The 72,089-nt window shown below is 34.6% G+C and overlaps 5 protein-coding genes across 5 annotated transcripts; 1 reads left to right on the forward strand and 4 right to left on the reverse strand.

Annotated features, from left to right (window-relative positions):
- The first annotated feature begins 15,539 nt into the window (after positions 1-15,539).
- On the forward strand, positions 15,540-16,564 carry LOC130949105 (uncharacterized). Its single transcript, XM_057877927.1, has 2 exons — positions 15,540-16,136; positions 16,208-16,564. The coding sequence occupies exons 1-2, from the start codon at positions 15,540-15,542 to the stop codon at positions 16,562-16,564; spliced, it is 954 nt and encodes a 317-aa protein (XP_057733910.1).
- A 2,105-nt stretch (positions 16,565-18,669) lies between these two features.
- Positions 18,670-20,164, reverse strand: LOC130949106 (serine/threonine-protein phosphatase 7 long form homolog). Its single transcript, XM_057877928.1, has 4 exons — positions 19,846-20,164; positions 19,458-19,686; positions 19,293-19,383; positions 18,670-19,173 (listed from the first exon to the last, which is right to left on the reverse strand). Exons 1-4 carry the CDS (start codon positions 20,162-20,164, stop codon positions 18,670-18,672), a joined length of 1,143 nt encoding a protein of 380 aa, XP_057733911.1.
- A 5,195-nt stretch (positions 20,165-25,359) lies between these two features.
- LOC130947692 (uncharacterized) lies at positions 25,360-29,150 on the reverse strand. Its single transcript, XM_057876394.1, has 4 exons — positions 28,785-29,150; positions 26,831-26,975; positions 26,325-26,484; positions 25,360-25,903 (listed from the first exon to the last, which is right to left on the reverse strand). The coding sequence occupies exons 2-4, from the start codon at positions 26,966-26,968 to the stop codon at positions 25,710-25,712; spliced, it is 492 nt and encodes a 163-aa protein (XP_057732377.1). The 5' UTR covers positions 26,969-26,975; positions 28,785-29,150; the 3' UTR covers positions 25,360-25,709.
- A 2,224-nt stretch (positions 29,151-31,374) lies between these two features.
- On the reverse strand, positions 31,375-34,349 carry LOC130950636 (serine/threonine-protein kinase OXI1-like). Its single transcript, XM_057879189.1, has 2 exons — positions 33,799-34,349; positions 31,375-32,465 (listed from the first exon to the last, which is right to left on the reverse strand). The coding sequence occupies exons 1-2, from the start codon at positions 34,173-34,175 to the stop codon at positions 31,568-31,570; spliced, it is 1,275 nt and encodes a 424-aa protein (XP_057735172.1). The 5' UTR covers positions 34,176-34,349; the 3' UTR covers positions 31,375-31,567.
- Positions 34,350-55,667: 21,318 nt separating this feature from the next.
- On the reverse strand, positions 55,668-57,269 carry LOC130949107 (uncharacterized). The gene has a single exon (XM_057877929.1). It carries the CDS (start codon positions 57,267-57,269, stop codon positions 55,668-55,670), a length of 1,602 nt encoding a protein of 533 aa, XP_057733912.1.
- Positions 57,270-72,089: the final 14,820 nt, after the last annotated feature.

Consider the following 72,089-nt stretch of genomic DNA (forward strand, 5'->3'; position numbering starts at 1 on the left):
ATTATTATAAGGAGTTTGAAAATTGAAATTAGAAAGATTTTGTGGATTTGGATTTTGAAATATATTCGGTAGTGTGAAGTTTTGATTTGAAGCTTAAGAGTTTGATGTTTGAGATGGTTGGATATTTGGAATTTGAGAAAAGTTTTGAAAGTAATTGAAGAAAGAGTTGAGTTGGTTTGGATCCATTTTTTCGAACAAAAAATAATATTAGCAGAACTTTGATTTCGTAAACTTGGAAGAAGATGAAGAAGAGTAGTAGAGAGTGTGAGAATAAAAGTGTATCTTGTAATACCCTCACTACCAGAAAGTCATGCTTCCGGCTGCGCCACTCTGATAGCAAGAAGTATTACGACTACTTTATATACTTAATATTAAAATAGGAGCCTGTGACTCAACACTGTATCGCTGATTTCTCTGAAAACCGAAAATAAATACTTTATCTTAAAAAAAAACAGACATAGATTCATATATAAAACATCTTACATAGTATTTTATAATATTATACACATATAAAACATACAACTCTTATCCCTCTTACAAAATTGTAATAACAAAGACGAGGGAAGAAAATAATCTAATCAATACAATAACATATAAACCAAACGCAGTATAACTCTTCTTAATGCCTCTCCATCTGGTTCCTGAAAAGGTAAAGCTGTAGGGGGTGAGAACCTAACCACATGGTCTCACCACGGAGCTTCAAAGTTTTCATAAGAAGATATTTAATAAGAAAACTGTTTTCAAGCTCAGTGATTATCATTGCCTTATGAATCTTTTAAAAACCAATAGGTAATCGTTCAAAACCTTTTCAAAGAAACAATGTTTAATCTTTCAGAAAACCGAAACTTTTCCTTTCTTATAAGAAAAATCTCAATCAGAAACCAACCACACAATCAAACAACACAATCATTAATTCAGCACCAAAGTTCATTCTCAAATGTAGCACGCCAGGACAAACATAGGCAAGACAGACAAGGAAAGCACAAGTAGGTAGCAGTTACAGCAAATAGTTTAAGTAGCAGTTAAGAACAGTTTAGCAATTAGGAAAACCAAAACAAGTTCAAACCCAAGCAAAGCATACAAATGCATATGATGCATGCCTGTCCTATGGCTGATGAGGCCCATCTGTCGGTTATCCAGCCAACCCGACAAGTCTGAATTGTCCTTAGACTATCCCCCGATGTGCATCCCTAAGAGTCTATGCATAGCTTTTTCTCAAATAATCAATATTACTCAATGGGGGTAACATTCCCGGGAATTTATATAGTGCCCGGTCACACTTACGTAGTAGAATCAATAGAGTATCGAGTTCTCAACCTGGTACACGTGGTGGCAAGCCACGGCACTTAATCCAGGGAACCTTGTATCTCAGATATTTCAAATTCATAAACCATATGAACAATTCGAAGATCATATTTCAACATTCTCAATCCATATCTCAACATTCTCATCATTCTCAACATCATCAACATTCATCAATCCAAATCTCATTTCTAAATTCACTTAAAAACCATGTTTCAAAGAAATTCCTCATCATCCTTCTTTCCATTCTGTTCATTAACAATCCCAATTCAAAATATAATTCTTTCTTTGATAAATAAATCAATCTTAAAGCATATAATGTTTAAAAACAAATCTTTTTAATTATTTAATTTAAATAAAACTTCTAATTTTATAAAATTTCGGCAGCATCTCCTCTAAAATTCGGACACTGCTACCCTTTTCGGGTCCCTTCCAAACATTTCTCAAACCTTTTCTCAACCATTTCTAAATCTCAAACATTTTCCAGAATTCAACCAGTTCCAATATCAAATTACTTTCAAATCAGACCAATTCCAATAATAAAACTCTTTTTAAAGTCAAACCAGCTCAAGTATTAGATCATCTATAAAATCAAACCAACTCAAAATCAAACCACTTTAACTCCAAACCAAGAAAAATCACTTTTTATACTAATCGAGTAAATAACTTTTCAAACCCATTTCTTATCAACAACCATACTTCACTCAAGTAATCAAGCAACCATATTCACATGACAAACATAATCACAGAAATATATTTTTGCATCAATATCTATTTATAACAACTCTGTAATATAAAATAAATCTTAAGAAAAACCCCTACCTCGAAAAGTTGAGACTATAAACTAAACACATCACCAGAACTCTTCCTCTCGGCCCGACACTGGTAACGACTGCAATCACAGTAGTAACTTAAATTCACCAATGTACAGCAACTGGATCTCGATCCTAAAATATTAACGTCGCAGAATCTTAACATATAATGGAACAACGACTGATAAAGTTCGAAATTGAAATAAGGAATAGCTTACCGTACTAAAGAGGGGCGACTAAACCAAGCAGCCGCAACGACAATACTTGCTACAACAAACGACTCAGAGCAAAGACGGCAGTAGTGGAATGGTGGCTCTGATGGCGACGTACAACAGAGCAACCCGCGATAAGCAATCCCTGGCACAAACAACCTCGACTACAACTCTTATAGTAACCAGGATTTTGACCGACAATGAGGGAAAACCAGAACAGGGCAAGAGCTTACCAAGAAGACGGGTTCCGGCGACAGTTTTTGGCAACCACACCCGCAACAGCGCAGCTTCCAACAGAACCAAATAGAGCGGTAATAACTTTCGAACAACTCCGATGGGCTTCATCAGCGGTGGTAAGAACGGCGGTCCCTAGCACAAACAGTCTCAACAATAACTCTCATGGGAATGGAGAACTTAATGAATAGAGAAGCTGAGGAAGGTTTAGAGCTTACCAACAGAAGATCCAGAGAGGCGGCGGTTTTCGGTAGCAGAGGCGGCGGTGGGGCAGCCGCAGCTCTGGTGACTCTCACACCGAAAGTAGAGGCAACCACCAGCCACGATGCCAAGTAGGAATAGCCCTGCATGGCGGTGCGAGTGACAATGGCGACGGCGGTTTCCCCTCAGCGACGGTTCAAACGACGGCGGCGCCGGAGATCTCCCTCTCACACATTTTCTCTCTTCTCGGTGACAGAATAGCTCCCTTACGCTTGTTTTCTCTCCTTCCTCGACGGCGACGATCTGCGAAGGGAGAGATGTCGGCGAGGTCTTTATGGCGGTGACACAACTGGACGGCGGCTGGGCTTGTCGGCAACGGCGACTCAACACGCGATGAAGACAGCGACGGTGGCGCAACGGTGGTGCCTCCTTCTCGCGCGGTTCTCCTCGGCGTTGGCGCTCCCCTTTCTCTCTCCCGGATCCCCCTCTCCTCTCATCCCTTTCTTCTCCCTCGGGCCCCCTTCCCCGATCCCCTTTTTTTTTTTCCTTTTCTTTTGGTTTTCTGAAGTTGTAGGTGTTGGGTGCTGTGGGTGTTGGGTTATTTTGGAGAAAAGGGTATGGCAGTTAGGGTTAGGAAAATTAGGGTTTTGTGTTTAATTTAATCAAATTAGGATATAGAATATTAATTTGAAATCTAATTTGATCTTTAAAATTATTTTAAAAATATTATTTGTGGTATAAAAATACTAATTGATTTTCAATAAATTACTCTAATTGAAAATTCACGATAATATAATTAATTTTTCTTTATCTTTAACTTAAAGTATTAAATTATATAAATTACATTATCTAGAGTCAAATCATATAAAATTCTTATTATTTCATAACTACCAATTTTATAATTTAAATATAGAAAATAATTCAATAATTATAAAATTAGACAAAATTCTAATTTAAATAGCCAAACCTCATTATTTTCGAATTTTCAGAACTTTAAATCATAAATAAGAAAATAATCTATAGGTTTAGAGTTTGGATAAAAACCTTGATTTATTTCAAGTACAATTAATTGCCATTAATTATTTTCAATAAAAATAATTTCTGAAATTAAAACCATAAATAAATATATAATTTGAGATTGATTTAAAATAGGACTTTTCAAAAGTCTTGGGTCTTACATATCTAACTGGTATATACAAAATAACAAAATATTAATTTATTAATAATAACAGTAACATAGTAACAACTAGTTTCCAACGACTAATTTAGCAATGGCTAGTTTTACAACGGCTAATTTAATATAATAATATAAATAATATTCAATATTAATTATGACATAAATAATTAATATAAATTATTAATTAAATAGAAATTTAATTATTTAATCTAATTAATTATTATAATTATTAATAAATTAATTACGATTTAATTATTATTTAAATAATTAATATAAATTATTAATTACATAAAAATATAATTATTTAATATAATTAATTATTATAATTATTACTAAATTAATTATTATTTAATTATTTAATATAATTATTTATTTTAATATAATTAATTAAAATTTTATATAATTATTTATTTAAATAATAATTTGTCAAATGGCAAGTTATTATTCGCTACTTCCAGTCGCTACTCAGAGGGACTTTGTTCCATTGGGCCTTGTGCAAGGACCTATTTCATTTTGCTCCAACGGGAGGAACTCATTTTGTGTCAGAAAAAATTGTTAAGGCACTCACCGTTGGTGCTACTCTAAGTGACATCAAAATTCTTTTTCAGCCGATTCAAAAGCATCAATAGATAAGATTTGGAATCAGACAGAGGGTTCACGCCTCACCTTCTATAGAGTTTATTTTTTAATGGTAATTAATAAATTAGACCATCAAATTAAGTCTGATAAAATTTTAAAGAAAATCTGAGAGTCCGATTTCATAAAGATTAAATTATAAAATTTTGGATACATAAATTTGATTTATGAGAATAATTTTTTTATTTTACTTTTAAAAAAAATTATAGATCAAATTTGCAATTTAAAAAAATTCTAAAAAAAACCTAATTTGAGGGTCAAGATTTACATTTTAAAAAATTTTGAATTCCAAAGTAACAAATTTGACTTATTTATTTGAATTTATACATTTGAGAACTTATTTGATATAGATTTATAAACTTATCTTATAGCATCAATTAGCTACTGCTACATGTATTTTGCGTGGTCACTTAATGTGCTAGTTTTGCAATTTTTAACACTGTCAGTTATAAAAGTGATAGAAAAACTAATGCGAATATTTTAAAAAATTTTACAGATAAATTTAATTAATTGAACATTTATGGATCAGTTTAAAAAATGAACAATCTTTTAGAAATGATTTTGACTATTAATTTTATATTAAAAATTAATCAATGTAAATAAACATTAACTTATGATATTTATATCATTAATCGAGATAATGTTTATTTTAATACTTGAAATTGGTCGAATGAGCTAATTTTATGTTGGACTTTTTAAAATAACTAACTAAACTCCCACTTTTAAAACTAGACTCCTATTACACCCCAACTTCCAAACTTTTGTCTCATCGGCATAATTTGTCATAGTTGACATTGCCACTTTGATCCAATAATGACTACTTGATGTAGATGCTTTTTAATTATAGTCACCATGTCTTTTTAATTATAGTCACAATGTATTTTGAATTATTTTTCTAAATCCAATACTAAGAATTGAGTTTATGAGTATCTAAAACTTTAAAGAACTGGTTCGAAGAACAAAAGTTATCTTAGATTACAAGATGCTACATTTTAGAAACATAAACCACAATAATAATTCTTCATCGTTCACTTTGTAAAATCTTGGTTAATTAATAAATAATTAACTAATAAATTAATTATGAATCAAAAAAATTAAGAAATTAAATTTTATAATTTGAAAAGTAAAAATATTTAAAATATGAATTAAAACACTAATTTTAAAAATTTTGACCTAAAATTAGACTAATGAATCAAACCAGTTGACCGATCACATATTAGGCCAAGGCCCAACATATAAAACCCAAAACTTAGCCTTCTTGCCCTTCCAAGATTTCATTTCACGCTAAAGAAGAAAAGGTGAGCCAAGAAACCCTAAACCCTTTTTACTTTTAATTTCAATTCCTCCTAACTTTTAATCCAGAGTTCTGATCGCCGTATCGTTTATGGCCATGCGTTCACCTCATCGAACTCTTTAAATTCATCCGAACAAAGTGGTAAGTATTTGAATTTTTTATCCAACCCTTACTCCTCTTCAATTTCGTGTTTATGGTATTGAATATTGAGAAATTATGTAATTTCGATGGTTTAGGGATACTCTAGTGCGAGATATAACTGGGTTTCATCCTAGTGCTTAGTGGGTAAAGGTGAAAAACTCTTATCCCCTTTGAATTCTTCAATTTTATGAAGTTTAGATATTGAAATTTGTGGTTGTGTATAAAATTGTATGAATTAGATTGAATCTATGTGGATTGAAGTCAAATAGGTGAACTTAAGTGCTTGAATTGGAACCGTGGTGGCTGAAACTAATCAAATTGGTGTATTGGAACTTGGAGGCTTGTGGAATAAAGGTTTATTGTGGTGTTTGAGCTTGGGAAGAAATCGACCAAAGTATGGTTTTGGTTTCCTTTAGTTAATATGTAATGTTGCGTGAGACTTAGGCTAGTTGCCTTAAGATAGGTTGAATTTGCATGAATAATTGAATTGTTGTTGAGAATTATATATGTGTGTAATATGAGGATTTTGAATGGAGATTGAATGAGTTTGTATGATATTATAGAGTGATAACGAATATTGATGAGCATGTCAATGAAATTGGTGTATAATAATTGTGATGATGATTATTGATGCTTATGAGAATTTATGGCAATTGATGAGTGTTGGTGTGACTTATGTTGGCTTGAAAATTGTTGAGTAAGTTGATAAAATGAAAAATTGATTAATTTAGGTGTTTGAATGATTGAGAGTTATTGAGGACTATTTGGTAATAGGTAGAAGGGGTTGGTATTGATTCTTTGGGTATGATTTGGTTTGTTTTGGCTGTGATTGGTTTGGTTTTGTTTTGAGAATTTTGGAAAACTAAAGGATTTGCAACTTTGGGTAAAAACTGATTTTTGACCAACTTCGGCGGGTCATAACTTGGCTTCCGGACCCCTAAATTTTGTGAAACTTATTTTGAATAAAACTTGATTTCGTGAAGTTTATAACGTTCTTTAGAACAAACTAAAAAGAATTTTTAACAAAAAAGTTATGTGCGTTTGAAGTTTGGTGCGAAAAATTGATTTTCTGAACTTATCAGCGTTTTGGAGTTTTTGATATGCATGCGTACACGAAAACACTCATGCGTACGCAAGCATTTGGCTCAACCAAGTATTCTCGCGTACACGAACATGGCCCACATACGCGACTCTGTCAAATTTACACTCATACGTACGCGGAAAGGTGCATACGTACGCATGACTATCCTATTTTGCTAAAGTAGTATTTTTGAGTTTTAAACCATTCCTCAAGCCTTTCAAACCTTTGTAATCTTGTTTAAGGTATGATAGGTAGTTTTTGGGCTTCAAAAGAAGAGTGAACCCATTGAGGGAGTTAGTTTGATATTGACGAGAAATGGATTATATGTAATGAGAGGAATGATGATGATTGAAGTTGATTGAGGATGATGAGGTTGCCTATGAGAATGAAGAATGACGAGGATTAATTTTGATTATGATTTTTGAATGAAGTGGAATGATATTGAAACTGGATTTGAAAATGAGATTAAATCTGATTAAGATATACCACCGGGTAAAATGTAGTGGCATTGTCCACTTGCCTCGGGTAAAGGTTTGAGACACTGGGTAAGATGCAGTGGCATTGTCTACTTGCTCTGGGTAAAGGTTCGAGACACCGGGTAAGATGCAAGGGTTGAGCTTTGTCATACTTGCTCTGGATTAAAAAGTTGTAACACCACCTGGGTAAGAGGCAAGGGTTGAGGTTGTCTCCTTTGCTCCGGGTTACGCGAGTAAGATGCAAGGATTGTGGTTTGGTCCCACGTGCTCCGTGTTGTGGTCTTCCTGTCCAAGGTTCGCTAATGGATATGTCGGGTATGGCTAGATTCCAACAGATGAGACTCATTGGCTATAGGGCAGACATGCGTCATATGCACTTATATGTTTTGTTTGAGTATGCATTTGTTTTGGCTTGTCTAGTTGCTTAACTGTAATTAACTGCTACTTGATTTATTTGCTGTATCTATTTCCCATATTTGCATTTTTCGTGTTTGTCTTTTTTGTGTTTGAATAACCGAGAGATCCTTTATGCTGGTGGAGGTGACGCTAAAGGTTTTTCCACTTGATAATTGGGAGATTCGTAAAGAACAGAAAACTAAGAGTTAGACTAGAATCCTTAGGTATAGTTACCATATTTCTTGTTTAGTAAGAACTCTAAGATGTTGACATGGGTTGTTGGAGTTTAGGAATGCCTCTGGCTTTGCGGAGCCTTATATCTTAACTATGTGGGTACTATTACCATGCTAAAAATCTCCGGTTCTCATTCGATACACATTTGTTGTTTTTCAGATGTAAGACATGATGCACCTTGCTAAGCGTGCTGGAGACTCTGTTGAAGCGCGCGCGCGTGTGTGTGTGTGTGATACACTCCATTTTTGTATAGAACTTGTTTTGTCCTTCTTAAAGGTTGACTTTGGAGAACCAGGATCTGTATTTATGTTTTTTATTTATTGTGGACTATTATATATATATATATATATATATATATATATATATATATATATATATATATATATCTTTTGTTTCTGCTATCACGTTTTCTACTCTCAACATTTCAAGTGCGATGCGATTTCTATTTGTTTTACTTACCCTTTTTCTTCAAGGCTTCTAGTTAAACTTTCTTACATATATACATATGTACGTATTTTACTTTTAGAGGTCGTAATACCTCACCACCTCTGATTTACAAACTTAAGCGTAAAGCTCTGTGTGGTAGGGTATTACACACTTAGTTCCTCATCACTTAATTTTATGAGTTTAATTACGATTATAACTTTTGTTTTCACTCTTAAAGAAAAATTACAATATTGATAATAAATAAGCCTAAAGAAAAGAAAAGAGTATAATATGAAAGAGAAACATCTTGAAAAAAATACCTCATGAAAATAATATTTCAAATAAAGAGTAATTAAAAAAAAGACAACTCTCATTATACTATATGTACTACGTCAAATACGTGTAATTAAGTATGATGTCTAGCTTAGCATCTCCTGCATCCATACTAACTTGAGCGTCGTAGTCCTTATAGGTACACCCCTACCTAGCAAGATGATAGCAACATCGTGTCTCCAACTCACTTTTTTTTACAAATTTTGTTCAGGTAACTACTCAACTCAAAAAGTCACAAACACTTATGAACACCATGTATTAGAAATTGGTTTATAGCTTATAATGTCTTAATTAATAATTATTTATTGATATCAATAACTTGCGTAACAAACTTCAGACACCATATTAATTACAATTAGAAGGTGTCAATATCAACTAATTGTTACAGTATATTTTACTAATCAAACTAGTACTATGCTAATGGCTGTGAGATGGAATTTTGTTCACAATTAATGGGAGTCACATTTCTGAAAATGGAAAGCTTAATCTATCATTTTAAATAGTTAAAAATAAGATCGAATATAAGATTTTTTTTATTCTATAATTCTTGAAAATAGTAGCACCAAAAGCATTTCAAGAAAGTTGGCTTAACCTTCAACGACCAAAAATTGAACATCAATAACCTTCGAAGAAGGAAAACTACCCAGGGTAGTTCATAGCCAGGAATAGTAACTCATACATTTGAAAATTTGGAATTACCACAGCAGTCTTATTGAACATGGTGATATAATCACAGAGAGTTTTACTATGCCATTGACGAATAGTATATAAGTAATTCAAGCTCCGAATATAAATGCATGAAGAGGAAAAATGATTGTTTAAGCGTTTGGTAAGATCCTGAAAGTTCAGTATAGAACTTGCAGGCAAGGAAGAAAAACAAAGTAAAGTTGCACCTTCCAAAAAAATTGAAAAAGCTTGACAAAAAATAAGATCATAAGCACCATTGAGGAGCATTATGTATTGACAGTGTAGGCCAAAGTGTGACAAAAGTTAGTTATCAAGATTGTAAAGAAAATCATCAAGAGAACAAATTTGTTAGTAAGTGTGACAAAAGTGTGACAAAAGTTATATATATACACACACACTTGTGCTTGGTCCTTAGTTGAAGGTTATGCTGAATTCAAATTCTAAAATAATTTTTTATTGTTTCTACTCTCTTAAGGTTTCGTTACATTTTCGTTCAACTCTGCATCATTTCGATCACTTGCTGCAATTGTTCATAACTCTTGTTCTTTAAGATTATCGAATTCCTCATATTCTCTTCATGGTATCAAGAGCTAGGTTTTAATTGATCCATGGATGCTTATCCTCAAAATTCAGATACATCAAATTTTTCTCTAAGAAATGATCAACCTCAACGCAGTACTCATAATCCTCAAAATTCTGCACTCAATTTTTCCCTCCCTATACAATTCTTCCATTGTCGTCCTTTAACCCCATCAATGGCAAATTGGGAGAGAATAATCATTGCACTTGGCAACAAGTCAACAACAGGCCCTTGCAGCTATTCGGGGACAAGACTTGGAGGATTATCTTTTCAAAGATTGCATACCTTCACTGTATCTCATAACTACCTCTTCTAATCTAGGTTTTATTCCTTTGCAACAAAAACAATGGCTTTAAGATGATTATAATCTTCAGTCTTGGATGCTTGCTTCTATGGATTTTGTTTTTAACAACAAAATAATGGACTTAGTTTACAGTTATCAAATTTGGAGTAAAATAGATGAATATAATATTTTACTGAATCTGTAAAGTATAGAGTTAAACAACTCAAAGCCTAACTTAAGACTATCAAGAAGTTGGGTCTTTCTGTCTCAAATTACATTTACAAGATTAAATCTATTACAGATTCATTGGCTGCTCTTGGTTCTCTTCTATCCATTGAAGAACATGTAGATGCTCTTCCTGAGGGCCTCAGTAAAGATTATCAGCTCATTATCCATACTGTTAACTCTAAAAAAAGAGATGTTTAGTTTGTGTGAAGTTGAAACACAAATGTTAACCTTTGATGATATGATTGATAAGTTTCAAAAGCCTAAGCAATTTATGATCTAATCCATCTTAACTCAAAGTTCTTTTCCTTCTTTCTCAAATTCTGGAAGAGGAGTAGGTGGAAGAAGAGGACGAGGTGGTAGATTTTCTAGAGGAGGACATTTCTTTGGCAATTCTACCCGACCTCAATGTCAAGTTTGTGGCCATTTCGACCATATTGCATGGCATTGCTTCAATAGATTCAACCAAAAAATACCTCCTCCTTCTCAGACTCAATGTGTCACTCCAAATAATTTTATACCATTCACTCCATCCATTACAAATCAATAATTTCACACAACTAATTCTACACCACCACCACCACCACTAAATCCTTTGTTCCATAATCCTACTGTACTCATGACAGTTCTAGCTTCTGTGGCAGATCCTTCATGGTATCCAGACACTGGTGCATCGCATCATGCACCTCAGATATATCTTCTATGATTTCTTGCTTAGAGTACATTGGCCCTGACCAGGTTCAAATTGGTAATGGAACAGGTTTGCCAATTTCTCATACCGGCTCTTCCTTTTTATCTTCTTTTGACTCGAATCGATTTTTTTAAAAAACTACAAATAATTCATTGTCCACAAATCACCAAAAACTTGTTGAGTGTTTCCTTTAAGATGCACAAATTACCTTTCCCTTCTTGTACTTACAATTCACCCTTACAATTGGTTTTTTCTTATGTTTGGGGCAGCCCAAGTTGTATCTCATTTGGATTTTAGATATTATGCGACATTTATTGATGCTTTCTCTAGGTATATACATTTATTTTTCTGCTTTTAAATAAATTACAAGTATTTAAAGCTTTTAAACAATTAAAGTTTTACATGAAAAACCTCACCAATCACAAGATTAAGGAACTTCAATACGATAATGGAGGTGAGTATACCTCAAAATAGTTTTCAGCTTTCCTTATTCAACATGGCATCACGCATAGACTTTTGTGTCCCAATATATCTGAACAAAATGGCACTGCTGAGAGAAAGCATAAACATCTCAGTGAAATGAGTTTGGCCATGCTTTCAACAGCTTTAATGTCTTGATCTTTTGGGATGAGGCTGTGCTCACCTATACTTATCTTATCAATCACATTCTATCCCCTATCTTAGGAAATAAATTTCCTTTAAATATATCTTCAATAAGAAACCTTATTATCAAACCTTGAGAATTTTTGGTAGTGCTTGCTATCCTCTGCTTAGACCTTACACCAAGTCCAAGTTAGATTTCAGGTTACAAAAATATATATATAACAAAACATGAATTAATTTTTATTTTTTTTTCCTTTTAAGCATGGATTCACATGGATACCAAACAAATATATATTGATATATAAATATATTGATATATTGATATTGATTGTGTTATTTTTTGTTTCTTATTCATTTAAATTGAGAAAATATTTTGTATTAGTGACTAATTTATTATCCTTTTTGGCAATATAAATTCTATCTAAAAAATGATATTTAATTATTATTAATATATTTTTTAAAATATACATTTAACTTTTAATTTTAATTTTATTTTTCTAATTTTATATTTTTATTTAATTATGACCGGATCAACCAGATAAATCAGAAACTCACCAGTTGAACCAATGACCCAGTAACCCAATCGTATGACCGAGTCAATTACCAATTCCGTTTTGATAACTATGGGTGAAAGTGTGACAAAAATTAGTTATCAAAATTATAAAGAAAATCAGCAAAAGAACAAGTCTGTTATATATATATATATATATATATATATATATATATATATACTTGTGCTTGGTCCTTAGTTGAAGGTTATGCTGAATTCAAATTCTAAAATAATTTTTTCATTGTTTCTACTCTCTTAAAGTTCTTTCGTTACATTTTCATTCAATTCTACATCATTTTACTTACTGTAATTGTTCATAACTCTTGTTCTTCAAGATTACTGAATTCCTTATTTTTTAATCATTATAGACCTAAATTTAGTTATATGAATGTTTGGATCCCCGAAATCGTTGTATATGGCTAAAGAGTGGTCGACAAACAAAAATTGGTAGGTAAAGGAACAACCATAATGTCAACAGATAAAAGTCCAACATCAAATGTTATGGGGAGAGCAACAATGACAGGATCATCATGTAAGGATTTAAAAACATGTGTTTGAGTATCAATGTGAGCCTCATCGTCCAAAATTCAATGCTTTCTTTTTTCGTGTTGAAGCTGAGCGAACTGTGCTACCATGCGCTCATTATTAGCTTGAATCTCAGCTAGGATGACTAATAATTCAGCAATATGATTATATGAAGTCGGATCTTTATCTATCTCTTAAAGAGAAAGGAAAAAATATCGATGTTAAATTTTAGGCTCTACGGTGGATGTCAAATTTTTTTAGTATCTTTGAATATATTTGAAAATACCTACTTCAGGAGCATCTAAAAACTTCCTCAGTTTTGAGTACAAAAAAGTATTCCGACATTCAAGTAAAAAAAAAACATATAAATCAATTTATTTGTGAAAAAAAATCAGATTTTTTTTATCCCTTTACTTCAATTTGTTTTATAAAAAGATTATTTTGACCGAAATATACAACTATGTTTAAATTAGAAATAACACGTTTTTGTAACAAATTTATTTTTACGAAGCATATGAATATATTCTATTTTTTTTTACTATTAATTCAAAAAATATAACCGAAATTTTCTCTTTACAATGTTTTCTTTTTATTTACTTTCTTCTCAATTTCTCTTTACAACTAAACAAAGGCTAAAGGTGAGGCACATCTTTGCTATGTGAGTGCTAGCTGGGCAGCTGATATACATAATTACATATACACAAATGTATGAGACTAATACACATAGACATAAATCACATAATAATTAAATGACATTTTCCCTGCTAAAAGGCCATATTATTATTGTTATTATTATGTGTATGCTATATCTTGGCTCAATTTTTTTTATATAGAGGCTTTGTGTGTGTCTTTTCTGGATATGGAGTCATGGGGTTCCAGATAAATATGTGGGGCAGCTTTTTTGTTACTGTCAGGTCCTAGAACTCGGACCATGCGACTTGTTTGAGTTTCATATTTGGCTAAACAAATCGATAGGTCTGATTTAGAGATGATGAAATTTTGGATTTCCGGAAGGTGCAAATCGTACCCTCCGAGTTGTTAATAGTGTGTATTTTTTTTATGAGTTGGCTTATGAAATCGGAGGGTGCGATTTTAGTATTTTATAATTTTTTTTTAATTCACTAAACCTAATCGTAGGGTCCGAGTTGTTTGTGACTTTAAATAAAAGTGTGTGAATGCTAGATCAGAGCAACTCGCATCTTCTTCTCCTTCTTCAACGGTTCTTTCCTCTGGTTTCTTGTTTCTCTGTTTCTTACTTGCTTGGCATGATAGCTAAAAATCTAGTACTCAAGGTTATGATCTTATTTATGTGATTGAGAGAAATGAGTGACAGAGTGTTATTGAAGGTGTATTATTTTGGTCAGATTTTGTTATAAACATCTGAAGAAGTAACATTTGTTTTTGAAAATCTGTTAGATGTTGTGATTTCTTTCACAATCTCATTTAAAGAGCTCAAAGGTGTGATCTGTGAAAAGATTCATTCTGAGAGGGCAAGAAGAATATCTTGTATTCTATATAGATATCCTATACAAGTGTTTGGTGGATTCGTCCAGTTTCAAACCAAATATGTAACGGACGAAGTGAGCATGCAAGAGATATTTTCAATGTATATTGAAAATCGGAGTCAACTCACGTTCATCGAGTTGTATGTTGAGTTTGAGCAATCTGAGGCCGACCGGAATATTCTACGGGAAGATTACAACAGTGACAGTGAAAAAGAGTTCGAAAGCAACTACGAAATTATTGGTCCAGATGGAGATGAAGATCAAGGTGACGGACCTATGGCTCCGGATGTGTCATATGTGGCAAATGCACTGGTAAACGAAGTGCCGTTTGAGGAGCCATTATTCATGCGAATTTTGGATTTGGAAGTCATGCATGTTCTGAAGTTTCTGGATTATATCAATGTAGATACGTAATTCTCTGTATTTATAAAAAAGATTAGAATTTTTTAATAATTTATCGTGATAGTTGGACTAACTAGCTAAGTGAAGTGTGAAAATATACTCGATTAGTATTTATTTTTGTTTACCTGTTTGTGTATTTAAGTTTAAGATAGTAAATTTTTTAGGGAGTTATTGAATTAGTTGAATATAAATTAGAATTTATTGGTAAATTAGTAAATTATTTAAATATCCATTAGTATTTATGAGTTAATTTAGTAAATTAAGTAAATATAAATTAGTATCTATTAGTAAATTAGTAAATTATTAGAGTAATGTAAATTAGTATTTATTAGTATAAAATAGTAAACTAGTAAATTAGTTACGTTAAAATTAGTATTTGTTAGTAAATTACTTGAATATAAATAAGTATTTGTTAGTAAATTAGTAAATTAGTTAAATATGAATAGTGTGGATTTTTATCATAATTGATGCAGTAAAAATTGATTTAGCTCTATTTTCAATGTTTAAATATTTGTGTAATAAAAAAATTTTGTATGGCTGTTCCGGTGGCAGAATTTTTTTTTGTCGCAGATGGTGAATTTGTCGTTGGGATGGAATTCAGTTTCAGAAAAGCTGTTATAAAGGTGATAAAAGAGTATACCATACGAAGAAGCGTAGACTACCGGGTGTATGAGTCTGAGCCGTTGACATTTTATGCGAAGTGTACACAGTATGGATCAGGGTGTGATTGGCTTATCCAGGTTAGCATGATCAGCCGGAAGTACTGTTGGGTTATAAGGAGGTATAATGGCAGTCACACATGTACCAGAGCCATAATTTCTCAGGATCATTCGAAGCTGGATTCAACCACAATTGCAGAAGCAATTAAGCCGTTGGTTGAGGCTGACCCCGCCTTAAAGGTAAAATCGGTTATAGCAGAGGTGCAATTGAAGTTTAACTACACCGTTAGTTATCGGAAAGCATGGTTGGCTAAGCAAAAGGCAGTAGAAAAAATATTTGGAGGCTGGGAAGCATCATACGAAGCCTTGCCTATATGGTTTGAGGCCATGTGTCATAAGGAGTCATCAGCTGTTGTTCATTTTGAGACTATGTCTGCATATCAGGGCGATGACTTGGTGACTGATATTCGGGTATTGCATCGTATCTTTTGGAGTTATTATCCTGCATTAGAACATTCAGACATTGTAAGCCAGTTGTCCAGGTGGATGGGACTCACTTGTACGGAAAGTACAAGGGTTGTCTACTATTGGCAATGTCACAGGATGGCAACAACAATATCGTCCCAATTGAGTTTGCTATTGTGGAGGAAGAGACTTCTGATGCGTGGCACTTTTTTCTTAGTAACCTTCGTCAGCATATTGTCACTCGGGATTGTGTGAGACTGATATCTGACCGTCACGAATCCATAAATGCAGCTGTGGAAATGAGTAACGGGACTTGGTCACCTCCTAGAGCATTTCATATGTTTTGCATCAGGCATATAGAGTCGAATTTTCTGAGAAAATTCAAGGCGTCGTACTTGCAGAAACTGGTCGTCAATATAGGTAATGCTCAGTAAAGCTAATTAATTTAGTAACAGAGTTACCTTCAATAAGTGTGTTGATCTCTTTTTTCATTGGTTTCTTTTAATCCTGCAAGATATTCAAGGACGGTGCGGGAGTACGAAGTGTGTTACCAGCGTTTATGAGAACGGGGTGAGGCCTATACTAAATGGTTAAACCGAATCCCCCACGAACAGTACGCGTTGGCGTTTGATGGTGGATATCGATGGGGTCATATGACAACAAATCTAGTGGAATACATCAATTCAGTATTAAAGGGTGCACGCAATCTCCCCGTGACTGCCCTTGTGAAGACAACATTCTACAGGCTTAACGAGTTGTTCATCCGAAAAAGAGCGAAGGCGGAAGCCCGAATTAATGCTGGCCATGTGTTTTCTGATGTCGTGACCTCAAAGTTGCATGCAAACCAACTTGCATCAGGAAACATTCAGGTTAGTTGCTTTGACCGACAGAATGAGTTCTTTGAGGTACGGGAGCTGCCAAATGAACTGGAGTTTACAATCCACCTACGTGGTCTTCGATGTGACTATGGTGAGTTTCAGGTGGACCGGATCCCCTGTCAACATATGTTTGCATGTTGTGCCAACCAGCGACTGGATTGGCAAGTGTATGTACATGATGTGTATAAGATGGACCAAGTTCGGCGGGTGTACCGAGCAAGGTTTAGGCCACTAGGTAACCCCACTACATGGCCTGCTTACAACGGACCTCGGTTCATCCCGAATCCGTTCCTGATATGCGTCACGAAAGGTTGCCCCAGAATGACGCGCTTCTTGAATGAGATGGACACACGAATGTTACGTCGACCTAGGCGATGTAGGCTATGTGGAGCTGAGGGACACAGCCGTAGCAGATGCCGTCAGTCAGGTGGTGCAAATGCTGACAGAGAGTGTTAGTAGATTCACATTCTAAGATGATATTATATATGTGGCATTATATAGATATGGCATGAGTTGTCCATTTGAGTTAATAACGTATGATATATGTAACATTGTATAATATGACATGAATTTTCATATTGATTTAACATGACCTGGTCCATGTAGCATTATAAACTATGACAATCCAGTATTATTCTCCATCGGTAGCATTATATAGTATGACATCAATTAAGGCATAGTCCAGAAGGTTAATACATAAATAAGTTCATTAATACATAAATACTCTAAACATACAAAGTAATGTTACCATAGTCCAGGTCATTAATATATAATGTCCAACACATACAAAGTACTCTAAACATAGTCAACATCATTAATACATAAATAAGTTTATTACACCACAACTACTTTTTCATTGTCCACTTTACATCCTTCACAAACTTCTTGCATTTTTTTGCGGCCTTTTTGAACACAGATGGAGTGTAGCGATTAGCGCTACGACGTGGCGGATCAATCCTCAGATTGTAACCTTTGCCTTTGTCATTCGGAGTGTGTGCCTGACCTGTATACAATTTAATAAAAATAATTAAATATAGCACATTAGGTAATCAAACCGACATAGATACCACATATCATTTAGTCAAACCACACAGAGATACCATTCATGAACACAAAATGAATAACTAATCTAACATGTAAGGCAAAATACACAACATAATACCATCATTACGGGATTCCTCATCCTCATCGAACTCCTCTATTTCATCCTCCTCATCATCGTCCTCGTCATCCAGGTCATCCACTAGATACGCGTTGGTCTCTCACTCGAGTGTGTTAGCAACTTCTTCAAGATGTCCCATGGAAACACGGTTAGGATTTTGACTATTAAGAACTCCGCGTCCACCTTCACTTCTACCAGAGTCATCAGATACGAACCCTCCAGAAGCAACGGATGAGGTATGGCACGGAAGCCTCGCATCCAACGAATACCTACCTGCCATGAACTCAGGCTGATTGCCATATTGTGATTGTCCTGCATCTACAGCCATAAACCCAAGCAATTGGCTAAACGAACCTCCTTCTCCTGGTTCAAACTGTGACATACCCCAATATTGTTGATGTGTTGGAAATGATGGTCTGAACTGTGTCTAAGGTACATACTGGCTTGAGAACTGAGGTTGTTCTTGTGGAGGCGGATTTGGAGTGGCTTGTGGCGACGACTATGGCTCCTGTTTCTCATTGTCATCATCCGCATCCTGACTATCCTCATCCATATCCTGGTTACCCTCATCCATATCCTGATTACCCTCATCATTGTCTTCACCCACAAGATTTGACAAGTTCAAGCGGTCCCCAAATTTTGACCGGTACCAATACATGTAAGTTTTCAATGAATGCTGTGAAGGCATGGGAAGCTCAGAAAGAACGTAGTTATACCTGTTTGTCCAATGCATCACCCAAATTGAATGACTCGGTGTCGTGGCCCAGTTAAGATTCTTAGGACTAGTCAGGAATTCTCCATGCGCCTTGTCCAGATTCCGCTCTTGATGAGGTACTCCCTGAACGAAACTGAACTGTCGCCTATACCTATCGGTAGCATGCCACTCAATACATTCAAACGACACCAATGAAACTGTAGCACTCCACACAACCGACTGCATGTAGATTTCAGCAGGTATTATGTTCGGATCCACGCGATCCACAGCATAAGCAACCCACACAAACTGGAAAAAATAAAGGAAACTCATTATTACAATCCACAATACCAATAACAATAAAAATGCTTCATAATTTTGTCCCGCACCCCAAATCCGAAACTAATACTTCTTTAATTAAAACACACATAGCCTTCCTGAAGTTCATCAAAGGCCTTCCTAAAGTGAGCTAGATTCATATATCTATATCGTCGGTCACCACGCTCCCAGTTACGCCACCTAATATGATATATTCAATTAGCTCAACTGAATCTTAAACTTCAAGATACGGGTACATTGTAACATAATATTACCTGTTTACTAGCGAAAAACTGCGGGGTTCCCTGGGAAGCGGCGATAGATATGGCAGTCGGATCCAAGCCCAACCGAGCAGGAGTATTAGTGGACCATTTATTTCCTTACAGTTAAAACGAGATGCCCTGCATAACCCCCTGTAGAGGTGTGCTAGGCATGCCGATCCCCAATTATACTGTTCAATATTGGAAAAATCACGAAGCAATGGTAGATACTTCCAGTGCACACCTGCACCAGATTTATCCCCAAACAAGATCGTCCCGATCAGCAACATAATATGGCACTTCACATGCCTCTGTATGCTTATTTCATCAGTCAACTAAAAATTTTCTTTCAGATCCCGCAGCCAGGTCAGTTTTATGCAGCATCCTCTACAGTCTAACTTACGTGATGCAACTCCAAATTGATGCAAACACTCCGCCTTCAAGGCTTCGAAGCTACTCATTGTCATCCCTGCGACAGGAAGACCATCCGTCGGAAGATCAAGAATTAGAGCCACATCTTCAAGTGTCACAGTACATTCACCAATGGAAAGGTGAAATGTATGTGTATCTGGGTGCCACCGTTCGATTAGAGCATTGACCAGTGCCTTCTGACATTGTACTACACCGATCTGAGATGCATGATAAAACCCAGTAACTCGTAAGTGCTCCTCCACCCTATCGTTGTACCGATCTGGAGGAACTGGATGGTCACATGTCAACATTCTTAATTTCTACAAAAAAATAACAAATTATTAGTCAACTCATTAACTATTACTAACTTACTACTGAAAGGCAAGAATTTTTTAACTACAGCAACTCATTAACAAAATTTGCACAACTAACTCAACAACACATATTATTTGAAACCACACAACTGTCATTAATTATTTGACTAAATCCGACTAAAATAAATAATTATAACTCCTAAAATGAATTATTAATCCTTAACATTTTTCAAAACTAACTATTAATAACATTAACTAATAGATACATTCCTAATCAATTCTCAAGAAAATTAGTAAATTAGAGATGCTGTTTATTTATTTATTTGCGGTAGAAAAAAGTTTTTCTAATATATAACATTATAAGTTGTAATATTAATTATCTATTAACTATTACTTTAAGTAAAATTAAACACATATTTCTAAATTTTAAAATATACTAATAATCATTTTTATTATCTTCCTAAAATCATTTTCTAATAACAATAATAATTAACTTCCTAACAATGATAATTATAATTAACAAAAATAAACTAACGTTTTTTAGAAAGTAATACTAACCATTTAAGTTTTATTCCTAAATTCAATTACTCACAACCACAATAATATTTAATTTCCTAACAATTATAACTAAAAATTTTAAAAATATTTCAAAAAAAAACTTTGTATAAAAAAATTAATAATATTTCCGTTTACATTTTATAACTTATTTTCTAAATATTACTAAGCCACCACTTTTTAAAACTAATAATTATAATAAAAAATATTAAACAAATTTAAATAAATATTGCGTTTGTTTGTTTTACATAAATATAACATCATTGTATTTACATTTTCAGATTCAATGTCTAACAACAATAATAATAATTAACACCCTAACAACAATAATTTTTATAAAAAAAATAGTGAAAAAATTTCAAAAAAAAAATAAAACGTTGAAGAATAGTCCTAACCATTTTATGTATATTTCTAAGTTCAAATCCTAACAACAATAAGAACAACTAAATTTTTAATAATAATAATTATAATTATAAAAATTAAAAAAATTTTAAACAAACTTACATAATCAAAATGATTGAGATTGTGCATAATATGAAGCTCAGGACGATCAACATCTTTAATTTTATGTTTCTTTGGCATTTTTTCTTTTTTTTCTACCATGCACACCCACTAGCAGCAGAGGAATGAAGAAGAAGAATGTAATTTTCAGGTTGAGAGTGAATGCTGAAAGTGATAACTCGAATGGTGAGAGTCCTTATTGCATCCTCCAAGTTAGTATTCAAGACACCATTTGGGGAGTGAGCTTTGCGTGACGCGTGTCCAGCATGCAATAAAACGGATCGTCCGTTTTGAAAGCTACATGTCGGACCGTCCGTGTTGCAATTAGGATGTCGCACGGTCCGATTTCCTCGAGCACCTGACACCACACCAATGGGCAGCTCCCCTCCTTCCCATAACCGGGTGCAACACCAGCCAGACTTCCATATACAAATTAAAAAGTGTAATCTTGTAGTAGAAAATAAAATAATTTAAAAATGTCTAGTCAACTAAGTCAAGTGTTTTTATTAAATTATTTAGTCCAATTTTAAAATTTTATTTATTTTCTATAAATAAAATTCATTTATTATTTATAAATTTATTTTGTCCAATTTTAAAAAATATATTAATAAATGTAATCTTCCTCAAATTCCATAGCATTTTTAGTATAAAAAAATTCAAATGATGACAATTAAAAATGAAATTTATCTTTTTTTTTTAAAGGGTAAAGTATATTTTTTGTTGCCAATGAGTAATAGCTCAAAAGGCATAATTTTTCCATACTCAATTAAGAGGTTGTAGGTTCGAGTCTCCTATTTTTGGTTAAAAAAAAAAAGTATATTTTTTGTCTCTAAAGTTTGACAAAAGTTTTAAAAATACCCTTAAATTTTATTTTGTTTTAATTTTGTCTCAAAAGTTTTCGATTTGCATCAAATATACTCCTACTGGCTAAATTTTCAAAAAAACTAAGACCAATCTAATAATAATACATGAAAATTATGCTCGATTTGCTTGTATTAAAAGTTGTTCTTGTGAAATTGTTGTTAAATTAGTCTTAAATTTTTTGAAAAATTAACCAATAAGAGTATATTTGATGCAAATCAAAAACTTTTATGACAAAATTAAAACAAAATAAAATTTAGGGGTATTTTTAAAACTTTTGTCAAATTTCAAAAAGTATACTTTACTTTTTTTTAACTTCATTCATTTATGAACATATAAGAAATTTTCGGTTTTTATACGATGTTTTTAATCTTTACACCCATAAATATAATTAGTATTCAAACTTCATTATAAAAATCTTTTAAATGAGTATGATATATTGCTTATTAGAATGATATTATGATTATTACTTCCATATATAACCAGATACGGCAAGGTGGTTCTATGGACAAATTAGAATGATATATTATCTATTCGAATTATTCGAGACTATTAATTCCTTATATGACTATACACGGAAATCAATTTTATAAAAACTAAATAGAATTATAAAATGTTTTTCAAATAGTTAGTTGCAATATAATGATATGAAATTGACTATAAACTAAAATGTATGAAATAAAAACAAAAATAAGACATCAAATATATTATAATTTAAAATCTTGATATAAATTAACATTTTTCATGATATTCTTTTATATATAATTAAATAATTTAATGTGAGAAATTAAGAGATTGATGGTCAGTTAATTATATAAATATTAATTTCTATTACATTATAAAAATAGTTATGTAAATAGATTGCTAGAACTTAAACTAAGTCTATCAATTACCAATAACTAAGTTGCTAAAAGATTATAAAATTTTTAAGATGATAATTTATATTAAAGTGTCTAAGAAAAGGTCAGATTAAATTTATCAATATTAATAAGAATAAAAAAATTATAGAAATTGTATCAAGTTTAACAAGTTAAAATTGCAAAAAGGATAATCAAAGTTTGTAGTTAGAATTTATCACAATTATGTCATTATGTTGGCATGTTTATAAAGTAGTAAAATAAGTTACTAACTTGCTATGCTAGAATCTTGTAGAGATATTAGTTGGAGTTGTTAAAAATAACTTAATGATTAAAAAAATTAATATATTCAATTATATTAATAAATATTATAATAGTATCATTCAAGTGATATTTATGAGTAATATGAAACTATATTAAGAGTTTTTACTTTTCTTTTTATTAAGCGAGTTAATCGAAAGTAAAATATATATGTACTATTATTATTGTTTTAACTTTTTTTTAGTATATTATTATGTTATTGTTGGAAGAAAATTATATTGAGATTATATTAAATTATTGTTGAAATATTTATTTGAGTGAATGATCCATGATAAATTAATTATGAGCATGATACTTACATATATGCTCTTTCCTATCTCGTTAGTATTGAATATTGACATGACATATCATTAACTTATTATAATATTATTTTAATCTTTTTTATATATTATAATAAAATGTAATGGTGTCTTTTACCGTTTGTATATTTTACATGACAGGTTTTAGGGCATAAATAATTATGGACGGATCTGAAGATTTGATCATTTGAAAGAATAATTATAAATGACGAATACTTGAATTATTGTATCTGATTTCTGAATTCTTAGGAAAATAATAATAATCAATCGGGCAACAACTGTTAATTGGGGTCACAGATATTTGATGAGGGACCCGGAGACAATGGTTGACATTAGCACGACTAAGAAATGGTCAATTTTATTATTACTTTTCCAAAATTTTAAGTACCATTTTAATTTTAAATTAAGTATTACAAATTTATAGCTAATTTTATTAGATATTATCTATGCACAAGATATTGAGACGGACACTATGATACGGGATATATTAATAAGCGAATTTTAAAATTTTATAAGACACGAGAACACGTATATATATAAAATATAAAATATTTTTTAGATAAATCGTAATGATATTTTGATATTTTATTGTTATTAAAACATAAATTAATTTTTAATTATTTTTAATGTCTTATTTTAATTTAGATAAAGTATACTTTTTGTTCTTGAAATTTAGCAAAAGTTTCAAAAATACCCCTAAGTTTTATTTTATTTCAATTTTGTCCGAAAAGTTTTCGATTTGCATCAAATATATCCTCAACGGGTAAATTTTCAAAAAATTTAAGACCAATCTAACAATAATGCATGAAAATTATGCTTGATTTGCTTATGTTGAGGGTTGTTCTTATGAAATTGTTGTTGAATTGGTCTTAAAAGTTTTTGAAAAATTAGCTGTCAATGGTATATTTGATGCAAATCGAAAACTTCTAGGACAAAATTGAAACAAAATAAAATTTAGGGATATTTTTGAAACTTTTGTCAAACTTCAGAAACAAAAATATACTTTACCTTTTTTATTATATAAAATATTTAAAATATTTTTTGTTTTAATAAATAATAATATATACTAATTTTAAATTTATTTTAAAAATACATGTTAAAAATAAAATTAGACACGCTGACACATGATGGTATTTAGATGTATCTAAACGTGTCTGAAAAAAAAAATTTTGTTAAGACATAGTTGGACATAGCAAATACGCGTGTTGAACGAATGTCAATGATTATCGCATCCAAAATATATCCGCACCTCAGACACACGGACACAATAACTCAACGAACTAAGTGCTTCATAGGATATATTTTTTTTTTGGTAGTTATGCTTCATAGGATATTATACATTATTTGTTTGATACATTCGTAGATATAAGGCATGGATGCGCCAAAAACAGTATACAATTATTACACAATAAATTGTTTCATAATGTATTGAGTAAATTGAATTGAAATTCTTCTATAACTTAATATTAGTATGATCAATTTTTTATGTACATAGTATCCCATCAATAAAAATATATCAATATCATTTTAGTTTTCCATTAAAATCCTTTCTCCTTATTATTGAGGTAAAGATTAGCCCATTTAAGTGTGGTTAGATTTGCCTCTATAAAGCTAAAAAACTAAACATACATTAAAATCAATTTCTTATGAATTCATATTATTTTAAAAATATTACACTATTTGTCCAATTAAATATCATTTATATGATTTTTGATATAGTGGATAATCAAAATACTAATGTAATAATACATCTATAAAATCAACCTCATAGAGTATACAACTGATAGCAAGATTCATCAACGATTTAATGGGTATTTTGGTAGGAGTGTACTGTAGAATATGAAAGGTATAAGTGTCCAATCAAGCATTTCACTATTTTGGAATGCTCAATTATATCTGTTCAGTAAAATGTACTTATGTACATCAAAACCTTTAGTTCAAGATAAAGTTGGCAACTTCTGCAAAGTTGTGTTTAAATAAGAGTGAAAAATAGCATTGCTCGATACAAGAAATTTACCATACTTGAGGTGGTAAAAAAATTCTATGCGTAAACAAACTCACTGTGACGTGGTTTGATCTATGCAGTCGACCAGGCTTTGTTGTTGTTGTTGTTGTTGCTGCTGCTGCTGCTGCTTGACACAAGAAATTTCAAGTTGATTTTTTGGGCACATCAGCATCTTCTTGACTTTTGGAATCTTCTTTCTTCTCCATTACTTGTTGAACACCTTCTTGGTAACCTACTATGAAGCTTTTAAGAGCGTCTCTGTATGCAGAAGCTCTGGTCATGTACACGCGTTGCAAGGCAGGTCTGAGAGTCTCCATTCCACCTCTAGCAGCTACAGCTGAATGTTTTCCAGTAAAAGATCCATGTGTTTTGTGAAAATCACCTCTCACTCATTGTTCAAATCAATGGCAGAAAGCTACCAAAAACAGCAGTTTCAAATTTGCACAAATAGCAAGAGCAGAGAGTTCTAATGCTGAATGAATAAGCAAGGGATGGCTCACTCAGCAGCATCATTGATTACTATAACTAATCTCTCTTGGTATATTATTGGGCTTCTAAGCTCTATGTAGTTTACCTTTCTGCATAACTCATTAATGTACAAGAAGAGATAATATATATATAGTATAAATAATTCACTCAATCACACATTTACACCAGCTAGAAACTAGTATGTAACTGTAATCTTAGTTTTGGAAAGCTATCAGATTCCAAACAAGATAATGATGTTAATATAAACTTGGGAAAGAAAGAGATGGTACCAAGATCCTCCAGTGTTGAAGGCTCTCTTCCTTTAGCAGGTTTCTTTTCATCATTGGGTTCTTCGATCATTTCATCCTTCTTGTAATGTGCTGGCCGAAGATCAGGGCCAATGTCGCGAACCCAGCTTGCGGCATAAAGTCTAGCAGCTCTCTTTAAAACCTGAAGATTGAATGTTACAGTACAACTAGTAAGTTACCAACGGCCAAGTTTCACCAGTTCAATTAACTCTAGTCTATAGTATGGTCCTCCAAAATTGCATCTTTGTCTACTCAAAACATTAATAACATTAACTAAAAGGAAAAATCACGAGCCCACTGCATGATTAAAAAACAATGTACCGAACTGAGATAAATGCAAAAGGTTTCCACAAGTGTACCACGGAATCCCGTGTTTCAGTGGTTTCAGTCATAAAATATATATATTTGAAATCAATGGCTAAGACCATTGGAATACCTGATTCCATGATACACTTGAAAGTTTCTAACAGTAATATAAACAAAATTACCCAAATACGCTGGTCCCAGGTCAATTTGCGACGCTTCTTAATGTTAGGAGGGTCAGGCAAAGACGATGGGAAAGCAATCTCTTTGAGATCATAGCGTATGTAATCATAGATTTTCCTACAAACAACCCTCACTTTCATCTTGCATCTGCAAATCGAATAATGGAGTTCACACTACACATGAGAAGAAATTGAATAAAATTTTGACTGAAATTCTTATGTTTGAAATAAATTAGAATGTATGTAATTGAATTCAATAACAATGTTTAGAATATCTGCGAAAATGAATTGAATCCATCATACAAGCTAAATAACCTGCAAATACAAACTGAAACAACAAGAACGTTACTATTATTGCATAATTAAAATCCTAAATTTAGAATCTAATTAATAAAACAAGCAATTATGTTTATCTAAAATTTAAAAACCTAAATCAAGTAATTATTATTACAGAAAATTAAAAAAGATGACGGCACAGGAACCAGGGGCGAGCAAATGAATCTGGGCGAACAAGAAACCACGAGTCCACGAGCCAGCACCGGAATGTGTGAGCAGAGCTGCCGCCGCTTCTGCTTGTGTGTGAACTGTGAAGTGTGTTTTGTGCGAGAATGAGGCACTCACACAGTGAGAGGAATAAAAACTACGTAGTTTTTCTGTTTTTGTCTTTATTTTTTATAACTTAATATTAGCGTGATCTTTTTTTAATATATCAATTTTATTTTAGTTTAGATCCTTTCTCCTTATTGTGGCTCATTTTTTGGATAAAACCATAGTTATCAGAACCGAACCAGTAATTAACCCAGTCATATGATTGGGTCACCGGTTCAACCGATGGATCACTGATTTACTCGGTTAACCCGGTCATAATTAAAAAATATAAAATTATATAAAAAAAATTTAAAATGCAAGTCTTTACAAACATTAATAATCTAATATCAATTTTTAAACATAACTAATTTGTCACAATATATGCACATCATAGTGATTTTTTCTTATTTTTCCACAATTTGTTTACAATGACCCCAAACAGGATCAGTCTTCCCTCTATTATTGTAAACTCTTTTAGTGATAAGATTAGGAGTTGCTGATGATGCTTATTCTTGAGATGGTGGTGTTTCTCATGATGTTTGAGATGAAGACATTTTTAAAATTATAGCAAAAGAAATAAAAGATTTTCAGCAACCAATTTGTTTACCTAAGTGAGTTTTTAAGCACCACAGCAACAACCACCAAAGTATTCAATTCAAACGTTATCCAGCAACAAAATTCAAGTATTCAACTCAAACATTATCCAGCAACAAAAAAAATCAGCAAGTATTCAACTCAAAGTCTCAAACATTAACCAGCAACAAAAAATTTATCTCCGGTTATCCAGCAAAGTATTCAACTCAAACGCTATCCACTTATCCAGCAACAAAAAGATTATCTCAGGTTCAGCAACAACTCTAAACTCTAAAGATTAACCAGATTCAATAACAATTCTAACGCAAATTTTCTCAAGTTCAAGTTCAAGTGTTCAACAACTCTAAAACCAAATACAACAGCAACATTAACCAGATTCAATAACAATTCTAAGTTTCTAACTCAAATTTTCTCAAGTTCAACAACTCTAAAACCAAATACAACAACAACATTAACCAGATTCAATAACAATTCTAAATTTCTAACTCAAATTTTTTTTTCAACAACTCTAAAACCAAATACAACAGCAACATTAACCAGACTCAATAATAATTCTAAGGTTCTAACTCAAATTTTCTCAGTTCAACAACTCTAAAATCAAATACAACAGCAACAATAACCAGACTCAATAACAATTCTAAGTTTCTAACTCAAATTCTCCCCAGTTCAATAACTCTAAAACCAAATACAACAGCAACAAGCCAACAACCACCAGATTCAACAACAATTCTAGTGAAAGAACAGAGTAGAAAACTTGAACTTGAAGGGAGCTCACCTGCTTGACTGGTCGGAACACCGCGACTGGCGCGACACAAGATGAGATTGACGACGACCACCACCCGAGGGAGCAGCTGCTGCTTGACTGGTTCCGTCTGCTTCTGCCGCCGACGAACCGAACGCAGGGGCACGGCACAACGACGACGACCGAGGTGAGGGGACGAGGGGAGAGACTGAAAGAGCGACGAAGTGATGCTGTGAGAGACAGAGAGTGACGACTATCGAGGTAAAGGGAGAGGCCGTGAGCCAGTGAGTGAGGGACTACTGAGTACTGAGTGCCGAGCTCGAGAGATGGAGAGAGGCAGAGAGCACAGAGACGAGGCTGGCTGGGTTAGGGGGGGTTCCACTCAAGTCTCAGATTTGGGCAATAGGGTTTCATTGAAAGGGAAGGGGGGAAGGGGGCTCTGAAACGACGTCGTTTTAGGTATTGGACAAAAATTAAACACGACCCGAACCGGGTCAAATTAACCGGTCAGATCAGCAGGTCATGACGAACTAGGTTCGACCGGCCCAATGTGCAGCCGGTTCAACAAGTGTTCGTTCTAATCAAATAATCGAGTTGACCAAATTTTTGGTCGAACCGACCAAGGCCGAACCGAACCTGATAACTATGGGTAAAACACCACTACAAACCAAAGGGAGATGAATATTACATGAATTCCTCGAATCAAAATTCGTATAGCATATTTTTATATAAATCGAATTGAGATTCAGGCATATAAGTAGTAAATCAAATTAGTAAATTAAATTGATCAAATTCGAATTATTAGAGATAAAGGTAAATCGAATTAACATGATTCAATTTAACATGGAAATAAGTTTGTTACATGGTAAATCGACCCTATTAAATTTGATTTAGCATGCATATACCTGGATACATGTAATTCGAAGTAATTAAATTCGATTTATGTGAAAAATGAACGAATTGCATAAATTGAATCCATAAAATTCGATTTTCTATATTTTGATACACCAACCCTTGTATATGAAGCGAGTTCTGCTAAGGAATCAATTAGGGTCCAACCAATTTCTGCCAACTTTTTAATGGATCGAATCTTTTTAACAAAAATAAGTTGATATACATGGATGTTTTTTCGGTTAAATATCACGATATTTTTTTTCATATTAAATAGATGTTTTTAAATGTATTTTTCTATTTTTTTGTATTAAAAGAATTTTTTTAATTTGTTTATATATAAAACAGTAGTGACATTTTGTATAATTATTATTTTTTAATTGGCAAAAAAAATGACAGTGACATTTTGTGGCGCCCGTCAGAAACTTCCACAACGACGTTAAACATAGTTTTTTAACTATTTTAGTGGGTTACACCAATCAGGCTCCAATATTAAAAAAAAAAAGTTTTCTTATTATTGTGGATAAAGATTAGTACATTTTAAATATAGTTATATTTTCTCTGTAAAGCTAGAATATTAAATATACATTAAAATTAATTTCTTATAAATTCATATAATTCTAAAAATTTTACAAATCTAATTACATATTATCTTATATGATTTTTGATATAGTGAATAATCAAAATACTAATGCAATAATACATCTATAAAACAAACCTCATAGTGTATACAATTGATAGCAAGGTTCATCAACGATTTAATGGACATTTTTATAAGAGTGTAGAATATGAAGAGTAGAAATAAGGGCTCAATCTATTGTTCTGAATTTCCTTTATAATCATATACTTGTATGTGTAGAAATGGTTGGTACAAAAATACCATCATGATCATAACAGTTCATGGTTGCACCGAAATGTTTAAATGGTTAAAACAGAGAGCCCCCAGCCAAGACTTAAGAATATATGAAATATTCATACTTAGTGTATAGAATATATATTAATAATTTTGTATTTATATATAAATATATATTATTTAATTCATATTTAATGTATAATTTATATTTTAATATATATTTTATACATTTAAAAATTTGTTGAGAATATATATATATATATATATATATATATATATATATATATATATATATATATATATATATATATATATATATATATATGTACTTTGCTTTTATTTAAGTTTTAATCAAGAAAAATAATGTTAATATGTTTTGCAAGTAGGTAAAGAATTCAGTAAAAATTAATAAAACATTAGGTGGATTATTATTGCATTGTAGCCAATCGTGTCAAATAAAATTTGACATTTTTATCATGTAAAATAGAATGAAACCAATCCGATATGATGTATACTTGCATTGAAAGCAATTTAAGTAAAAAAATAATATAATAATGAATTGAGGTTGAATTACAGGATGGGTTCTACCTTGTTGTAAATTTGTTCTGCTTTCTTTGCTTTTGTCTTACCGTAAAAAAAAATGTAAATTGAATACATTTCATTCGATTTATACTTGGTGATACAAAACCAAGTAAATCAAACTTACTTGTGTCGATTTATTCTGAAAGTTTCATCTCTCTCGCTAAATCGAATTTGATTATTTCGATTTACATGTAATTATTTAAGTGTAACCAATTTGAATTTAAAACATTTATGTAATTTTGATCTTCAAACAATTCATTGAAGTGAATTACCCTAGATTACTGGAATAATCTCTAGTTATGTCTGCCTCGAAAATAAGGAATTTCTTATAGTTTTGCTTGCTAAACAAAACAATGTGGGGGCATTTGTATGTTTATCCGGGGAAGACACACACAAGGCCTCCATATCAAAAAAATTGAGCCCTATATCTTCTGCATCTATATTAGATAAAGTAATTAAAATAGGTATCTAACAAAAATGAAAAATTAAATCAAAAAATTAAAAAATCATCATTCTCAGTGGGTCTATGACTCAACTTGTCAGACCACACTTTCTTGTTACTATTATTCTCCTCATTTCCACCATTCTTTTCCTCCACTTTCTCATTTTTCTCTCTTCTATCATCATTTCCTTCAGGAAAAAACACTCCATGAACAAAAATCTCCACTTCCTGTTTGCTAAGCCCCACCGCGTCTTCAACCTCATTACAAGGAATATAAGGTGGTCTCGCTATTTGCAACACCGTGTCCCACTTAACTCCCTTAAAGAAATCATGACTCTTGATCTCGCCAACTGTGATCCGACGATCAGGATCCTTTTCTAACAACCTACCAATCAAATCTCGTAACGCAGTCTTCTCCCCCGTCAGCTCAGGCTCCTTCGTTAATATCCCAAGAAACGTTTCTTTTCTATTCTCGCCCTTAAACGGCGTCGTTCCGTATAACATTTCATACAAAACGACACCGAGTGACCACCAATCAACACCGAAACCATGACCCTGCCCTGCGACAACCTCAGGTGCCACGTACTCTTCCGTTCCAACGAACGAGTTCGATTTCTCCACTGAGTCTGACTCACCCCGACGAGTTGACTCAGGTTGCGGCTCTACTGAGTCCAACTCGCACGGCAAGATGCCAGAGTTACAGTTTATGTTAAGCCACGACAACCGTCGCTTCCTTGCGGGTTTCTTCGCCGACGAGTTAGGACTCGACGATTTGTGACTCGTTGATTGAGGAGATTTTGGCTTCAGCTTCTTGGAGAGATCAAAATCTACGAGCATTATGTGACCGTTTTCTTGGATCATAACATTTTCTGGCTTTAGGTCTCTATACACTATTCCCAAACCATGCAAGTACTCCAAAGCTAGGACTAATTCCACCGCGTAAAACCTTTAATAAAAGAGGGAAGAAGAAGAAAACAAAAGAAAAAGTACAAATCAGAATATGTTTTATGAATGTATGGTTGTTAAATTAAAGAAAGCAGTGTAAAACTTAGACCACTTTCTTTAGACTTGCGACGCAAAAAAAAAAAAAAGGAATTTTGAATTGTTTTTACTTTTCCAAACTTGCTCGGCAAGCAAGCCGCGAAGGGAGACATTAAAAAAGGTGGCTATTGGGGCACAACTTCTAGAATCACAACACCGGTCTATTGCTTTAAATTTGTTGCAAATAAAATAATGGAAATTTTGACTTGTTTGACTAATTCCCTATATTCATTAATAAATCATATTAAATTACAATTTATGGCAATTACATGTTTATATACTAAAATTTAATTTTATTTATATAAAATACATATTAAAATATCACAAATATTTATATAATTATAAATAAATATGTAATAAACTAATTTTTAATATATACATAATATTTTTATTTTGATAAATAACTCGTTAAATTGTTAAACTTTTGAGATAGTCAAAACTCAAAAGTCAAAACTAGACGGCAAGGAGATGAAATAAAATCTATTTATTTATTTATTTATTGATATAGAGAGAAAATTCACTTGGTAGTTAAGTAACAGAATAACTAGAAATACGCGTCCACCAACCCAACAAAAGAAAAACCCGAATTTTCGAATAAAAGAAACGAAAAATAACTTGCACTTGCGTAATTTAAGTTTAATAATCATTCATACACTTTAATATAAAAATATTTTACACTGCTCGTTTAATTGAATTTATTTTTATGATATTAAAAAACTTTTTTTTTTGAAAATCTTATGATAACTTCTTATTGGCGTAAAATACGGAACTTCTTATTTAATTAGTTTATACTTTATACAAATTAAATCCTTTAATTTTCACAAAATATCTAGAATGAAGCAATAACAATAATAATACAAAGATAGAAGTCATTCCGATACTTTTATAAAATTTAATATTATACAAGAACTATATATGTTGCTTACTTAAAAATTAGCCATTTATGTATCTCATTGGCTAAAATTAATTATTTTTTATTATAATTAAACTCCTAATTGAATGGACATAATCAAATAAAAATAACTAAAACAATACTTATAAGATTTAAACTATTAATAATATATGTATTTTGTATCCAATATAAGAGAGGTTAAGGAAACTTTTCTTAACTAAAGAGATTAAAAGAAATTAAGAGATAGAAAACGATAAAGTATTTAAAAATAAGTTTTAAAATATAAATAATTGCATTCAGTTTAACTTGAAAAAATAAAAAGCTAACAATAGCAAAGGTAAGGTACCTGATGGTGTCATCGGCGAACATTTTCTCAGTTTGTTTCTTCCTGAGAGAATGGAGGTTGCCACCGTGGCAGAAATCCATGGCGAAGGCAACGATTCCATCGGTTTCCAAAACCCCTCGCAACCGCGGCAAAAGCGGGTGATCAAAACGACGTAGCACTTCAAGTTCGAATGAAACCCTCTTATACTCTCCGTAAGCCTCTTCCTTCTTCTGAATCAGAGCCTTCGATATAGCCTTCAGAGCCAAACACTCGCTGCATGACCGGTCACCGGCTCTCGCTAGGAACACCACTCCCTTCGCCCCGCGCCCCACGGCGCTTATTACTTTCAGATTCTCGAAATCAAGTGACGGTAAGATGCCGTCGCCGTGGTCGATCATGATGTGTGATCACCGGGAACCGGAAGATGACCGAATGATTCTTGAAGCAGAGTTTTTTTTATTATTATTTCAGCTGGTTTTTGCTGTGCGTTTGAGTGTAAGAGAGAGATGAGAGAGAGAGAGAGAGAGAGCGGGGATTTTATTTTGGTGGCTGAGGTTATTTCCATTCTTGTTGGGCAAGAATTTGATGCTTATATAGGTTTGAACTTTGGAAGGGGCACGGAGTTAACGTGAACTTAACGTGCTGAAAATTGACATGTGTGGGTGTGACGGTGACGTGGTAACATTTTTAATAACTGTACCGTGTTTATGTTGGTGTAAGACTGTAAGGTATATGAACAGACAGAACAGTTGGGAACGTGAGCACAAGACAGCAAATTGTGGGGTTTGAAATTGAAATACGCGTGGGATTCTAGAAACCGTGACGAATAGGGAATGTTCCGTTTGTTGAGGAGTAAGGTGAACGGAACGTTCAAATTGTAGTTTTGCTAAGCAGAGATTTAGATATTAGGCAAACTATTTGATGGAACTGTTTACAACTGTTTGATTTGATGGAGCTGCCAAAAACAATTCCAGAATTATCCCAATTTATTTTGTTATATTTGTTAATAAATAATAATATTTTTGAAAATCAACTTTAAATTCCAAACACAAATAAGTCATCATACTCTTTTTTTTATCAAAGATACAGGAGACTAGAAACCCACAACCTTTTAATTGAGTATAGAGACTTATTAACATAAGTCATCATACTCTTGTAGCTACGTTCTTGGTGTACATTATAAGTAGGGATGTCAATGGAACAGGGCGGGGGCGAGGGATGCCTCCTGCTCCCCATCCCCACCCCCAAATTTACTCCCTATCCTCGCCCCTGTTTTCCACCGTGGGAGAATATTACTCCTCATCCTCACTCCCCACACATAGGGGTAGAAACAGGCTAGGTCAGGCCAAGTTTTGCTCTTAACAGGCCTGGCCTGTCATACAGTTGATTGGCCTGAGCCTGGCCTGCAGCCTGTTATAGGCTCTTTATAAAGTACTAGGTCTGACCTGTTATTCAGCCTGGCCTAGCCTGAAGCCTGTTAAAAGGTCTGATAATTTTTTTTACAAAAATAAAAATATTATTTAAAAAAATTATTTTTTAATAAAAATAGTTATATGTAATATGTCATATATTTAATATTTATAAAAAATTTTAAACTTTTAACATATTTAAAATATACAAAAATATTTATAATAAAATATAATAAATTTAAAATATCTCATAATTTTATTAATAATAAATAATTATTTATATATTTAATTATATTTTAACAGGCCCAAGCAGGCCTGACAGGCCTATAAGGCTAATTAGTAAGCTTGGACCTGGCCTATTAATGTATTAAGACTTTTAAAAGAACCTGGGCCTTTACCTATTTTATAACAGGCCAGGCCAAACACAGGCCAGGCTGCAGGCCCCTGGCAGGCCGCCTGGCCTTTTTCCACCCCTACCCACAGGGCCCCATTTTTCGCAGGACCCATTCCCCATCTATCTGATAGTTCTAACTAATTTTTAATTTCCATATGAATAGAGGTGTAAGTATCCATTCTATACAAAAATAACAAGATTTTATACAAAAAGTCTAAACAACAAGATGTTGACTTCTTTCGAAATGACGCAATGGTGAAACGCAACGGCGAGCCAAAGGATAGAGAAGTGGACAAGGTGGGAGACGCGACAACAGAGAGGAGAATGGACACGACGACAAAGTTACGGAAAGGAACGTCGCAAATAGAGAGCACAACGCGGTGAGGATCATGGCACAGTGAGGTGTGACGATGCGGTGAGAAGGGAGAGCGGCGAGAGGGTGACTGCAGAGAGGTTGGATGAAGTATGGACAACGTTAGGAATTTCTGAATTGAAGAAGAGTTATGCAAATGAAGATTAGGAGTTTTGAGTTTATATATATGCGTGTAACATATATGAGAAATAAACTATTAAGTACAATTCAGTAAATTTATGAACTTCGGGGATTAACGAGGATGGGACAGGGATCCCCGCTCGGGTCCCTGCGTCTGTCTCGGGAGAATTTTGTCCCCTGTCCCCATTCCCACAAAAAAGATTCCACCCAGTCAGATCCCCATTCGGAGTAGTCTCCACAAAAATCCTGCGTCTCTCGGAGTAGTCTCCACAGAAATTCTGCGTCTCGAAGAGTTTTGCCATTCCTAATTATAAGAGATAGCATTTAACTATTTACATCAGTATACCATTAACGATTAAGAAATGAAAATTTTTTCAAAGACAAACGAAAGTCTAACTTTTGAAAATATAGAGAATTTAATTGGCCATTTCAAAAAATAATTGATCTTATCAATTTCAAATTCAATGATCAACTTGGATACCACCTCTATTTAATAATATTAAAAATTTAAATTCTTATTATTTTGATAAAAATATGTTATTTTTATATTCACAATTAATATTTATCATCAAAACTCCAATTAAAATAAGATTTTGATTTGAATATACATGTAAAAATATATATAAAAATTTTAATTATATATTATTTTATGAATTTATTTTTGATAGATAATTAATGTATTATACATATATCTAATTATATATTATAATATTAGTAAAAATAATTATTTTTATATTTATTACGTGAATAATTGAGTGTGATTGAATGATTATAAAAAGTATTTTATACCACCATAAAATTAAACTTGATATTTGCATAATAATTTAACCAAACCGTTTACTATCTCAAAATTCTTTGCAAACGTTGATACCCTAAATCAAGATGATTTAGTTTTTTCGATTTTCAAAAAAAAATTCTAGTATTAAAAAAAGTTAAGAGTAACTTTAAGTTAATAGAATAAATAAATAAACTAATCTCATTTCACATTCACAAAATATTAATTAAGTAATAATGATGATAAAATAGAAAAAACAATAAATTAAATAAAAATAAAATCTTATAACTTTGATAATATAATAATAATATTGTATCATATTATGTTATTTAGATTAAATTATTAGATTAGTTTTAAAAAATACATCAAAATTCGATTAAATTCATATGATGTGTTAAATTTCAAAAATAATATCAATATCAATAAAATGAAGAGTTTTTTTTATAAGAAACATCGTAATTGAATGATATAATAGGAATTTGAATCTTCTAAAGTGATAAAATTAGTAAAGTAAAAGATTAATCGTCAATGATTTTGTAATTTTTATGAAGTGTGTCACACTATTTTAATTTAAAAGTAATTAACTTTTTATTTTACCACTTTATCAATTTTCTCATTTTAAAAAATTTTGATCTATATAATAGTACTTTCATATCTTAATTTTTATTCTCTTGGTATCGAAATATCAAATACCTACCTTTTCAAATAAAAAAAATAATTATATTTTAAATAATAATTATTCCTAGAAATAAATTATTTCACAGAATTAAATTTTAAAATTTCAAATAAATATAAGGAGAACATATTTTTAAAGACAATTCTCAAAAACAAAAAAAAAAATGAAAACAAATTAAACGCCCACTTAAATATATGGAAGCTGACCTAAGGCCTAATGTCATTTTTTTCACATTTTAGAACTTGGTCCTTCAGCTCTAATAGCACTTTCCAACTTGGACAAGGTGCGGTACTTCTTTTTATTTTATCCCCTGCTTTTAAAAATGTAAACAGCGAGGAATGAGGATGATTTCACATTTCAATTTTCACACAAACTACAGAGATAGAATTTATTTCAAGTTCAAATATTTAATAATGCCAACAAACAAAGTCTCTTCAATTCTTTTAAAAGAATTAGGAAGATTAAATGTTAAGGAAAAATAATATTTTAGATTCAAGAAAGATTAGGTCATCCCATTGAATTGAATACACTTGAGTGGAGATAATAGTCACTAATTAATTAATGCGCGGACTAGCCAAGCACACCTTATATCACTAGTTAATTAATTAAATTTATTAGGTTTTGTTCCGTTCAAGTTCAGCCGAGGTATGTATCTCCCAACGAGGCTGCTTATTTATTGGCAGAGCTATACGTCGTCCGGGAGGCAGTCTCCAGGAATAACCTCGGCATGATAAAACACGGCGACAGAAATATCTGCAAAAAATATTCCGACATTCAAGTAAGTATGTGAATGATAAGAGATTAAAGTAATGAATCAGAGTGAGTTCTATCACCTGTCCTTTAGGGATTGCTTGACTTATGTTTTATAGATGAGTGGAGGGGTAGTTCTCCCTTGCGTCTATTCCGATATCTATGATGAGTGCCGTTGTTAGTAACGGACTGAAGATGATATTAGTCACGTGTGTAATTTGTGTTTGACTTCCGTTTTAGGTTTTAATATAAGCTTCGAAATATTTGGTCGGTTAGGATGATAGGATAGTTGCCGAGTTCTTAGGGGTACACGTCATAGCCCCCAAGCTTGTTTGTCTCCATGTCTTGGGTGACAGGCAAGCTTTGATCAACTGGATTTTATCTTTGATTTTTGTTTGGGTTGGTTGTTTGGTCGTTGGCCCCTTTTTTGTCTTGGGAGTCAAGGAGAGTCAAGGGAAGTCAAGGGTTTCTGTCTTGTTTGGCGCGTCATGGTTAATGCATCCCTTTAGTTTTTCGAGGCATTTAACAGTTATCACTTGGTTTACCCACTAAGTTAGTGGGCTTGGTGATATCATTTGGTTTTTGTTTTTGGAACTGACGCACTGTTGCCTCATCTTCTTTCAGCTTTTATCTTCGACGATGAATTCTAGAGGTTAGTTTTTTTTTTCCACATTTACTGTTTTTGCTTTTGTTATCGCGAAAGAGAAAGAGAAGAAGGTGGCTGTTGAGGAGAAGAAAGATAACCCATATCATTGGGTTCATGATGATGTGAAAACTCGTTCTTCTTCATATGTTGATTCTGCATCCATGCATGAACTAGAAGGTCTGAAAGTTGAGAGAGGGTTCTAGTGTGGGTGTTCAGTTGCTTCCCTGTTCGACTAATGATAGGGTTTTTGAAAGAAGGGGGATTGGGAATATTTTTACATGTATACTCCCTGTTTCACGGAATTAGGTGTCAAGTTACCTTTCTCTGCCTTCAAGTGTGACTTGTTGACCCAACTAAACTGTGCGCCCTCTCAACTACACCCAAATTATTGGGCCTTCCTTCGCGCTTTTTAGTGCTTAATGGAGTTCTTGTCCTTTTCTTGTTCCCTTTCTTTATTCTTTTCGCTGTTTCAGTCCAAAGGGGTTAGGAAGGGGTTGTGGGTATGTCTGAGTAGTTTTTCCGGCCGTTCCCTATTCTTGCTTTATAAATCTTCCTTCAAAAATTTTAAATGTTTGTTCGTTAAGGTCCGGTCGTTGGAGGCCGAGTATCCCTTTTATCTGGATGGCGAGCTTATAGAAAGGTTCTCATTGTACTGGTGTTCGGAGCCATGTCAAATTTTAGAGGCTACTAAGCGAAGTGAGGATGAGGAGTGCTTGCTAGAGTTTCTGATAGAATGTTTTGCTGATGGGATGTGTTTATCAATTCCCGAACTCCTTCGTCTGCATGATGCGGGTGATAGTGAGGGTTTGAAAGCTTACATAGGTAACGATGGTTGCTGTGCTGTTGTTGTTTACTTATTTCGTTTATTTGACTGTTCTTCCTTTGTGCAGGTGGGTGAGCTCCTCTTCTTGATCCCTCCCGATTTCAATCTTTTTTGAAGAAGAAAAAGGAAAAGGATGCTGGGGCTTCTGGGGTTCCCAAGGATGGTGGTGGTGAGGCGGCTCAATCCACTGCTCAGCCCGTGTCATCACATAAGAGGAAAAGGGATGAAACGGATCAGTCTCTGGAGGTTATTTCTGAATGTGATAAGGATGTTGGGGGTGGTGCTAGGTCCGTATTTGATCGGCAAAGGTGGCTTCATGGCTTCATACCTGGGACGAGCACTTATTCTCTGTGGATTGACCAGTTCCCTATAGCCGAGCTCTCCGATAGGGTTTCTCAATACCCTGGTGATATGCTCATGACTCGCCGTATTGGAATAGAGGGTATGGGAAAGTTTATTCAGGTTAGCTTTTGTCTTTTATTTACTCGATTTCTTTTTCCCCTCTAGTTTACCGCCTTTGTTCATGTGTTTTCTTGTTGCCATTGATATATTGTTGCTTCGCGCTTGATGTGTGTTGGCCGTACTACTGAAATGATCAGAGCTGAGCAGCAGTCTAGTATAGGGAGAGCTGCTGAACTGGAGAAGTTGTTGAAGGATAAAGACAATGTGGTGTGGAAGAGACGAGGCGATTGTGGATGTAACAACGAAGTTGAAGTCGTCTGAGGACGAGGTTAATCGTCTTAGAGACCAGATCCGACTTTTGAAGTCCGACGTTAAAGACAGTGACCTGGCTAAAGGTCAGCTGACTTCCCGAGTTCATGAATTGGAGGAGTTGGGTATGAAAATGTTTGCCTCGGGTTTTGATCGAGCTGTGAGCCAAGTCGCTGTGTTAGTTCCCGAGTTCGATTGTTCTCGGCTGGATGTGACCAAAATAGTTGTTGATGGGAAGCTTGTTGATGTGCGGAAAACGATCTGACACAAAACTCACCGGCAAATGCACCGGGTCGCATCAAGTAATAAAAACTCACGGGAGTGAGGTCGATCCCACAGGGATTGAAGGATTGAGCAATTTTAGTTTAGTGGTTGATTTAGTCAAGCGAATCAAGATTTGGTTGAGTGATTTGTAATTTGCAGAATTTAAATTGCATGGAAAGTAAAGGAAATGGGTAAATTGCATGAAATTAAAGGGGAGAATTGAAATTTAAAGTGCTGAATCTTAAAGAGCAAGAAATTAAATGGCAGAAACTTAGAACACAAGAAATGTAAATTGCAGAATCTTAAATTGCAAGAAATGTAAATGGCTTGATTTGTAAAGGGAAATGGGAATTGAATTTGCAGAAATTAAACAAGGCAGAGTAAATTTGCATCAAACAGAAGAGTAAAAGGGGATTGGGATTGGATCTGAAGCAGAAGAGTAAATGAACATGAAAAGTAATAAACAGAGAATTGGAAATTGGAAATTCAGATCTCAGGACCCAAGAGACTAGATAACCGAGTCTAGATCTCAATGCCTTCCTAGATCCAACAAGAACACTTGCAAAGAAATTGTAAATTGCAAAGAAAGTAGATGAAGAGCAATTAACAGAAATTTGAATTCAATTATGCAGTAGAGAAACAGAGAGATCCAAGGATGAGATTGAAACAGAATTTCTTCAATTCTCCAACCCAAGATCCAAGACAAAGTAATTGAAATTGAAAACAATAAAACTAAGAGAAAGAGAATGGAATTCTCCTTCCCCGAAACTAAGAAACTAAAATTCACTCAATACCAAAAGCTCTCCGAAAACTACTAAGCAAAACTAAAGGGAAAACTAAAAAGAAGAGCTCCCCGAAGAACTTGAATTCTATCCTATTTATACACTTTCTTCAAATGATCTTCAAGCCTTGAGTTGGGCCTTTGCTCTTGGTGGAATTGGGTTGAAAGAGGCCTTGGTTGATTGCTCTTGGAGTTTGGAGAGGGACCAAAGTGAACCAATTGAACCGGGTTTGAGTTTTGCAAAAGTTGGAGTAAAAGTTTGAGCAAAAGTTAGGGGTCTAACTTTTGCTCCAACTTTTCATATCAGCTAGCATGATTTGCTGATACCAACGTTGGTGCAAAAGTTAGGGGTCTAACTTTTGCTCCAACGTTGGCCCTTCCTAATGCACCTATGGCGCCAACGTTAGCCCAAAAGTTAGGGGGCTAACGTTGGCGCAAACTTTTGCTCCTCCCCTTGTATATTCATGTGCCAACGTTAGCCCAAAAGTTAGGGGTCTAACGTTGGCGCAAACTTTAGGTGCCCAGGGAGTGATTTTCAATTTCCAACGTTAGCCCAAAAGTTAGGGGTCTAACTTTGAGGCTAACTTTTCACCCAAAAGTTTGTGCAAAAGTTTGAGGGCTAACTTTAAGTCCAACTTTTTGCTTCCTGGTTCAATTTTACTTATTCCCTTGTCCTCTCTTTACTCCTAGCCATTCCTTCTTGCTTCAACCTTTCTCCAAGCTTTCTTCACCTATCATTAATCAACCAAACACATCAAAGCTATGCTCAAAATCATGAGATATTCATTTTATCCTAATATGCATCAAATATAGCATAAAACCTCATGAAATTGTATCAATTCATCTATGGTTAATTCAATCAAAGGAAGCATGAAAATCTACCCAAATTGGCTTTCTTAGACCTCAAGAAAGTGCATATTTCAAGTGAAAACAAAAGAAAAAGACTAGTAAAACTAGGCTAAGATGACTTGTCATCACAACACCAAACTTAAAGCTTGCTTGTCCCCAAGCAAGAAATGAATTATTAAGAAGAAAGAATGAAATGGAAGAGGATGTTCATGCTAGCAGAATATTATTGGTAATTCATGGGGTTTTATGTGGATATGTAAACACTCACCTCTTATTGACTCTTAAGCCTAGAAAGTCTCCTTCAAGCTTCAAGTAACATACTGCTATGACCTCTCATTATTTCTTTATCCTTGGCTATTATTTTGTTCATGAGCTTTATTTGAGTGTCATGTGTAGCAAGTTCATTTCCTTTTCTTTATACTTGACACATTATTCACTATAGACACTTGGCTCACATTCCTTCTTAGAACATTGATGCCCAGCACCTCTTTGGGCTACTAAATGCCTTGTAGTTAGGTTGCTCTTGATAGTGGACTTTCAGCTGATGATCCCGGGTTAGTTAACCCAAGTCACCGAGTGTTGATGCACTCCAAAGAGCTTAATAATCCAAGCAGATCCTAATACAAAGACACCACATGCATATATTCTAAGGTTCAAGCTATTGGTGTCCAGCTTTGTTTCTTTTTGTTTTCTTTTGTTCTGCCACTCTTTGGCTATTTCTTTTTCTCCCTTTTTTTTCTTTCTTTTTGTTTTTCTTTCTAACCAAGGATTTTTATTTGATTGAGATTCATAGACAGTAGGCCACTTTCTACTTAGAAGTAGACATCCTAGTTCTCTTATTCACTAAAAGTGAGCTATCATACAATCACACATACATACCACCACTTACTTTTATTGTACTTCTGTCTAACAGAGGACTATCTCACTTCACATTCAAACATTTCTTTTATTGAATTGAAAATGCAGGGGACAAAGCATGCTTTTTGTTAAGTGAAAGTAAACACACAAGCACATACTTAAACTAGCATACTTATTTCAACTAGAACACTCAAGATGCAAAATGACTGAACTAACAGTTACTGTTGCAATGGTAACACTCAAACTTCCAAATTAGAACAGGTAAATGCTGATAGAATTAAGTGACAATACAACCTCTTGGTGGCTTCTTCTTCTTACTCTCAGCTGATGGTATGTAACCCTTCCAAGAGAGTGATTGAATTCCTATAAAGTTCATGGAAGTTGCTTCTTTCTCAAGCCCTTAGGTAACTTGTTAGTGTGCAGAATTTTCTTGTAGGCTTTTGAACTTACTTTGGTGTGTGAACACCAAACTTAGTTCCTTGCCACCTTTCTCATGCATCAAAATAACTATATGTGAAATCCTCCTATCTTTGTTAAAGACAATAAAAACTAGAAAAACTAAAAAGTACACAATTGGTTAATTAGTTTATCTGATTACTTGGAGCTAGCATCCATGTATGCAGAAGGTGAGAATGTACTTTTAAATGAGAATTTGGTGAAACACCAAACTTAGAATCTTTCATTCTCTCTTAATTTATTTTGGTGTGCAACACCAAACTTAGCTCCTTGCAATATAGATAAGTCTAATTAACCCTTTTATTGAAATAGCTATGAAAAGTGAACTACCTCAGGTTGGGTTGCCTCCCAACAAGCGCTTCTTTATTGTCATTAGCTTGACATCAATCCACTTAGATCATAGTGCCTCAGCTTTTCTCCTCTTACTGTGAACTTCCTTCCGGTCTCCTTTTTGATGACCTCTAGGTGTTCAAGTGAAAGGACCCGGTTTACAGTGTAGTATTCGGATGATTGTGGGGACACCTTCATTGGTTGGGTGTTTAACACTACTTTATCCCCTGGTGAAAAGCCTTCAGTAGGGATCTTCTTGTTTCTCCACCCTCTTGGCCTCTTCTTCTTTTCTTTCTCAAAAGATACTCCCTGCCTTGGTGGTTCCTTATCTGAGATGTTGAATTTCTCATCTGGAGGTTTTGGATCTGGTTCCTCCTTGATTTCTTTGGTCTGTTGCACCATCTCTACTTCTTTCAAGCATGGATTTGGAAGTCTTGGAGCTAACTCATTGACTACCTCCTTCAAACTTTGATCTCTGGCCTTATCCTCCGTACACTCTTCTTCTTGAGTGGGCTCATGTGGGGTTTTAAACACATGGAATGCTAGGTGCTCATCATGCACTCTCAGCAACAATTCCCCTTTTTCAACATCTATCAGTGCTCTGCCCGTAGCAAGAAAAGGCCTCCCTAGGATGATGGGGGTGTTAGGGTCCTCCTCCATATCCAGAATGACAAAATCAGCTGGGAGAAGAAATTTTCCCACTTTTACCAGCACATTCTCTACAACTCCAACTGCTTGCTGGATGGATTTGTCAGCCATTTGAAGGAGTATTCGTGTGGATTTCAGCTCACAAATTCGAAGTTTCCTCATTAGAGACAAAGGCATCAAGTTTATGCTTGCACCAAGGTCACAGAATGACTTTTCAATTGTTATGTCTCCTATAGTGCAAGGTATATAAAAACTCCCAGGATCATCTTTCTTCTCTGGTAACTCTCTTTGGAGAATAGCACTACATTCCTTTGTCATCTCAACAATTTGTCCTTCTTTTAGGGACTTTTTCTTTGTCAGCACTTCCTTCATAAATTTGGCATACACTGGCATCTGTTCAAGTGCTTCTAAGAAAGGAATATTGATGCTGAGGGTCTTGAATATGTCCAGGAACTTTGAGTATTGCTTATCCTCATTCTCTTTTTTGAACCTCTGAGGGTATGGAAGTTTGGGGATATGTGGCTTCACCCTTTCCTTCTTCTCTTGTAGTTGTGTTTCAAGAATGTCCTTATCTCTCTTTGAGCTTTTTGCATTCTTGATTTTCTAATCCTCTTCACTTCTCTCTTCTGTCTCTTCTTGTGGAACTTCTCTGTTGTGTTCTTCCTGATTGATGGCTTTCTTCTCACTTTCCACTATGATTGCTTTACACTCCTCCCACTTTGTAGCTTTTCCTTTGTCCCTTGGGTGGTCTTGAGTGGCACTTGGGGATGCATCTGTAATTCGTTTAGCCATTTGTTCCATATGCCTCTCGAGATTTTTGATTGAAGCTTCTTGGTTTTTGCTTGTTGTGGCTTGATCTTTTCTTGCTGCTTCTTGATCTTGTCTTGCCATCTCTTGATTTTTCATGAGTTTCTCCATCATTGTCTCTTGGTGCTTCATCATCTTTTCTATTAATGTCTCCAAGTTGGAGATCCTTTGAGTGTCTTGTGATGTTTGTGGCTGGTTGTGGGGTGTTGAAGGTTGATGGTGGGTGTTTTGGTTAGTGGTTTGGTTATTGGGTGGACAGTAGCTAGAATTTGAGTGGTTGTTTTGGGGTTTTCTATATGGATTGGGGTTAGTGTTTTGCTGGTTGTGATGTTGGTTGTTTCTTGAGTTATTTGGTTTGAATTTTGTTGCCATGGTTTCTGATTTTGAGTGTGGTTATCTCCCCATCTTATGTTTGGATGGTTCTTCCAGGATGGATTGTAGATGTCACCATAGATTTCATTTTGGCCGGAGCTTCGGTTATGCACATATTGAGGTTGTTCCTGCTGCTGATCTTCTTGGTTTTCTTTATTTTGTCCCCATTTGGTTGATGGTTGGCTTGTATTCACTGTTGCAACTTGCAGGCTATCAATCTTTTTAGCCATCTGCTCAAATTGTTGTTGAATCTGCTCCTGCATTATCTTGTTTTGAGCTAGGAGGGTGTCAACTCCTTCTAGCTCCATTACTCCTCTCCTTTGTGATGGTTGGCGGTTTCTTTGATGAGCGAAGAAGTATTGGTTGTTGGCCACCATATCGATGAGATTTTGAGCTTCCTCTGCAGTTTTCATGAGTTGCAAAGAACCTCCAGCTGAATGATCCAAAGCTTCCTGGGATTTCAATGTTAAGCCCTCATAGAAATTCTGCAGCTTATCCCACTCAGTGAACATTTCAGGAGGACATTTCCTGATTAGAGCCTTGTATCTCTCCCAAGCCTCATGGATGGGTTCAGACTCCATTTGTGTAAATGTTTGTACCTCAGTCTTCAACCTTATGATCCTTTGAGGTGGGTAAAATTTAGCAAGGAACTTAGTTACCAAATCATCCCAATTATTGATGCTGTCTCTTGGAAATGATTCTAACCATTGAGTGGCCTTGTCTCTGAGAGAAAATGGGAATAGCAATAGCTTGTAGCTATCAGGAGGCACACCATTGGTTTTGACAGTGTTACAAATCCTCAGGAAGGTGGATAGGTGCTGGTTTGGATCTTCCAAAGGGCCTCCTCCATAAGAACAGTTGTTCTGCACCAAGGTGATGAGTTGGGGCTTCAATTCAAAGTTATTTGCATCGACATTTGGGGTAAGGATGCTACTCCCACAATGCCTTGGATTAGCAAATATATATGAAGCCAAGACTCTCCTCTGGGGTTGACCATTGTTGTTGGCCATTCTCACTGGTGGATTTGTTGGATTTGTTGAGTGTTCCTCCAATTCATGATATTCTTCATCTGATTCTTCCTCTCCAGCAACATTTTTTTTCTCTTGCTTCTCTTCTTAGCCTTTGGAGGATTCTTTCGTCAGTTTCATGAAAGGTAGGGATCTCTCTTCTTGTATCTGACATACAAGCAAAACACAAGAATCACATAATACCAGAAAAGCAATAACACTTTAATCCATGGCTGAAGTGAAATATTAGTTAGCTTAGGCAAAAATTCAAACAGTTAGCGTGTTAGTCAAAAGTTTAAGAAACAGAAAAGAAAAAATGCTTGATCTAGATCTCCACTTCACTTAATCATTGTCAATCTATTTCAATCCCCGGCAACGGCGCCAAAAACTTGATGTGCGGAAAACGATCCGACACAAAACTCACCAGCAAGTGCACCGGGTCGCATCAAGTAATAAAAACTCACGGGAGTGAGGTCGATCCCACAGGGATTGAAGGATTGAGCAATTTTAGTTTAGTGGTTGATTTAGTCAAGCGAATCAAGATTTGGTTGAGTGATTTGTAATTTGCAGAATTTAAATTGCATGGAAAGTAAAGGAAATGGGTAAATTGCATGAAATTAAAGGGGAGAATTGAAATTTAAAGTGCTGAATCTTAAAGAGCAAGAAATTAAATGGCAGAAACTTAGAACACAAGAAATGTAAATTGCAGAATCTTAAATTGCAAGAAATGTAAATGGCTTGATTTGTAATGGGAAATGGGAATTGGATTTTCAGAAATTAAACAAGGCAGAGTAAATTTGCATCAAACAGAAGAGTAAAAGGGGATTGGGATTGGATCTGAAGCAGAAGAGTAAATGAACATGAAAAGTAATAAACAGAGAATTGGAAATTGAAAATTCAGATCTCAGGACCCAAGAGACTAGATAACCGAGTCTAGATCTCAATGCCTTCCTAGATCCAACAAGAACACTTGCAAAGAAATTGTAAATTGCAAAGAAAGTAGATGAAGAGCAATTAACAGAAATTTAAATTCAATTATGCAGTAGAGAAACAGAGAGATCCAAGGATGAGATTGAAACAGAATTTCTTCAATTCTCCAACCCAAGATCCAAGACAAAGTAATTGAAATTGAAAGCAATAAAACTAAGAGAAAGAGAATGAAATTCTCCTTCCCCGAAACTAAGAAACTAAAATTCACTCAATACCAAAAGCTCTCCGAAAACTACTAAGCAAAACTAAAGGGAAAACTAAAAAGAAGAGCTCCCCGAAGAACTTGAATTCTATCCTATTTATACACTTTCTTCAAATGATCTTCAAGCCTTGAGTTGGGCCTTTGCTCTTGGTGGAATTGGGTTGAAAGAGGCCTTGGTTGATTGCTCTTGGAGTTTGGAGAGGGACCAAAGTGAACCAATTGAACCGGGTTTGAGTTTTGCAAAAGTTGGAGTAAAAGTTTGAGCAAAAGTTAGGGGTCTAACTTTTGCTCCAACTTTTCATATCAGCTAGCATGATTTGCTGATACCAACGTTGGTGCAAAAGTTAGGGGTCTAACTTTTGATCCAACGTTGGCCCTTCCTAATGCACCTATGGCGCCAACGTTAGCCCAAAAGTTAGGGGGCTAACGTTGGCGCAAACTTTTGCTCCTCCCCTTGTATATTCATGTGCCAACGTTAGCCCAAAAGTTAGGGGTCTAACGTTGGCGCAAACTTTAGGTGCCCAGGGAGTGATTTTCAATTTTCAACGTTAGCCCAAAAGTTAGGGGTCTAACTTTGAGGCTAACTTTTCACCCAAAAGTTTGTGCAAAAGTTTGAGGGCTAACTTTAAGTCCAACTTTTTGCTTCCTGGTTCAATTTTACTTATTCTCTTGTCCTCTCTTTACTCCTAGCCATTCCTTCTTGCTTCAACCTTTCTCCAAGCTTTCTTCACCTATCATTAATCAACCAAACACATCAAAGCTATGCTCAAAATCATGAGATATTCATTTTATCCTAATATGCATCAAATATAGCATAAAACCTCATGAAATTGCATCAATTCATCTATGATTAATTCAATCAAAGGAAGCATGAAAATCTACCCAAATTGGCTTGCTTAGACCTCAAGAAAGTGCATATTTCAAGTGAAAACAAAAGAAAAAGACTAGTGAAACTAGGCTAAGATGACTTGTCATCACTTGTAGTGGATGGGACGGTAGAGGATCATGGTGAAAATGTCCCGCTTCCTTAGTTTGCTTTGTTTGTGTATCTTTTGATTTATATAGTATCTCTTTTGTTTGTTGATTTGGATTTGAGATACTTTGTTGTTTTGGATTTGAGATACTTTGTTTGTGCTGATCAAGGTTGGATCAATTTGACAGTTTGATATTTTGATAATGCATATAATTGTGGCATCTTGGTTTTGATGTTTATTCATGTAAAAGTAGGATAAAGATAATAGGAAGTTAGAAATAGATAGGATAAAAGATCAGATCACTTATTGATCGATATTAAACTTGATTTTAATATTTTGGGCGTTCGGCCTCATTAAAACCCTCCTTAGGTAAAACCCTGACTTGGGAAAAAACCTCTAAGAGGGAAAAAGAGTACCTTCATCCGCGTTCTTTACAGTTCACGATCTGTACAATTTTAAAGAAGAGATATTCCAGTTCCCAGATATTGAGTTGCCCTATAATGTTTGGAGTTGGTAAGCCCCCATCCCGAGTACTTTTGTGATTCGGAATGGACCTTTCCAGTTTGCGGCGAGCTTGCCATGTGATGGAGGTCGTCTGGCTTCCTCTGTTCTTCTGAGTACTAGATCGCCCACCTTGAATATCCTCGGCACCACTTTCCTATTGTGCCTCCTTTCAATTAACTGTTTCATGGCTCTTTGTTTTATTGCGGCAATTTCTTTGTCTTCTTCTATCAGATAAAGCTCGGCGTTTCTTGCGCTTATATTGTGTTGTTCATCGTATAGCTCGATTCTTAGTGTTGGCACTCCGACCTCAACAGGGATTAATGCTTCTGACCCACATACTAGTTTGAAGGTTGTTTTGCCCGTGGTATTTTGTATCGTTGTGTTTGTAGCTCCACAATATTTTTGGGATTAGCTCTGCCCATTCTCCTTTCGCATTATCGAGCTTTTTCTTTATTGCCTGCAATATAACTCGGTTAGTGGCTTCGGCCTGCCCATTGGTTTGTGGGTGTTCGACCGAGCTAAAATGATGCTGTATATTGAAACCTTTTAGAAATGAGCCGAGCTTATTATTTCCTTTGGTATTCCAAATCGGCATATGATGTTTTTCCATATGAAAGATCTTATCTTTTCGGCCGTTATCTTGGCTAATGGCCGTGCTTCTATCCATTTTGAGAAATAGTCTATTGATACCAAAAAAAATTTTACCTGTCCTGTCACTATTGGAAATGGGCCGAGAATGTCGAGGCCCTATCTGTGGAAAGGCAAGCTTACCTCCATGCTGTGTAATACCGCGGCAGGCTTTGTAGAGATGGCGGCATGCTTCTGGCATTTGTCACACGCTTTGACCTTCGTTATGCAATCCCTTTTCATGGTCGGCCAATAATATCCTGTTCGGACGATCTTTGCGGCGAGAGCTCGTCCCCCAATGTGGTTCCCACATACGCCTTTATGGACTTCGTCCATCACCTTATTTGCCTCGCCTTTATTTTAGGCATTTTAGTAATGGTTGTGAGAAACCTCGCCTATACAGCTCTCTCGCTATGCTTGTGTAGAGACTTGCTTTTCGTCTGAAGTGTTGCGGGTTAAGTTCGTCTTTGGGTATGATACTTGCATTGATGTACTCAAGGAAAGGTGTTCTCCAGTCATGGAGGTGGTTACTGCTTGTTATGGATAATATTTCAATGCTAGGTTTTTCAAGCGTGAGTTGTGATAATGCCGATGTTTGTGTGTGTGCTCTAGTGGCAGCAAGTTTAGATAATATGTCTGCTCTAATGTTCTTTTCTCTATGCACATGCAATATTATGAACGAATTGAATTTTGAAATGAGATCCTTTGCCTTGAGCCAATACTTCTCAAGCAAGGGATCTTTTACCTGAACTTCTCCTCGGATTTGTTGCACCACCAAGAGGGAATCACAATATGCTGTCAGGCTATGTACTTGGAGATTGAGGGCAAGCTTGAGTCCTACTATAAGCGCCTCCTAATCGGCCTGATTGTTACTTGCCGAGAAGTGGAACTGAAGGGATTGCTCGGCTATTACCTTGTCTCCTTCTTTGAAGACTATCCCAGCTCTGCTTCCTCTTTGACTTAACGCCCCATCGACGTGTAATTCCCATGCTTCGTTGTGGTGATGTTCGTCAGGTGTTAACTCGGAGATGAAATCTGCTAGGATTTGTGCCTTTAGGGCTGGCCTTGACTGGAACTGGATATCGAACTCGAAAAGCTCGACAGACCATTTGGTTAGTTGTCCGGCCAGTTCTGGCTTTGTCAGTATCTGTCTTAATGGTTGGTTTGTCCTTACTATTATTGTGTGGCTTTGGAAGTAGTGCCTGAGTCTTCTTGCTGTTATTACAAGTGCTAAAGCTAGCTGTTCTATCCTCGGATACCTTTGTTTCGTTGATTGCATGACTCTACTGACGAAATATACTTGTTGTTGTATTTTTCCTGTTTCAATGACTAGAGCCGAGCTTATAGAATAGTTAGAAACATATAAATATAAGTATAAAGGTTTACCTACTTCAGGTCTTTGTAGCACGGGTGGTGATGATAGAATGGTTTTGAGCTCGGCGAACACTTTCTCGCACTCTTCTGTCCATTGAAATTTCTTATTCTTTGATATTGTTTGGAAGAAATGGTATGATCGGCTCAACGCTGCTGGCAAGAACCGAGATAGCGCCGCTACTTTTCCTGCCAATTTTTGTACTTCTTTTATTGTTTTAGGGCTCGCCATGTTAAGTATTGCCTCACATTTTTCAGGGTTTGCTTCAATTCCTCGTGATGTCAGCATGAATCCAAGGAATTTGCCTCTTTGTACCCCAAAGGCACATTTCTCTGGGTTGAGTCTCATATTGTATGCTCGGATCTGTTCAAATATCTCCCTGAGGTCGTCGCAGTGTGATTTTTCCTGTGTGGTCTTGGCGACCATATTGTCCACATAGATTTCCATGTTCCGACCTATTTGATGACGGAACACTTTGTCCATCAGTCGTTAGTAGGTTGCCCCTGCATTCTTTAGACCAAATGGCATTACTCTATAACAAAAATTTTCATTTTCAGTTATAAATGCTATCTTGGTCTTCTGGATACATGAGGATCTGGTTGTAACTAGAGTATGCATCTATGAAGCTCAAGCTTTTGAAACCTGATGCATTGTCTACGAGTTTATCAATGCAGGGTAAAGGATAAGCGTCCTTAGGGCATGCCTTATTTAAATCTGTAAAGTCGACTGATGAGCGGATAATTTATACGCTTTTTGGCATTGTTTTTAGTATGTTTTTAGTATGATCTAGTTAGTTTTTAGTATATTTTTATTAGTTTTTAGTTAAAATTTACTTTTCTGGACTTTACTATGAGTTTGTGTGTTTTTCTGTGATTTCAGGTATTTTCTGGCTGAAATTGAGGGACCTGAGCAAAAATCTGATTCAGAGACTGAAAAGGACTGCAGATGCTGTTGGATTCTAACCTCCCTGCACTCGAAGTGGATTTTCTGAGGTGGACCCGTTCTTTAATCTCCTTGTTCTTTATTTTCTTGTTTTTCGAATTTTCATGCTTATGTTTATCTATGTTTGTGTCTTGTGATCATTAGTGTCTTAGTGTCTATGCCTTAAAGTTATGAATGTCCTATGAATCCATCACCTTTCTTAAATGAAAACTGTTTTTAATCACAAAAGAACAAGAAGTACAGGATTTCAAATTCATCTTTAAAACTAGCTTAATTAGTTTGATGTGGTGACAATACATTTTGTTTTCTGAATGTATGCTTGAACAGTGCATATGTCTTTTGAATTTGTTGTTCATGAATGTTAAAATTGTTGGCTCTTGAAAGAATGATGAAAAAGGAGACATGTTACTGAGGATCTGAAAAATCATAAAAATGATTCTTGAAGCAAGAAAAAGCAGTGAATACAAAAAAAACGAAAAAAAGGGAGAAAAAGAAAAAGAAAGAAAAAGAAAGAAAAAGAAAGAAATAAAGTTGTGATCCAAGGCAAAAAGAGTGTGCTTAAGAACCCTGGACACCTCTAATTGGGGACTCTAGCAAAGCTGAGTCACAATCTGAAAAGGTTCACCCAATTATGTGTCTGTGGCATGTATGTATCCGGTGGTAATACTGGAAGACAGAGTGCTTTGGGCCACGGCCAAGACTCAATAAGTAGCTGTGTTCAAGAATCATCATACTTAACTAGGAGAATCAATAACACTATCTGGATTCTGAGTTCCTAAAGAAGCCAATCATTCTGAATTTCAAAGGATAGAGTGAGATGCCAAAACTGTTCGGAGGCAAAAAGCTACTAGTCCCGCTCATCTAATTTGGAGCTAAGTTTCATTGATAATTTGGAGTCTATAGTATATTCTCTTCTTTTTATCTTATTTGATTTTCAGTTGCTTGAGGACAAGCAACAATTTAAGTTTGGTGTTGTGATGAGCGGATAATTTATACGCTTTTTGGCATTGTTTTTAGTATGTTTTTAGTATGATCTAGTTAGTTTTTAGTATATTTTTATTAGTTTTTAGTTAAAATTCACTTTTTTGGACTTTACTATGAGTTTGTGTGTTTTTCTGTGATTTCAGGTATTTTCTGGCTGAAATTGAGGGACCTGAGCAAAAATCTGATTCAGAGACTGAAAAGGACTGCAGATGCTGTTGGATTCTGACCTCTCTGCACTCGAAGTGGATTTTCTGGAGCTACAGAAGCCCAATTGGCGCGCTCTCAACGGCGTTGGAAAGTAGACATCCTGGGCTTTCCAGCAATATATGATAGTTCATACTCTGCCCAAGATTTGATGGCCCAAACCGGCGTTCAAAGTCACCTTCAGAATTCCCAGCGTTAAACGCCGGAACTGGCACCAAAATGGGAGTTAAACGCCCAAACTGGCATAAAAGCTGGCGTTTAACTCCAAGAAGAGTCTCTACACGAAAAATGCTTCATTGCTCAGCCCAAGCACACACCAAGTGGGCCCGGAAGTGGATTTTTATGACATTTACTCATCTTTGTAATTCTTAAGCTACTAGTTCCCTATAAGTAGGACCTTTGACTATTGTATTTTCATCTTGGTTCTTCTGGTTCCCTCTCTGGGGCCGAAACCAATGATCACTCGTGTTCTTATGTATTTTCAACGGTGAAGTTTCTACACACCATAGATTAAGGTGTGGAGCTCTGCTGTACCTCGAGTATTAATGCAATTACTATTGTTCTTCTATTCAATTCCGCTTGTTCTTTGTCCAAGATATCACTTGTTCTTCAACTTGATGAATGTGATGATCCGTGACACTCATCATCATTCTCACCTATGAACGTGTGACTGACAACCACCTCCGTTCTACCTTAGATTGGGTGAATATCTCTTGGATTCCTGATACACGATGCATGGTTGATCGCCTGACAACCGAGTGCTCGCCTGACAAACGAGCCAGCCATTCCGTGAGATCAGAGTCTTCGTGGTATAGGCAAGAACTGATGGCGGCATTCAAGATAATCCGGAAGGTCTAACCTTGTCTGTGGTATTCTGAGTAGGATTCAATGATTGAATGACTGTGACGTGCTTCAAACTCCTAGCAGGCGGGGCGTTAGTGACAGACGCAAAAGAATCACTGGATTCTATTCCGGCCTGACCGAAAACCGACAGATGGATAGCCGTGCCGTGACAGGGTGCGTTGAACATTTCCACTGAGAGGATGGGAGGTAGCCACTGACAACGGTGAAACCCTTGCATAAGCTTGCCATGGAAAGGAGTAAGAAGGATTGGATGAAGACAGTAGGAAAGCAGAGAGACGGAAGCGAAAGCATCTTCATACGCTTATCTGAAGCTCTCACCGATGATATACATAAGTATCTCTATCTTTATCTTTATGTTTTATTCATCATCTATACCCATTTGAGTCTGCCTGACTAAGATTTACAAGGTGACCATAGCTTGCTTCATACCAACAATCTCCGTGGGATCGACCCTTACTCACGTAAGGTATTACTTGGACGACCCAGTGCACTTGCTGGTTAGTTGTGCAAAGTTGTGTAGTGAATCACAATTTCGCGCACCATCGACGCACATGTGCCATTTACCTAAATTTTTTCTTACCATTACCACATTGAGAGCCATGTTGTGAATCTAATTTCTTTGATGAAGTTAGCTTTAAGAAGCTTTCCGGTTTCTTCTAGGGCTGCCCTTGATTTTTCTGTCCCAAGATTTCTCTTCTTCTGAGCTATAGGTCGGGCTGTTCTATCAGTGGCGAGTTTGTGGCAGATGATGTTTGGATCTATTCCTAGCATATCTGCTGGAGTCTAGGCAAAAAGATTGGCGTTGGCTTGTAACACGTTTATAAGTTCCGACCTTTCTTGTCCTTGGAGGGCCTGGCCGATGTATGTGACCTGCTCCGGTTTTGATGTTAGTAGGACCTTCTGTAGCTTGTCCGCTGGCTAAGGTCTTTCTTGGGTGTCTTCCCTGGGGTCAAGCTCCGCTAGTGATAATACCTCATTTTTGAACTCCTGTCTTGCGGCCGACCTTTTCAGACTTGCGTTATAGCACTGCCGAGCTTGTTGGCGATCTGATTGGAGTGTAGCTATCCTACCGTCCTGTGCCTGAAATTTAACACATAGATGAAAAGTGGATACTACTGCCCTGAAAATGTTCAGAGCAGGTCTTCCGAGAATAATATTGTAAGGGCTTGGACAGTCAACTATTGTATATCGATGGTTTGTGATAATGAGTCCTCTCCCATCGTTGTTTTTAACCATATGTAACTCTTAATCGGGACCCTTTCTCCAGAGAATCCTACCAATTCTCCAGATGAGGGTTGCATTAGTTTTTTGGATAATTTCATTTTTAGGAAAGTAGAGTAAAAAAGAACATCTGCACTGCTACCTGGGTCCAAAAGGACTTTTCTTACCAGTAATTCGCCTGTTTGTATAGAAATTACCACGGAATCGTCCAAGTTTGGTGCTGCCGAGCATATGTCCTCCTGGTTGAAGGTGATTTTTAGGTCCGGTACATGTTTGTTGCTATGTGGTGTTGTTCCTTCGATTGCCAGCATTGCGCGGTAACTACGTTTTCTCGCCGAAGTTGTTTCGCCTCCCCCGGTGAATCCTCCGGATATGCAGTTGATAACCCCTTTAGGTGGGGTGTTGTTTGACCATTTGTTGGCTTCCTTGTTTCCTGTGGTCTGTTGGCGCTCTTCTTTGTCCCTATCGCTCTCTTTATGTTTCATTCCTTCGATGTACTTATCTAGGAGGCCTTGCCGAGCTAATCTTTCCAATAGGTCTTTGGCTATTACGCACTCATCGGTTGTGTGTCCGTACTTCTGGTGGAAGGCACAATGCTTGCTTTTGTCCATAAATCTCTGGTCTTGATAGCTCCCAGCTCTTGGTGGTGGTTTTATGATTTTAGCGTTGAGTATTTCTTTGATTATCCTTTCCCTCCTTGTGTTGAATCTGGTGTAGTTGTCGAATTTTGCGGTGAGCTTGAACGGTTTGCCGAGCTCTTTGTTGTTCGCCGACCTTGGCATTCTGTCTTCCTCCCTTCTAGGTTTTCTTTCTGTTCTGTTGGCCTCACGTAGTTCTTCAATCTCCATTTGTCCAGCTGCTCTCTCCCGGAACTCCTCTAATGTCTTCGGCTTGGTGATTGCTATCGTCTCTCTGAACTTTCCGGGTCGGAGGCCGGCCTTGAGGGCACGTAGGCGGACAGCGGGGTCCAGATCAGGTATTTCCATTATTGCTTCTGTGAATCTGGTCAGATAGTCTTTCAGGCTTTCCTGGGGACCCTGGCAGATGGTGCCGAGGTAATCTGATCTATGTACGTATATCCGTGCTACGGAGAAGTAGTCTATGAAGGACTTCGCCAGTTCTTCAAAGGAAGAGATCGACCCTGCAGGTAATTTTGAAAACCACAGTAATACAGCGTCGTCGAGGTAGGTAGGGAAAGCTCTACAAAGAACAGGTTCATTGTTAGGGCCATTGAAAAATATCATAGATTGAAATTTCTTAATATGAGCCTGAGGGTCACCAATCCCCTTATATGGCTCAAGCGAAGAGGGTAGCATGAAATTCTTTGGCATCTGGTGGTTGGTGATTTCCTCCGAAAAAGGGTTGTCTAAGGTAAGCTTCTCTTTTGGTGGGTTGACACTTAGTAGGCCTGTACTGCCTTTGGTTGGGCCCTTCTCATCATGCTTGTTGGCACTGTTTTGGGTGGACAACCCAGCGAGCCGTTTGACTTCTGCTTGTAATTCGGCCATCTGAGCCAGGAGTTTGGCTTGAGTGAGCTGGTGGACTCCGTTGTCGGCCATGTTGAAAGGTTGGAGAAACCTGTAAAAGAGAAAAAATAGAGTGCAATATATAAGGAATAGTGGGGTTAGATCAACTGCTTCGGTCCCCACAGACGGCGCCAAATGTTCCGTTCAAGTTCAGTCGAGGTATGTATCTCCCAACGAGGCTGCTTATCTATTGGCGGAGCTATACGTCGTCCAGGAGGCAGTCTCCAGGAATAACCTCGGCACGATGGAACACGGCGACGGGAGCACCTGCAAAAAACACTCTAACGCTCAAGTAAGTATGTGAATGATAAGAGATTAAAGTAATGAATCAGAGTGAGTTCTGTCACCTGTCCTTGAGGGGTTGCTTGGCTTGTGTTTTATAGATGAGTGAAGGGATAGTTCTCCCTTGCGTCTATTCCTATATCTATGATGAATGCCGTTGTTAGTAACGGGCTGAAGATGGTATTAGTCACGTGTGTAATTTGTGTTTGAGTTCCGTTTTAGGTTTTGATATGAGCTCCGAAATATTTGGTCGGTTAGGATGATAGGATAGTTGCCGAGTTCTTAAGGATACACGTCAGGTTTTATTTTGGTCCCAAAATATAATTGACAAACCCCGTTTTGACGGTTTATCTTGTATTGATTTTAGGGGATTTTATAACCTTTTACCCACATTTATCCATTGAAATAGCATGGTTTTATAACTTCTCCTTTAATTGTGCTTAAGAGTGAAAACATGCTTTTTAGGTCTTAAAGTAGCTAAATCTAATTCTCCTTGATTCCATTAGATGCCTTGATATGTTTGTTAAGTGATTTATGGTTTAGGAGGCAAAGATTGGATCAAGGAAATGAAGAAAGAAGCATGAAAAGTTGGAGAACTCATGAAGAAATGAAAGAACCGGAAAGCTGTCAAGCCGACCTCTTCGCACTTAAACGACCATAACTTGAGCTACAGAGGTCCAAATGATGCGGTTCTAGTTGGGTTAGAAAGCTAACATCCGGGGCTTCGAAACGATATAAGATTTTCTATAGTTGCATCGCGCATAGGGGCGCGCATGCGCACGGTACGCGGACGCGCCGATGGTGGCACATGACCCACTTAATGCAACACGTGGCCAGCGATTTTAGAAGCCTTGTGAGCCCAATCCAACTCATTTCTAATGCTATTTAACCCAATGAGTGAAGAGGGAAACACAAGTTAGTTACCATTAGTTTAGTTTAGTAGTTAGAGTTAGTTTCTAGAGAGAGAAGCTCTCACTTCTCTCTAGAATTAGGATTAGGTTTAGGTTTAGTTCTTAGATTTAGATTTAGATTCATCTTCTTCTACTTCTATCTTCTCAATTCCTTGTAGTTACATTCATTCTTCTCCTATTCTTTTGGTGTAATCTCTTTTATGTTGTTCTTATATTTTGTTGTAGATCTAGTATTGTTCCTTCTACTCTCTTTCAATTCAATAAAGGTAATTCATAATAAATGTGTCTCTTTTAATTGTTGTTGTTAATTTCTTTCAATAATTGTTGTTAGATTCTTTTCTTGTTGTCAATTTGCTTTGCTTTTCTTTTGTGCCTTCCAAGTGTTTGATGAAATGCTTGGTTGGATTTTAGTGTAGGTTTTGTTCCTCTTGGCCTAGGTAGAGTAATTAGTGACTCTTGAGTTATCTAATTCCTTTGTTGATTGATAATTAGAAGTTGCTAATTGATTTGAATGCCTCTAAAGCTAGTCTTTCCTTTAGGAGTTGATTAGGACTTGAGGAATCAAATTGATTCATCCACTTGACTTTCCTCCATGGTTAGAGGTTAACTAAGTGGGAGCAATGGACAATTTGTTATCACAATTGAAGAGGATAACTAGGATAGGACTTCTATTCTTATATCTTGCCAAGAGCTTTGTTAGTTGTTAGTTTATTTTCTTGCCATTTATATTTCTTGTCCAAAATCTTAAAAACCCCAATCATAACTCACAACCAATAACAAGACACTTTATTGTAAATCCTAGGGAGAACGACCCGAGGTTCAAATACTTCGGTTTATAAATTTTAGGGGTTTGTACTTGTGACAAACAACTTTTTGTATGAAAGGATTAGTGATTGGTTTAGAAACTATACTTTACAACGAGATTTTATTAGTGAAATTCTAAACCGTCAAAAATCCAATCGTCAAAATGGCGCCGTTGCCGGGGATTTGCAATGGTGTTATGTTATTGGTTATTGTACATATGTGAATATTGTGAATAGGTTTATCTTTTGTTTGTTTCTTAATTTTCGTTAGTTTTATTTTGTTCTCTCAATATGAATTCTCACTTTGGCTTTGAGTTTGGTTCTAATTATGTTGTAGGAAATGTGCACCTCAATGATGACACTCATTATGGATGGAACCAACAAAGATGGGAGGAGCCTCAAGGAATTGATCACTCCTATTGGCAACAACCCCCGGATACTTATAGGTATAATTTCCATCCTAATGCATGCCAATTTAATGGGTATGATGATTCTTTTTGTGACACTCAACAACCACCATCATATGCCTATGAATATCATCCTCAACATGAACCTCAACCATTCTCACAAGCCTTTCATTACCAAGCACCTTCCTATGATCCATATCCATCATATGACCAACCATTCATACCATATTCTTATGACCATTATGAGCAAGAACCCTTAGAACAACCACAACCCTATCAAGATTACTACCATGAACCACCTCAACACTCACCATCTCCATACCCTTACCAAGAAGAACCACCTTCCCACTATGAACCCTCTCTCCAAAATAATGAACCTTCTTACTCACCCCAAGCCCCACTAGACGATCCTCTCACTTTGTTACTTCAAGGACAAGAGGCCATGAAGCGGGATACACTTGAGTTTGTGACCAATTTGACCAAGGTGGTGCACACCTTAGCCTACCAATGCTTGAACACTCAAGGTACTTCCGTGACCCCATGTGCAAAGTCAAAAGAAGAGCAAAGCATGAAGGAGAAATTGGAAAATCCGGTGAAGAAGGAGGAGTCAAATTTTGTGTTGGAACAATTGGAGGAGCCTATGATCATTGAAGAAAAGGAAGAGGTGGTTGAAGATTTAGGAGATGTTGAAAGTCCATGGGAATGTAGCATCATGGAAAACTCTTCCAAGAAGCTTGACATTGATGTTGAGGAGGGTGCGCAACCTCCAAGGCATATCATCGTTGGAGACTTGGAAGAAGCTTATCAAGAGATGGATTCAATCATGGATGAATTTCTCTCTACAATGGAATCCTCTCCCATTGGACATGAAGTTGAAGTTATAGAAGAGTGTGCACAACCTTCCATACCCTTGGGGAGCAATGAGAAAGAGAGCTACCAAGAGGAAAACGTTGGCACGGTGTATGTTGAGATTGAAGAATATGAAGAGGTTGATCAAAAGATGGATTTATTCATCAATGAATTTCTATCCAAAATTGAGTCACCTCCCATTAGGCAAGAAATCAAAGTTCTTGAAGACAACACCAAGCCATGTGATAAAAGGGGAAAGGTTGAAATCAAGGAAGCTCGCAAAGAGGTGGAAATACACAAAGAAGAGCACAAGGAAGTGGACCTTGCATTGTCTAAGTGTGGGGAAGCCTCCCTTCCCAAGTTACCATCCAACACAACATTCAAGTGGGTAAAATTCTTATCCATAAGCTTTGTTTTCTCGCTTGAATATGGTTTGATTGAAACGGATGGACAACTTAGAGCTCTTTGTGGAATTAAAAGCAAGAATGAGTTGTGTAGTGGTTGGAAGTTTGGAATTAAGCTCATTGAGGTCAAAGCTTCAAAATGTGGGAACTATGATTGGATGCATGCTACCTTGTGTCGGTCTAGGAGGAAGACTTGGTATACTCAAGAGAATTCTATGTCTCAACCACCCGGATGGAAGAATCATGATAATCAACTAGAAGATGGGTGTGAGAATAAGATATGGGATCCCGGATCGAAGCATGTCAACCAACTATGGGAGCTCATTTCTTGGGTAGAACTTTGCCCAAGGATGGTGAATTTGGTTGGAATTTCTGTCAACCATTTGAAGAACAATGATCCTTGGAGATTCAAGGATGAGTACAAACATAAGCCACCATGACAATAAGCTCCTCAAATGTCCAACTTAAGGACTTAAACTAAAAGTGCTAGGTGGGAGACACCCCACCATGGTAAACTCTTTCCATCCTCTTTTAGTTTTGTTTAATAAGTGAATTGAGTTGTCATTATAGGTAGATTCTCATTTTCATTTTTATCTTTTGTAAATATTGGTAGAATTAGTTTAATTTCTTGTTTTTATTGTTTTATCAAGTTTAGTTAGAAGTATAATATGATAAATAAGGTTTTAGGGTGTTTTGGTAGCTGTTTGGAGGATTGAAAGGCTTGGATTGGTGTAAGAACTCAAAAAAATATTTTTTTGAAAAACAGAACACCATCCACGCGTACGCGCACCTAACGCGTACGCGCACCTGAGCATTTTTCGACCACCCACGCGGACGCGCACTGTACGCGTACGCCTGGATGCAAAATTTCACCTCCAGCCAAAAAACCCGAGAGTTAGGCCGACACTGTGCGAACATTGGGCCTAGGGCACAAGTCTATGCACGCGTGCGCGCACCTGGCGCGTACGCGCACATGATCTTAAATTGGCAATGCACGCGCACGCACACTGTGCGCGCGCGCGTCGATTGCACCATCTGCACTCTCGGCACTTTTACCCGAGAGTTGTGCCAGACTTGGGCCGACATTATGCCTCCGGCCTAACTCGATGCATGCGTGCGCGCACCTGGCGCGTACGCGTCCTTCAACCAATATGCACATCGACGCGTAAGCGTGCATGACGCGCACGCGTCGGTAAAAAAAAAAAAAGAGTTTTTTTCTCCCCTTCCATTTTCTTTTGCTTATCACATTCGCATACTTCTACTCTTCCCATTTTCATTTAGTTTTTGTAGCATGTTTTCGTTTTTTTAGTCATTTTAATAATGGTGTTGCATCTTTCACTCAATTGTTGAGAATTTCTTGCATTTGTTTTGGTGCTTCATGACTTGTTACATCAATTGTAATATTTGTCAACACACAAGATTAGTGCTTTAGTCCTTCCTAATTCATTACCCTTTGTTTTTTTTCTTGTACCGCTTCATCATTGAATTAGGATAGAATCAAATGCTTTCATGCGTATCACTAATCTTGTTTGTGTCAATCCTTATTTGATCTTGATGCTCCATATACTCTCCATGCTTTAACTTTACTCTTGCATCAAGTATTAGTTGATATGCCCTTTGCTTATACTGTTTTCTTACTCACATGTTGTAGCTACCATGTAGTAGAGAACCATACTCTTATTTGGCATTAGCCCCCGCCTATGTTCTAATTGCTTTAATGTCTTTGTTATAGGCTTAATTTTCTTTCTTTTTCTCTCCTTCTAGGTTGGCCACCAAGAAAGAAAGGAATGAGAAAGCTTCTAAATGGGGCAACAAACAAGTTCATCTGCACAACCCTTTAAAGAAACTCATCAATTGTAGCAACCCGTCCACCTTGCTCTTCTTTGCATGCACCGAGGACGGTGCAATCTTCAAGTGTGGGGAGGTCGTTCGACCGATCTCCATGGGTAACAATTTCCTTTTCAACACTAATTCTTAGTTTTCTTTGTTAGATTAGTTATTGCATTGCATGATAGGTTGCATGTTAGTTAGAATTTGTACATATTTTACTACCTTCTTCTTATTAGGACTACTTGGTTAGAGTGATGATTTCTTTTCCAAGAAACCATTTTAGGGCAACCTACCAATTTGGAAAATTTTTGTTGAACTTGCTTGAAAGAATGTATTTTGGAACATGGTTTTTGAGCTAAGAACACAAGCAAGTGAGATTTGAGCCTAATGATGTGGTTACATCTTATAACCACTTATTTTTCCTTCTTATGTGCATTATTCTCTTCCTATGATTGTAATCTTCGATTTGTTTGATTCTTTATATCCATTATTTTGTGTATTCATGCATTTATATGATTGAGGCCATCATTCCATTAGCTCACTTACCCAAATGACCTTACCTTTTATCTTCCTTTGTTAGCCAATTTGAGCCTACGCTTAACCCACTTATTCCTATTTTAGCACATTACAAGCCTTAAAGCGAAAAAATAATGAATGTCCTTTACTTGGATCTTTGATTGGCTTAGGCTAGTGTGTGTGAGTATCATTCAAGTGTGGGAACCTTGGGACATTGGGTGAATAAAAGGGTAGTTTTGTATTATTAGTGTAAATATTGGGAATTGGGTACATGCTCAGGTATTGATTAAATGTATAGACCTTATGCATTGATGTTCTTGTGTATAGTTTGAAAGAAAAAAGAAAAATGAAAAAAAAAAAGAAATAAAAGTGAAAAAGAAAAAGAAAAAAAGAAAAGAAAAGAAAAAATGTATATAGAAAAAGAAAGAAAAAAAGAAAAGCAATAAAGGGGACAAAATGCTCCAAAGTGAAGCTCAATAAGAATCAATGCATAAATGTTGTGAAATGAAAAGAAAATGCATGAGTATGTGAAAAAGTGAGGAATGGGTAGTTAGATTAGTACTTAATTGTATAGGTTATTATATAGGTTAGGTGGAAAAGTCTAGGTTAATCAAAGATTCAAATCCTAAGTCCACTAGCCATATATGATCCTACCTTGACCCTAGCCCCATTACAACCTAAAGAAAAGACCTCATGATACATGTATGCATGCATTGAATAATTGTTGATTGTTAGAAGATAAACAAATCTTGGAAAGCATGATTAGGGGAGAATTGAGAGAATCAATCCCAAACACCGAGCGACTAGAGTGCAAACACTTCCGGTGAGGGTTCGATGCTCAATTCTTTGATTCCCGGCTTTTATGAGCGTTCTTCTTGCAAGTCTACTTGAACTTCATTTTGATATTTAAATTGGTAGGACTCATGAATCGTTATATGATCTTAAGCCCTACTTGTGCATGTATGTCTTGGAGATTGATTTATTTTTAACCAAGTAGGTAGAATCATTTTGCATTTAGTGGCATGCATATAGTTTCTTTGCTTTGAATAAGTGTCATATCCCTTATTTCTCTCTTGGCTTAAGCATGAGGACATGCTTGGTTTAAGTGTGGGGAGGTTGACAAACCCCATTTTGACGGTTTATCTTGTATTGATTTTAGGGGATTTTATAACCTTTTACCCACATTTATCCATTGAAATAGCATGGTTTTATAACTTCTCCTTTAATTGTGCTTAAGAGTGAAAACATGCTTTTTAGGTCTTAAAGTAGCTAAATCTAATTCTCCTTGATTCCATTAGATGCCTTGATATGTTTGTTAAGTGATTTATGGTTTAGGAGGCAAAGATTGGATCAAGGAAATGAAGAAAGAAGCATGAAAAGTTGGAGAACTCATGAAGAAATGAAAGAACCGGAAAGCTGTCAAGCCGACCTCTTCGCACTTAAACGACCATAACTTGAGCTACAGAGGTCCAAATGATGCGGTTTCAGTTGGGTTAGAAAGCTAACATCCGGAGCTTCGAAACGATATAATATTTTCCATAGTTGCATCGCGCATAGGGGCGCGCACGCGCACGGTACGCGGACGCGCCGATGGTGGCACATGACCCACTTAATGCAACACGTGGCCAGCGATTTTAGAAGCCTTGTGGGCCCAATCCAACTCATTTCTGATGCTATTTAACCCAAGGAGTGAAGAGGGAAACACAAGTTAGTTACCATTAGTTTAGTTTAGTAGTTAGAGTTAGTTTCTAGAGAGAGAAGCTCTCACTTCTCTCTAGAATTAGGATTAGGTTTAGGTTTAGTTCTTAGATTTAGATTTAGATTCATCTTCTTCTACTTCTATCTTCTCAATTCCTTGTAGTTACATTCATTCTTCTCCTATTCTTTTGGTGTAATCTCTTTTATGTTGTTCTTATATTTTGTTGTAGATCTAGTATTGTTCCTTCTACTCTCTTTCAATTCAATAAAGGTAATTCATAATAAATGTGTCTCTTTTAATTGTTGTTGTTAATTTCTTTCAATAATTGTTGTTAGATTCTCTTCTTGTTGTCAATTTGCTTTGCTTTTCTTTTGTGCCTTCCAAGTGTTTGATGAAATGCTTGGTTGGATTTTAGTGTAGGTTTTGTTCCTCTTGGCCTAGGTAGAGTAATTAGTGACTCTTGAGTTATCTAATTCCTTTGTTGATTGATAATTAGAAGTTGCTAATTGATTTGAATGCCTCTAAAGCTAGTCTTTCCTTTAGGAGTTGATTAGGACTTGAGGAATCAAATTGATTCATCCACTTGACTTTCCTCCATGGTTAGAGGTTAACTAAGTGGGAGCAATGGACAATTTGTTATCACAATTGAAGAGGATAACTAGGATAGGACTTCTAATTCTTATATCTTGCCAAGAGCTTTGTTAGTTGTTAGTTTATTTTCTTGCCATTTATATTTCTTGTCCAAAATCTTAAAAACCCCAATCATAACTCACAACCAATAACAAGACACTTTATTGTAAATCCTAGGGAGAACGACCCGAGGTTCCAATACTTCGGTTTATAAATTTTAGGGATTTGTACTTGTGACAAACAACTTTTTGTATGAAAGGATTAGTGATTGGTTTAGAAACTATACTTTACAACGAGATTTTATTAGTAAAATTCTAAACCGTCAAAAATCCAATCGTCAATAATTCACTATCTCACTGCTTAATTTTCGTTGATTTATAGTCGGCTCGATAAATGACATAACAAAAAATCCCATTTTGAAAGAAAAAGATCAAACCTTTTTAAAGTGGAAAGATTAGTAAAATAATAAAAATTTAGTCCATCTTAAAATTAACTATTATACTATATGTATATTAAAATTTGTCATCAAAATAAATCATTAATATAAAATACAAATTAAAATATAAATACACATTAAAAATAAATTAAACTATATATATTTTTATACATAAATACATTGGTAACTAATTTTAGTAATTAATTTTAGTGTACGAATAACATTTTTATAAATCAAATTAATAAAACTAACTTATAATAAAAATAAAAAATTAAAATTAAATAGTAATTTTTTTTGTATGAAATAAGTGACTAACATTATTGATTAACGAATTAAGATACTCTTAAATTAGAAATGAAAACAGGGTGTGTTAGTTTATTATAAAGGAAAAGTGGGAAGTGGTAAATTTACGGAGTATGTAGTATAGTTAGGTTGCATTTGATTTTTAGAATTGGACTGGCATTGAATATTGTGATGAGATATTGAAATTAAATTTTAGGTTTTGGAATATAAAAATTTTAATTTTTTAATATTTAAAAAAATTAAAAATAAAAAGTAAAATTTTTATAACTTTTTAAAATTTTTTTATAATATTAAAACATAACTCAATATAATATATTTTATGCCAAATATAATACATAAATTTAATTCGATCTTTATTTTTATCTCTTAGATTTTATTTTTTCATCCGTCTTCCTTTCAAATACAGTTTTGTCCAATATCTTTTGATGATTCATTTACCTAAATCAATAGCTGGTTAATTAATTGGTTTATTATAAATGGAAGCCGGGATAAGACCTAATTTGTCCCACATTCTCATATTTTTACAATATAACGTTAGAAATGATGGTTAGAGACCTAAAACTTAGAGAGTAAACATCGTAATACTGTTTTCCTATGCTAGGGTGGAGGTCATGTTGCTCTATACCTAACCATTAGGTTCAGGAATAAATAATTTAATTAATTTTAAAAAAAAGTCTAAAAATAAATTATTGTGTTTATTTTTTTAATTTTAAAAATATTTATTTTAAAAGAAGAATAATAAAAAAAATTAATATAAAAAAGTCATTTTTTTTATTTTTTATGAATATTTAAATCTTTTTTTTTACAAAAATTACAATTTAATTTTAAAAATTATACCAACATTAATATTATAATTATTCATAAGTTAAAAATAAAAAATATATATTTTTGGACCTATTTAAATTGGTCTTTAGTTACTTCTGTCTTCGTCTTCAATATGGAGAGCTGATTTTACCTCTTCGATTTCGTGAAAATAATGATCTCTCTCTTCTACTTATTTTCTTTTGGTTTTAAGGTTAAATATATGTTTATAATATTTTTTTTTGTCTTGAGAAGAAAAAAAAAAAGAAAAAGAACAAAGAAGAAAAAGAAAGAACTAAAGCCTAAAGGTAGTTAGTAGTAGCAAGGTCCCTAATCAAATAATTTTTGAATTTCTTTCGAAGTGCTGTGAGCTTAACGTGATTTTGAGTTGTTGTGAGCGTTCTTTTTGCTATGATGTTTGTCATCTTATTTGTCTCTCTTTGAATTAGTCTCAAATTTGTCCTCCAACTCCAATACATAATATCGTAGATTTTTTAAATTAAAAAGTGTTTTGAAGTTCACATTTTTTCTCTATTTTAAATAAGAGTGTAACTTTTCATACAATTAATTTTACATATAACATCTCTATGACCATCATCTCAAATAAGAACAAAACCTTTTTAAATAGTAAATAATTTTTCATAAAAAATATTATTACTAATTAAAATTCTCATACAGTCTCATTGTCAATTACCACTCTAATCTATGCTCACACAAACAAAGTCAATTTTGTTTTTACTACTATAAAAACTGGCATCGCAATTAATCTTATATGTACTATGAGAAGGCAATATCCAACTATTACTAATAGATGGAGGCAAAGAAATACAATTCATCTCAAAAAATGACCTAAATTCCTACACTGAAACTAGAGTCAAATCTGTGATTTTATTCGGTAACCACAATTTGTCCGGATTAAAAATATCATTATTTTTTACTCACCAATTCTACCAAAGATTCGCAAAAAATTTAAAAAATTGCCCCTTACTATTTTTCAAGAACTAAGAATACATATCTTAGGGCTGAAGATTAATTTATAGATTTTGTCAAACAATTTAAATTTTCACATAATCTCTAACACAATATAAGACCATTTTTAGAAAAGCAATGCACCTAGGACAAAGATCAAAATTTACCATACCTCCCTGATACTTGAACACATCCATAGAAAGAACATCCCTGACACGGAGCCAAGACAGCAACATATGTTTTTTCAGGAACCTACTGACATCAAAGTCACAACCAATTTTTCTGATCTTGCCAATGAAACCTCCTTTTATTCAACCACAACAACCATTATTAACACTGTACCTCTAAGTCAGATTGAGTCGTCGGATTATAAAAGAGGATGCTAACTTTTAAATTCATATTTAATAGAGAATAAATACCATCAAAATTCTAATTGTCATTAAACTATATAAATCTGAAATGCGAAGGTCGAATAAGAGATATGCACATTATCCATCTCTGTAGATAAGCTCTTTTTTCGATCTCCTCTAATGATCAAACTAAAAATTCTGATCAAGCAGCCAATGCACTAATTAAAACCCTCTTTCAAAATTCAAATAACCAAAGACTTTGTACAAATTCTTCTAAATATGAGAGTTTTTTATAGTTTTGTCAAATTTATAATTAGGTGTCTATATTTTTTAATTAATTTTTATACTACTTTTAATTTTATAATTATGTTATTGTCAATGTAAAAAATATTTGAATTAATAGAATATTTTTCTACAAATTAAAGATATCCATCATTAGAAACTACTTAATTAGATCTTTAGCCACATATTTTTTTATAAAGAATATTCCGTTAATTTTAATACTTTTAACATGAAAATGACCTAATTATAAAATTAAAAATAGTATAAAAATTTAATTAAAAGAAAAAAAAGTATAAAGATCTAATTACAAATTTAATAAAATGATAAAAACTAACAAAATAATTAAATTTTTAAAAAATTATAACTTGCTCTAACATAATATATAATATTAAAATTGACAGTAGAAAGTATTTAAATTAATTAATAAATAGAGTTAATAACTAAATTACTTTCTAATTTTTTTTCTATCATGGCATGTCAGATTCTTTAGTAGTATGTCATCTTTGTAAAAGGGTTGCAAAATCACAACTAAAATATGAAAATCAATATTCAAGCTAAGAGAGCACAGACATGGATGAAGAAAAAGAGAAATTATGAAGAAATAGTGCATTGTACTCAACGATATAAAAAAACTAAAAATATGAAAATTAAGCATATATAACAAACACATATTATGCGTACGTATAGGCAGAAATAAAAGGGTAACTACAACACTAAAACTATTATTATGCTACCTTATTTTCTAATAATATGGTAGTTAACGTTTATATCAGTGATTAACGTCGTTAATTGGTTAACTGGTGGTAATAACTTGATTCATTTAAAAACTAAGAACGTAGCTTAATCAGGTTAAATACCGAGAGACTTATTTAGTTATCTCATAACTTCTGGAGACCAATTTAATTATTTTATTAGATAACAAATTCAAAATACATATCTCAATCCATCAAATTTAGTTGTGATTTTCCTCCTCTTATGAGTTATTCTTAACAGTAATGATGTTTAAATCATGAGCAAGAATTACATGATGAGAGGTAGAATCAACTAGTATTGATGGATTTTTTATGCATATATATGTTTTAGTTGTTATCTACATGTTCATCACTGTGTTTTTTTCTCACACTATTGGAGTAGTCTGATTTTTAATTTTCAGCTGAGTGATGATAACATTTCAAATGTTGCAGGCATTGGAATCATGGTTTATGTGAAACTTACATAAGAACTCTACCAATGATAGTATCTATGCAAGCTCCAAAATAAGCAGGTGTTGATGATTTGGTGCTGGATGGAGATGATGTAGTTGGGATTATTCAACATATGAAACAACTATTGGATGAGAAATTCCAAGATCTAAATAGAGTAACGGTCAATAAAAACTTGGATTAGTCGAATAATTAGTTTATTTATTTATTTTAGTATATGTTAAGAGTTTAAATTTGTTTTATACATACAATAATCTATTAGTTAACAACAAATTTTTAAATGAAATTTAAATTAGTAACAGAATAGTCTTTAACTTGTCAAATTAAAAAATATCATATATATATATATATATATTTCTTTAAAAAATTGGAATTTCTTGCTACCAAGTCCATAGACAAGATAATTAATTAAGCTTTGCAAATCATAAAATAAACCTCTCAAGAAGTTGATACCATATCTAGATTAATAAAAATGCAAGAAATGACCTTATTATTAGGTTTTTATTATTTAATATAGATCTTTGTTTAAAAATATTTTTACTCTTTCGAGTTTAGAAGTTATCTAAATAAAATTGTAGAAAGCAAGTTAGAAATACGATGTTGTCACACATTATCCTTTTATTTCAAGTTTTTAATATTCCGATTTCGTCATCGTCAATAGTAGAGAGTACCTATAAAGACTTTAATGCTCAAATTAACATGGATCGCAAGAAAAACTAAGATAAAAATCTTACACCTAAATCTACATAATTAAAATAATGCATATTGTGAGGTTACAATATTATGAACTTCTTTTCTTGTATTATTTTGAGGTTATAAGATATATTTTAGTTTTTTTTTTTTTTTCGTCTTACATTTTAGATTTAGTTGGTCTACAGAAATAAATTGATTTTCTTATAAATTGCTTAATACGTTGTTGTGATATCATATATTAAATTATATTTTTTTAAATATATATATATATATATATATATATATATATATATATATATAGTCAATATTATAATTTTCTCTTTTAAAAAAAAATAATGATTATAATATTATCATTAAATTCGTAAAATAAATTATTAGATATTATGTCAATTGATAAGAAATTAAAATGATATCCTAAACATCTTTTATGGAATTTTTAAGAAATCGAAATAATCATCAAAACAGATTTTTTTTTTATATATTTTTCAATCCAGTTCTTAGTAATAATAAATTTAGGGAAATATTCCTGTTACGCCTGGCTCAAACTAAATACGGGCCAGCCTGACTCGGGCACCACCCGACTCGAACGGTTGGAGCGAGGCGCCTCGATCGTCGATCCGGACACGCGTCCCTGACAGCTGTTCTATAGCTGTGCAAGGGAGGTCTCGAAGGAGGTGGGCCTGTCCTTACAGGGCCCATCTCTAACACGATATAAAGGGGGAGGGACATACTTCTCCCCCAAGATACGTCACCTATCACTCACCCTTTTTTGCATGCACACTCTACTAACTAGAGCGTCGGAGTGTCTTTGCAAGTGACACCCCACTCTTTACACGAAGTACTCGGAACATTGTCTTCGCTAGTTCAGGAGCTCACGACTAAGCAAGACCCCCTTTATCGACCAGGATACCAATCCAAACCGTTCGGTACCCGACCTACCGAACAATTCCAAAACAATCCTAATAAACAAATAGATAGATAGGAGATCGTATGATTAAATTCTTAAAGCACTTCAATCCCATCTAATGTAAATCATCAACCAAAACTAAGTAATAACTAGTAACAAACCATCCATTTTTTTCTATTCGTCAAATAAAATCCAGTTACCATTTGCTTAACCCTATCACATTCTCATCACTCATGCATTCTCATTACTCATCAAATAAGCTAATATATATATATACATATATATATATATATATATATATTGTTTAATTATTTTAATATATATTTTATATTAATAATTACTTTTGATGTATTCTATTATAATTAATAAAATAACTTTTTTTTTCTCCATTATATTGGTGAAATTCAAATAATTCTCTTCTAAAATAAGAGATTAGTAAGATAAAAAAAAATTATATTGTCTAATTATTCTTAAATTAAAACAATAATATTTCTGAATCAAACTCTTTTGAAACAAAAAAATTGATAAACTAAAAGAAATGAGAATTTAATTACTTTTAAATCAAAATAATAAAAGCTG

This window comes from Arachis stenosperma, chromosome 9 (assembly GCF_014773155.1).
Source record: "Arachis stenosperma cultivar V10309 chromosome 9, arast.V10309.gnm1.PFL2, whole genome shotgun sequence".
Taxonomy (NCBI): Eukaryota; Viridiplantae; Streptophyta; class Magnoliopsida; order Fabales; family Fabaceae; genus Arachis; species Arachis stenosperma.

What these genes read in the sequence shown, in the direction of transcription:
- LOC130950636 (XM_057879189.1), bottom strand. Translation starts at nt 34,175, where the DNA reads ATGATCGACCACGGCGACGGCATCTTACCGTCACTTGATTTCGAGAAT. An exon ending in TTCGCCGATGACACCATCAG is followed by an intron (nt 32,466 to 33,798) that starts GTACCTTACCTT and finishes CTTTTATTAAAG; the next exon opens with GTTTTACGCGGTGGAATTAG.
- LOC130949107 (XM_057877929.1), bottom strand. Translation starts at nt 57,269, where the DNA reads ATGGCCGACAACGGAGTCCACCAGCTCACTCAAGCCAAACTCCTGGCT.
- LOC130949105 (XM_057877927.1), top strand. Translation starts at nt 15,540, where the DNA reads ATGGCTGTTCCGGTGGCAGAATTTTTTTTTGTCGCAGATGGTGAATTT. An exon ending in ACTTGGTGACTGATATTCGG is followed by an intron (nt 16,137 to 16,207) that starts GTATTGCATCGT and finishes CCAGTTGTCCAG; the next exon opens with GTGGATGGGACTCACTTGTA.
- LOC130949106 (XM_057877928.1), bottom strand. Translation starts at nt 20,164, where the DNA reads ATGTTGACATGTGACCATCCAGTTCCTCCAGATCGGTACAACGATAGG. An exon ending in TCAATTTGGAGTTGCATCAC is followed by an intron (nt 19,687 to 19,845) that starts GTAAGTTAGACT and finishes AATCTGGTGCAG; the next exon opens with GTGTGCACTGGAAGTATCTA. An exon ending in AGTTTTTCGCTAGTAAACAG is followed by an intron (nt 19,384 to 19,457) that starts GTAATATTATGT and finishes ATATCATATTAG; the next exon opens with GTGGCGTAACTGGGAGCGTG.
- LOC130947692 (XM_057876394.1), bottom strand. Translation starts at nt 26,968, where the DNA reads ATGAAAGTGAGGGTTGTTTGTAGGAAAATCTATGATTACATACGCTAT. An exon ending in CCTGGGACCAGCGTATTTGG is followed by an intron (nt 26,485 to 26,830) that starts GTAATTTTGTTT and finishes TTCAATCTTCAG; the next exon opens with GTTTTAAAGAGAGCTGCTAG. An exon ending in TTCAACACTGGAGGATCTTG is followed by an intron (nt 25,904 to 26,324) that starts GTACCATCTCTT and finishes GAAAACATTCAG; the next exon opens with CTGTAGCTGCTAGAGGTGGA.